At 44.3% G+C, this 72,089-nt stretch overlaps 2 protein-coding genes across 2 annotated transcripts in view; both read right to left on the bottom strand.

Moving 5' to 3' along the window:
* Window positions 1-27,134: 27,134 nt before the first annotated feature.
* On the bottom strand, window positions 27,135-50,967 carry LGALS9 (galectin 9). Its single transcript, XM_087719067.1, has 9 exons — window positions 50,825-50,967; window positions 42,527-42,615; window positions 40,305-40,512; window positions 36,963-37,082; window positions 35,400-35,444; window positions 34,229-34,273; window positions 31,610-31,698; window positions 28,226-28,388; window positions 27,135-27,443 (listed from the first exon to the last, which is right to left on the bottom strand). Exons 1-9 carry the CDS (start codon window positions 50,852-50,854, stop codon window positions 27,297-27,299), a joined length of 936 nt encoding a protein of 311 aa, XP_087575193.1. The 5' UTR covers window positions 50,855-50,967; the 3' UTR covers window positions 27,135-27,296.
* Window positions 50,968-62,162: 11,195 nt separating this feature from the next.
* The window catches only part of KSR1 (kinase suppressor of ras 1), a 178,017-nt gene continuing 168,090 nt past the window's right edge, over window positions 62,163-72,089 (bottom strand). Inside the window, exons 18-20 of the mRNA XM_087717169.1 lie at window positions 70,762-70,897; window positions 68,580-68,713; window positions 62,163-62,836 (exon numbers count right to left, since the gene is read on the bottom strand). Of these exons, the coding sequence (XP_087573295.1) occupies window positions 62,758-62,836; window positions 68,580-68,713; window positions 70,762-70,897 (349 nt within the window). The 3' untranslated portion in view covers window positions 62,163-62,757. The remainder of the gene's footprint in view (window positions 62,837-68,579; window positions 68,714-70,761; window positions 70,898-72,089) is intronic.

Below are 72,089 nucleotides of genomic sequence, written 5' to 3'. Positions count from 1 at the left end.
CCCTGGGGTGGGACAACCCCCCCTCCCCTCGGCAGTATTCCAGATGTGCTCTCCGAATAATACCCCGATCATGGGTATTATTACCCCATTGGCAGATTGCAATTCTTCCTTAAATTGACTCATAACAACTTTCCTCCAACCCAACTCCGCGACTAGCAATAGGGAAAAACCAGAGAGCGGGTGGAAAATCGAGGAGTCGTGGGAATTGGGGGGGGGGGGGCAGGTAGATCGCGTGACAAGCAGCATCCCTCGGTCACAGTCAAGCCACTTTCGGCCACTGACAACCCCCCCCCCCCCGATTTATCTCCACCCCCAACCCCCGGTCTCCAGGCACGCTCCGCCCCTTTCCTTTACCCCCCTTTGCGGCTCCGCTCCGCTCCATTCGAGCGCGGCGCCGCATCTGCGAGGATCGGGTGAGAAGAAAAACGTCCTATCGCCCAACTTGGCAAACTTGCCGGGATTTCCTGTCCTTTCTCGGATTCCTTTGCCAGCTGACGAAAATGGCCTTGCAGTCGCCTTATTTAAAACCGGTAAGTTGGGTTGGCTTAAGAAGGGACGGGAAGGGGATTCCCACCCACCCGCCTCACTTTACGACGCCAGGCATCCTATAACTCAGGATCTTGTGGCGGGCTGTTCCCCTGGTGCGCTTCCAAGATAGGCATAACCATGATTGAGCCAAGGCCAGGTTATGTGGCGTTTTAGGACAAGGTTCACCCCGTTATTTAACAGAATATCAGAGTTGAAAGGGGCCTTGGAGGTCTTCTGATCCAACCCCCTGCACAAACAGTTTATTATTATTTTTTTATTGAAATTGTTTGAAAAAAAAGGCTTTTACAAATATTTACCTCCCCTCCTCCACCCTCCCCACCCGAACCCAATCCTCCCCCAACCTCCCCCCCCCCACTTCCCAGAACAAATACAGGGTATAAATCTTTAACAAAGATGCTCTAAAACAAACTTTAAAAAAAAGTTAGTATCATCTTTCATTTGAGCTTTAACTCCTCTTTTGTTAGGCTAATTCTAAGCAGATTATATCATTCCTTGCTTCTTCAGTCATAAACTATCTGGAATTTCTTAGTATCGGATTTATTTTGAATATAGTCAATTGCAGTTTATTATTTTTATGTAATATTTAATTTGATCTTATTTAACTCGACTTTATTAAGTTTCAAAGAGAGATGAAATACAAAATAACAAAAAGGGAAAAATTGAGGGAAAGGGGATCAAAAATGGGGAAAAGTTAAAGTGGCAAAATAGATTTACTTGAAATTTTCTTCGGCACAGATAAAGATACATGTAGTAAAAATAATCTCTTCTAATCAAAATTAAAGCACAAAAATGTTTTTAAAAACCCATATTAGACATCAAAGTATCTACTAAGACTGTATTACTATTATTCTTCTCTTCCTTCCCAGTACCCATCTCTTTCCACTTATGACTATAACCATGTTGTTTGTATCTTTAAAATATTGTTTTATTTGTTTCCTAATATAATTTGATTGCTTATTAGTAACCTATGACCTATCAACTAAGTGTTGTATTTTATAATTCTTGATGAATGTATTCTATTTTATGTGTATGTACACTGAGAGAATATGCATCAAAGACAAATTCCTTGTGTGTGCAATCACACGGCCAATAAAGAATTCTATTCTATTCTATTCTATTCTAAAACAGAGTTAGAATTATATAAGAAAATAATTGTTACTTCAAGTTTACACCTACAGTAGGTATTTTGTGTGTCTGTGTATCCAATAGTAAAAGTGAAAATACACAGTATTTCTAAAATCATAACAAATCTAATCATCAAATCAAAAAATAAATAAATTAAAGCTTCATTTTTATCTTTTCCAAGCAGGAAATCCAAAATAATACTTTAAAACTTAAGAAACATAGTGAAAACAGTCACCCAAATCATACTGAACTCCCAATATAGTAACAAAAATTAAATTACGATTCTAACATGGTTCTAAAAGTGTCCTTCCTCTTTTGAAGGAATGGAGCTGCTTTATCTTTCTTGGAGCTATCCAGCACATTATGAAAAGCCTGTTTCTGAAGGATTTTAATGACTGCTTAAATAAAAGTCATAATAATTTATTAAATGTTTATACTAAATAAGCCAAACAAAATGAAATTCTGGCATCAATGGTAAATGTGAGCTGGGTGCTGAGTACCCAAAATGCAAACTTATGAGTGTGTGTGTGTGTCCGTGTGACACTCAGAACTTTGAATTTGCATTGTAAACACCCTTTTGAATGTCTGTCATATAGTCATTTAAAGTGACCAATCAGACTTCGTATAGTACACTGGCTCTCTTGTTTGCTTAAGGATGGAGGTGTTGGTCTAATTCAGGGGTCGGCAACCTTAAACACTCCCAAGAGCCATTTGGAGCCGTTTCCCACAGAAAAGAAAACACCGGGAGCCACAAAACCCTTCCCGTGCCTAACCCTAATCCTAACTCTAAACGGCCACAATACTAGTATATGTAGTTTAATTAAACATTCTGTTTTCTTCTGAAACTTTTTTTTCTTGGATTTATCCATGGTTGACCTACCAGGGGTTGAAAAACTCAATAAAACATGTGCCAGCGGGTGTTGCACATTGATGCATATTTTGAGCCGCAGCAGAGGGATGAAAGAGCCACATGCAGCTCCAGACCCCTGGTCTAATTCCTTCAAGGTGCATAGATCAAGCAATGATGCTGCTAACGTGAGAGCCGTGTTTCTCAGCTTCTTTTAAGCTCCCGAGAAGGTGCCATTTTTCTCTCCTCAAGATGGCATCTTGGTTAAAGCCTCTAACTCAGTCTTCCTCAAGCTCAGCAACATGGAGATGTACGGACTTCAACTCCCAGAATTCCTTACTCAGGGAATGGCTAACTGGGGAATTCTGGGAATTGAAGTCCACAGTCCCCTCCCTGGCAGCCATCTTTTTCCTCCTCAGCCATACAATGTACACGTTTTTATACCAAATACCTGCATACAGCTGTGTACAGGGAACTTATATCCACAATGTTCCAAAAATTGCTTTATTGAAGCATTTGAAGTACGATCAAAAGGGTGGGTTCCAAAGCATAACTTTATGATTGAACATTTCTGGGTTTTAGTTTTGTTGTGAGACACCCAGAGTTGTGTTTTAAGATGGGCAGCCACCAGAAATCAAATCACTGAATAATACTTGCAGACAGCAGCCAAGTGCAACAAACATCATTTTTCCACAAAGTCACCTCCTTTTGACCTTGTGATACCCGTGAACCACATGATGGCTGTGGTTTCTGTTTCAGTTCTTTTCTAGCACATGGTCTGTTTCATTTCCCTTCCCAATAAGGGGAATTATTTTAAGGGAAGGGAACATAACAGATTAACAGAGTTGGAAGGGACCCTGTAGGTCAATAGTGGTGAACCTGTGGTACGCATGCCGAAAACAGCACACAGAGCCATCCCGCGCAGGAGCCTCACTGGCTCTCCACTTCCACGTTCCTGTGCACACATGCGCGCCGGCCAGCTGCTTCTGGGTTTACATTGCGCAAATATGTGATGGCTGGCTGTTTGTCGGCTGCACACCTGCATAAGAGCCGAGGTGGCACAGTGGTTAAATGCAGCACTGCAGGCTACTTCAGCTGACTGCAGTTCTGCAGTTCGGCTGTTCTAATCTCACTGGCTCAAGGTTGACTCAGCCTTCCATCCTTCCGAGGTGGGTAAAATGAGGACCCGGATTGTTGTTGGGGGCGATATGCTGACTCTGTAAACCGCTTAGAGAGGGTTGAAAGCCCTATGAAGCGGTATATAAGACTAACTGCTATTGCTATTGCTGCCGGAAACCAGAAGTTTGGCTGCTTGTGAATGCAGGAACGCTGCTCTTCCAGGTTCTGGCGCGCAGGTCGGCACGCAGTGACGACAAAGTTAGCCATCACATCTAGTCCAACCCCCACACCCAAGCAGGAGACCCTAAACCATTTCTGATAAATGGCAATCCAATCTCTTCTTGAAAGCTTCCAGTGATGAAGCTCCCACAATGTCTGAAGGCCACTTCTGTTCCACTTGTTAATTGCCCTCACTATTCGGAGATTTCTCCTCAATTCCAGGTTGCCTCTCTCCTTGATTAGTTTCCATCCATTGTTTCTTGTCCTGCCTTCTGGTGCTTTGGAAAATAAGTTGACCCCCTCCGCTTTGTGGAAGCCTCTCAAATACTGGAATACTGCTATCATCTCCTGCATGATATATCATGCTATCGTAACCCAAATCCTGCAACCGTTCTTCATGTTTTTGTCTCCAGGCCTTTAATCATCTTAGTTGCTCTTCTTTCACGTTTTCCAAAGTCACAACCTCTTTTTGGTAACGTGGTGACCAAAACTGGATGCAGTATTCCACATGTGGCTTTACTACTGAGCTTTCTAAACGTGTTTCATGATCACACGGTTTTCATTCTATGCCTTTTTTTATAACAACCAAGGATGGTATTAGCTTTTTTGATTGCTGCCACACACATGGCTTATGTTCAAATTAGTGTCCACTGGAACTCCAGTTAAAATTGTCCACTAAGACAACTTTAAGATGTATGGACTTCAACTCCCAGAATTCACCAGCCAGCCATGCTTGAAGATGATGTGTGGATTTCTTGTAAGCTGCCCAGAATGCCCTTTAGGGAAGATGGGTGGTATAAAATTCAATAAATAAATAAATTTTGGCTCCCAGAATTCCCCAGCAAAACATGCTTTAATTGTATGGACTTCAGGAACCCAAATTCCCCAGCCAGCATGATTTTGGAAGTTGAAGTCCACTTTGTCTAGCCGTTAAGGCACCAGTTAAGAACCAGGAGACTCTGAGTTGTAGTCTAGCCATAATTTGTCTCTGATCAGAATACAATTCACAAACCAAAATCATGTGGTCCACCAGGTCTACAGTTGTGCTCTTACACAGAATTTTTGTATGGCTCAAAATCTGGTTATCTGGAGCCTGAGGAAAAGTTGTTTGATTTAATCTCCTCAGATAAAGAAAGATTAGATAAAAACTGTGATTTAGGCTGATTAAATAGCTTTGCTTGTTTCCATGGCCCAGCTTCTGGCATGCCATGGCCCCGGGGTTGGAGACCAGTGGTGGGATTCAACATTTTTTATTACCGGTTCTGTGGGTGTGGGTTTGGGGGTTTGGCTTTGGGCTTGTGCAGTGGTGGGTTGTAGGCGGTATGCCCTGGGATGGAACTCTACTTAACTGAATTAACTGGGTTACATAAGTCATAGCATCAAACAGTGCAAACAATCATGTAAACACAAAGCATGCAAAGCTTGAGGTTTAATCTTCTAGTTCAGTCTTTCGTGGCAACAGTTCTGGGTCGCTGATTGGTCTGGAGTAGAGTTTCTTGGTGGAAATCCTCTTCGCGACCTGAGCCTCCATCTGACGAACTAGTTCATCATTACTGGGTGGGGCTTGGTGCACAAGTCCCATAGGCCATGAGTTCCAGTGGACACAAGTCCCTTAGGCCACAAGTTCCAATACATGTCATTGGGAATGAAGTTCCCTGCTGGTTCTGGCCAGTCACCTGTCTTCTGGGTCAGTAAGGTGGCTGGAGTAAGGGCAGTTGGCATTTCAGGATCCAAAAACTCTGGAACCAAGGCTTGAGAGTTGATGATGGCTGCACCTTCTACCACGAGGGTGGTGAAGATGATTACTGCTAAGCCCAACATGAGAGGCTTCCGTCTGGATAGTTGTTTGAAGCGAGTTGGTTCTTGGGACTGGTTGACGGGTAGTTGTGGTGCTAGTTTCACCATTCCCATGATGAGACTGATGTGAACGTTGTTCTCCCCACCGTAGACGATGTGAACGTTGTTCTCCCCACCGTAGATCTTGATGTATCCTACAGCTGTTACTGCCTTCGTTGTGGCGATAGGCAAGGTGGGAACATAGTTGCGCTGGACAGGAACGCCTTGGAGACAACTCAGGGATTCTCGCCATATTGGCCGTTCTTGCTTCTGTTGGTTGTGCTGTCCATTGCTGGACCACATGAAACATAGATAACTTTGATGGTTTTCTCTGACAAGGAATAAGTAGAACATCTGCTGGATGTTGTCCATGATGGCTATGGCTTCCTTTCTGGGCTGAATGAGCATGCTGAGTAGACTGTTTGTGAGGTCGGGACTTTTGAAGAACACTTTGTTCAGAGAGGGGCCTTGGGATTGCACGCTGGTATTGAAAAGTGCTCGAATCTGGTCTGGCTCTTGTGGCTGGCACTTTCTAAAGGATGGTGGGTGCCAGCATTCTTCATCAATTTTCAGAGGTGGAGTAAGTTCTGCATGTCCGTTCTGGACCATCTGGTTTATGAACTCTACTAAATTAGCTTTCATGTATATGATTTGTCTCAGATTGAAGAGGCGAGGGAAAGGTTGCTCATAGTTATTTGGAAACCATTGTCTTGGTATGTAAGAGGGTATTGGAGCCATCCAATTCTTGGTGGCCTTCTGTTGGAATTCCTTGACCATGAGCCTAAGAAATTCTTTGTTCTCTATTGACAAGGCTAAGTCATTGTCTTCTTTGCTGGTCTGGAATACTGTTGCTCCTAAAACTGGCTTAATCGATGAAGTTGTGAAATGTTCTTGGCATGGTTTCAAGTGGGATGTTCTCCCATTACTGAGAGTGGAAGTTGTGAAGACGTTTGTCTGGGTTGGGACCTGCGGCCGATCAACACACACCATCCCAAAGATGCCCCTTCCAAGTTCTGTCTTGAGGGCGGATGGGGGGTCCTTTGGACCTTTGACCACTTGTTGAGGGGTGAAAGCGTTGGAGGAGTCTGTTCCTGGCAAGAGCAGGATTTTGGCTTTGGGATCTAGAACAGGAGAGTGATTACTCATGTGCTTCAGGTGAGGTGGGATGCTTGCTACCTCTGGTGTCGTAACCTCACTGCGATCATCTGGTGGGTTGTCCCATTCTAGTAACGGTGGCAGTGGGAGCTGTGCAATCCCATCTAACTCTTCTCTGCAGAATCCATTGACTTCCCTCCCCACCATGCACTGGGACCCGGTGCATGTTGGTAGCATGATGTGCGTTTCTTCATTTTGGACATTGATGAGACTGTCGAGTATTGAGTCTCGTGATCCAGATCCAGATTTTCCACCTTGTTCCTGTTGTGGTGGGCTTGGGTCTTCCATGTAGGCCTTAACATGCTTGTGCTGGTTATCTTTTTCCAGCTTCCTAGGACTGTGGCTGAGGGAGGAACAGTTAGCCTTCATCTGTAGAACTTTGGCCCGTATTAGTCTTTTTTTTTGCTTCCCGCTTGCGCGGAAGGTATTCCAGTTGAACCTTAAGTTTGGCTATTGTAGCTGCGTTCTCTGCCTCCATGGTTGCCAACTCTGCCTGAGCTTCGGCTTCTGCAGCCACCTTCTTTGCCTGAGCTTTGGCTGCTGCAGCTGCCCTCTCTGCTGCCATGGTTGCCGACTTTTCCTTCAGCAGCTGCTCTTCTCGTATAAACTCTAGATCCAACTCAGCCACCTCAACTTCTGTTTGTGCTTCTGTAGCTGCAGATATCCATGGCCTTTGGCTGTAATGGGAAGATTGCTGTGAGACGCTGCTACCTGCCTTTGATCGGGAAGATGAGGCCTTTCTGGAGGCATGGGAGGAAACTGCGTGTGACTGTTGAGATGTCGTATGTGAACGATGAGACCTCACTGATGCGGTCTTTTCTCCCTGTGTAACTTTTGGACTAGATGGGGATGTTCTCTTAGAAGTGTGAGAGGGGGCTGCATCTGACCACTGAGATGGTGCTCGCGAACGATGAGACACTTCAGATCTGGCATTTGTTTCTGATGTGTCCTTGGGATTGGATGAGGACGCTTTCCTGGAAGCATGAGAGGGAGCTACATATGACTGTCGAGATGCTTCAGACTCAGCCTTCTTGTCCTTGGGATTGGATGAGGATGCTTTCTTGGAAGCATGAGAGGAAACTACATATGACTGTTGAGATGTTTTAGACTCAGCCTTCTCATCTGGGGCTGTCTCCTTCTTCAGATTGGATTGTATAAGGTCTTCGCTGCATCGGAACTGCTCTTTACGTTCTTTGTTTAACATATGAATGTGCAGCATTTTCTTCTGGAGTTCTTCATCATCGTTTAGTTCTAATTGGATATCAGTGAGGCAGTTTCCATAAAATCTCCATAGCTTGTAGATTTCGTCCATATCTTTACATAAAGAATGGAGGCGTTTTTGGGGTAAATTGTCATCGAGTTTGTCGCAGAGATGCTGCAACCGCTTCCAGTTACTTTCCTGCCTTCGATAAACTCTGTCCCATTCCTTCAAGAGGTCTGGCCGCATAATCTGCGTAATGTGCTGTCTTAGGTCATAGTCTATTTGACGTGTTTCTGCCTTTTCTGATAGTTGGACATCCAATTCTGAGCTTTGGGTGACCAATTCTGAGTCTATGATGGGTTCAAGCATGTCTGACCCTTCTACCATGGTTAGAAAGGTTCTATAACTAGGATTAATTCAGAAAATGTCTAGAATCCGTTATCAATTTTTGAGGCCAACTCCCTTCTTTGGCCACTAGGTTGCGTTGCAAGACTTGAAGATGGAGCTGCGTTGCAGGACTTGAAGAGGTAGCTGCAGTTCACTTGTCAGCCACTAGGGTGCATTGCAAGACTTGAAGATGTGGGTGCAGTGCACTTATCGGCCACTAGGGTGCGTTGCTACACTTGGAGATGTGGGTACAGTGCACTTGTCGGCCACTAGGGTGCGTTGCTACACTTGGTGATGTGGGTGCAGTACACTTGTTGCCCACTGAGGTGCGTTGAGAAACTTTGGAGATGCAGGCACAGTTCACCTGCCAGCCACTAGGGTGCGTTGAGAAGCTTTGGAGATGCAGGCACAGTTCACCTGCCAGCCACTAGGGTGCGTTGAGAGGCTTTGGAGATGTAGGCGCAGTTCACCTGCCAGCCACTAGGGTGCGCTGAGAAGCTTTGGAGATGCAGGCGCAGTTCAACTGCCAGCCACTAGAGTGCGTTGAGGAGCTTTGGAGATGCAGGTGCAGTTCACCTGCCAGCCATTAGGGTGCATTGAGAAGCTTTGGAGCTGCAGGCGCAGTTCACCTGCTAGCCACTAGGGTGCGTTGAGAAGCTTTGGAGCTGCAGGCGCAGTTCACCTGCCAGCCACTAGGGTGCGTTGAGAAGCTTTGGAGCTGCAGGCGCAGTTCACCTGCCAGCCACTAGGGTGCGTTGAGAAGCTTTGGAGATGCAGGCGCAGTTCACCTGCCAGCCTCTCGAGTGCGTTGCTAGTGTTGGCTTAAGGTACTGGACTGTAGTTCTAGAGTAGCCACCAGATGGCGCTGCTTGTGTCTATCGTTTGGAGTGACGGGCAATGGCTGCTCCCTATTGAGGTTCTTGCTCAGCTGCCTCTCCAATGTTGGGATTCCTAAGGGAGTGCACCCGAACTCGGAACCCCTCTTGGACCTGGCTGGCTTGATACCTCCTAAGGGCTTGCACCTTTTCTCACTTCACAAACAATAACAAATCAGCATGCACTCTCTTTTAATTCACTTAGCTGGTCTGCCTCTGCCTTATGTCTCTTTTGGCTGTCTGCAGGCTTGCATCAGTTGGCCTCTTTATTGCCTCTCGTTGCCAGGACAACTCATCAATAAAGTTCAAAGGAGTTGGGAGGTCTGCACTGGCCTGATGACCTCTTCCTTACTCAAATTCCGTTTGCATGGAGATTTTTCCATGAGGCATTTACTACACAAAGAACTTCTCTTCTTGTTAGTTTTGGGAAAGAAAGGGGGGTTGCTTTATCATGCAAATCCTGATTTCCTTTTAACACACTTTCTTAATCACAACAACGTCCTTCATCTCAGGAGAGATAATCAGCCTTTCTCGCTGAAATGGGATGTTTCTCTTTGCTCCAAAAAAGTGGGGTGGGGTGGGGGAATCCTGGCAGCTTTTCTCAGTTAAAATGCAAACAGAGTTTGGGATTCCGCCTCCACGTCTTATTTACTTGGGAGCTTCTGGATGGGGGCAAATCATTCATCATCTTTTTCTTGAGGGGAATAAACTTCAAAGCCTTTTCACTCTGAGGAGGTTAAAGTGTTTCTACTGTCTTCTGCTTGGGAGCTCAGAGGGGAAGACAAAGGAAGCTAAAGGAGTTTTAATGTCTTTTTACTGTTCTTCTCCGGGCAATGAGGTTCTGCTCGGGCAGCCAGTTAACTCCACGCTTAGGAATATCTTTCAGATCACGTTTATTATCAGGCATCCTTAATAGCAAAACTTACAGTTCAGTGTTAAGATTCTTCTGACTTTCCATGATCTGTCCCATCACGTAGTGTAAAAGGACATTAATTCCTCTAACCCATGCTGCTGGTGCAAAGCTGCTTCTGGTAGAGCCGATGGCGATTCAGTGAGTGCCCAGTAATAAATCAATTTCCCGGGCATAGTACCCCACTGCCCAATCAGGGAGCACAGATGTGGTTACATGTTATGGGACTACATTTCCCATAAGGTAGTTACATTTCCCATGAGGTAGTTTCTTAAAGGAGACAGCTCTTAATTCCTATATTAGCTATATACTGTTGGGACAGCACATGTTATATTTCCCAGGCATTTATTCATGAACCAGTTGAATTAATGTCTTTGAGCTGCAGCAGATTCTCCACTTAATGGCTATTTGTTTTTTCTTTTAACTTCTGGTCAGATTATTCCTTTTAGTGGTCCAATTAACGGTGGCCTGAAAAATGGGATGACTGTATTAGTCAAAGGATGTGTTTGGAAGTCCTGCGCAAGGTGAGTCATTCGAATGGAGGGGAAAACGAGCGTATGGGAAGTTCCACCCAAAAAATCCAAATCTTTTCAAAATATCTAGGCTGCCATAGAACTAGTGAAGCCACAACCAGAAGGAAGCGCCATCTCTGAACAAGGTGGACATTGTATTGTAAAACCATCATCAACCACCCGAGCATTGATGGGAGTGAGTTATGAAACAAAATGATACTTTTCTGACAGATTTGAAGTTTTGCAAATAAGTACAAAGAAATTGCTGGTCAGTTTGAACCTTCTGTTCTGACCTAGGCTTCCCCAAAAAGCCCGAAGTATCTTGATCCTGACAAAACCCCTTTTATTAAACAAATCTGAATTCCTCTCATTCACATTCAGCAAAGGTCAGATAAACAGGCTTTCAAAGGTGGATTTATGACTACAGACCATATCTAGCTTGGAAAGCTGCCGTGTAAATATTTTCCAAACACGGTGCTGTGCAAGGAAAGACTTGGCACAGAGTCTCTGAGATTCACGGACAGATCTTCACACTCCTGAAACGAATGAAAGCCCACTCTCCTTTTGCTTCTCTTTTATTTCCTATGGGAGGGGCCATTCACCGTCTGCCTGTGGCTTTACTCCCAAATCGACCCTGATTTCTTAGTTGTTCTTCTGGCAGCTCTGTGCATGCGCACACTGGGAACAGGCTCCAGCTGTTCCTCTGCCTCACTGCTGTCTAGCTCTGAAGGCAGCTGAGAACTGCCAGACGATCTTGGCCCCAGCTCTGCCTCCGACGCAGAGCCCTCGTCCGAGGCTTCCCCAGCCTCCAGGACTGGCCCATGCTGCTCCCCAACCTCCTCACTGTCTGACTCGGCTGCCAGCTCCGCTGGCCACTGGTGGGCCACAACACCTTAACTCACGTTGCTTTATGATACAAACACTTCTTAAACAGACCCGTTCCCAACACATTCATATTGTAAAACCGGGTTGGGGAGCCATGACCCTGTGATGTCTCCCTTGGACAACTCTCTGACTCCTCTTCCTCGGAGGTTGGCTGGCTGGAGGATGAGCTCATTCCTGATACATCAGGAACTGGGTTAATTAATGACTCTGAACTGCCAGCCAAAGGAGATTTATGGGGGGCTTCAGCTGGGGACAGTTTGCAGGTCAGTGAAAAAGAGGAAGAGCTGCCTTCCAGGGAGGATCCGAGAGTATGCAGGCCAGAGAAAAGACAAGGTTTGTAAGTAGTTTGCCAGGTCCATCTTTCTTCAATTTACCTTAATACCGCATGGTCCTCATCCAGATGGGCGAGGGGTTGGACTAGCAATAGCAATAGCAGTTAGACTTATATACCGCTTCATAGGGCTTTCAGCCCTCTCTAAGCGGTTTACAGAGTCAGCATATGGCCCCCAACAATCCGGGTCCTCATTTCACCCACCTCGGAAGGATGGAAGGCTGAGTCAACCTTGAGCCGGTGAGATTTGAACCGCCGAACTGCAGATAACAGTCAGCTGAAGTGGCCTGCAGTACTGCACCCTAAACCACTGCGCCACCTCGACTAGATGACCTACAAGGTCCCTTCCAACTCTTGTTAAACTGTAAATTTCTCTTTCTTGCTCTCTCTGCAGATTCCAGGTTAACTTTCAGTGTGGCAAATCCCAAATGTCCAGATCAGATATCGCTTTCCATTTCAATGTCCGTTTTGATCAGAACTGTATTGTATGCAATTCACATGAAAACGGAGACTGGAAGCAAGAAGAAAGGAAAAAAGAGATGGTTTTCCACAAAGGGCAACCATTTGAGATCCGGTTTCTTGTGAACATCTCCTCCTATTTGGTACGAAGACGATAAGTCCTCTTCGTGGGTTATAATCACCATCTTTTAAAAAAATAGTCTTGGTTTGGTTATTGATTTTTATCTTGTGGCAATGGAAAAGCATTTTTCAAAATGTGTGAAACACAAAATGTCTCAAAATAATCCTTGCTGAGGGCAAAACTGTTATCTCATATGCAAAATGGGCCCCACCAATGTACACATAAACCGATGGAGTTTGAGCACACTTCCTTTTGATCTTGTCTTTATTTTTATTTATCGGTTTAGAAACCGTCTCCTTCACGGAGTAAAACCTCAAGTTTATGAGTTGTGAGTTTATGAGTAGTTTATTTATATGCCGCCCCTTTCCCTGGGGGGGACTCAGGGTGGCTTACAATTCGGAAGGAAGGGAGAACAAACAGATGAACACATAAGACAGTACATCATTAAAAGCACAACATTCATACAATTCGGGTGGGTTACGGTCTTTAACCCCAGGCCTGATGGGACAGCCAGGTTTTAAGGGCTGTGCGGAAGGTCTGGAGGGTGGTGAGGGTACGAATCTCCATGGGGAGATCATTCCATAGGGTCGGAGCTGCCACCGAGTAGGCTCTCCTCCGCGTGGTTGCCAGTCGACATTGACCGGCAGATGGAACTCGGAGGAGGCCTAATCTATGGGATCTAATTGGTCGAGTAGAGGTAATTGGCAGTAGGCGGTCTCTCAAGTACCCAGATCCACTACCGTGAAGGGCTTTGTAGGTGACAAATAGCACCTTGAAGCGTACCCGGAGATCGACAGGTAGCCAGTGCAGCTCGCGGAGGATAGGTGTTATGTGGGTGAAACGAGGTGCACCCACGATCGCTCGCGCGGCCGCATTCTGGACTAGCTGAAGTCGCCGAATACTCTTCAAGGGCAGCCCCATGTAGAGCACATTGCAGTACTCCAGCCTAGAGGTCACAAGGACACGAGTGACTGTTGTGAGAGCCTCCCGGTTCAGGTAGGGGCGCAACTGGTGCACCAGGCGAACCTGGGCAAATGCCCCCCTGGTCACAGCTGACAAATGGTGTTCAAAAGTCAGCTGTGGGTCCAGGAGGACTCCCAAGTTGCGGACCCTGTCTGAGGGGCGTAGTATTTCACCCCCCAGCCTGAGAGATGGAACACTTGCCAAATTAGTGGGAGGGAAGCACAACAGCCACTCGGTCTTATCTGGATTGAGCACAAGCTTGTTAAACCTCATCCAGTCCCTAACAGCTTCAAGGCCCTGGTTCATCACGTCCACCGCTTCATTGAGTTGGCACGGGGCGGACAGATACAACTGAGTATCGTCCGTATACTGGTGGTATCTTACCCACTTTGGGTGCTCTATACAGTCTCCCAATGGAGCCTACCCATTATGGTCGTCAGTTGTGACCATCATAATATAGATCATCAGACCTGTTTTTCCTTCCTTTTCTGCAGAGTTCATTAAGACAGCCCATTCTTTTTTTTTATTGAAAATTTTGAAAACAAAACTTTTACAAATATTTACCTCCCTCCCCCTACCATCCCTACCCAACTCCCCCCAACCTACCACGCCCCCCCCCCCCCGACTTCCCAGAACCAATACAGGGTAAAAATCTTTAACAAAGATATTCTAAGATAAACTTTTTAGAAAAAAGGTTAGTTTCATCCTTCATTTGAGCTTTAACTCCTCTTTGCTAGGCTAACTCTAAACAGATTATATTATTCCTTGTTTCTTCAGTCATAAACTATCTGGAATTTCTTAGTCCCATATTTATTTTGATATAGTCAATCCATCTTCTCCACTCCAGTTTATATCTCTCATTTGAGTGGTCTTTGAGATATGCTGATATTTTAGCCATCTCTGCTAGGTTTGTTATTTTTAATGTCCATTCTTGAATAGTAGGCAAATCTTCCTTCTTCCAGTATTGCGCCACCAACAGTCTTGCTGCCGTTATTAAATGCAAAATCAAGTTAGTCTCTATAACTGTACAATCAGTAATTATACCTAACAAGAATAATTGAGGGGTAGACTTTATCCTTTTTTAAAGAACATTTTGCATAATCCACCATATTTTTATCCAAAATGCTTTTACCTTTTTACAAGTCCACCATATATGATAGTATGTAGCATCGAGACAATCACATCTCCAACATTTAGGTTGTAAATTCGGATACATAGAGGCCAGTTTTTTAGGATCTAAATGCCATTTATAAAACATCTTATAAAAGTTTTCTCTCAAAATGTAAATTTTACATTTCTTACCCAAATCTTTTCCCATGCATCCAACATTATTGGTTCTTCAAAATTTTGTGCCCACTTTATCATACAGTCTTTAACTAATTCTGTTTCCGAATCCATTTCTATTAATACATTATATCATCTCTTTATATGCATTGGACTTTGATCCCTAATTTGTTTTAGTAAATTATCCTCATTTTGCATAAAACCGATTTTTTGATCTTTTTTCCATCTGGCCTGTAATTGGCCATACTGAAACCATGTTTGAATTGCCTTTTCCTCTTTTAGTACATTCAAGGATTTTTTAATTGTAATACACCTCTTTCTAAGGTGAGAAGCAAGACAGCCCATTCTTCATTATGGGCCATTTTTGCCAAAAATTGGGAGTAAATGCTGATTTCCTATAAAAACATTGCAAATCACAGTCATGTGACAGTGGGAAACTGCAAATGGCTTTGATGCAGACTGATTGCCATGTTCCCAAAACACAATTGGGAGAGAGAGGTTGTAACTTTGCAAGAAGGTTGTAAGTACCTTTTGGATGATCCATCACTAGGCCATTGGTTGTAAGTCAAGCACCACCAGCGCTATAGGCTTGCTCGGGGTATGCGGTTAACTCCACGCTTAGGAATCTCATTCAGATCAAGTTTATTATCAGGCATTCTTAATAACAGACCTTACAGTACAGTCTGACTTTCCCATCAGGTGGTGTAAAAAGATGATGAATTGGGTCCCATGTTGAGAGGAGGCACACAGGTTGCTTCTCTGGTTCACAATGGCATTTAAAATGACCAGCTTTGTTCTGCGCACAGGCAGAACGCCCCAGTGGCCAATCAGACACACAGATATGATCACATGTCATAGAACTGCATTTCCCTTAAGGCAGCCTCTATCTACATTTCCCAGGAGGTAATTTCTTAAAGGAGACAGCTCTTAATTCCTACACTATCTATATACTGCTGGGGCAGCACAACCAGTTATCTCAACTTGGTTGAAGAGTTTCTGAGGAATCTAGTCCTTACCATTTCTAAAATATGGTTTGTGACTTCCCAGTTGGCCTTCATGACATACTAACTGGGGTTAGCTTGTTAGCTGAGTCCAACCATTGTTTTGCTTCCTTCTCTTCTTGTCCCAAAGCTGCTTTTTCAAAAGACAACTGGACTTCAGAACTGAAGAAGCTTCTTGGATGAGAAGCAAAACATTTTCAAAGAAAAAGTGAAGAAATCCAGTTGCCTTTTGGAAAAAGCACCGTTGGGACAACTGTGACCTGGAGCCCTAGTGGCACAGAGGTTAGAATGCAGTATTGCAGGCTGACTCTGCCCACTGTCTGGAGTTTGATCCTGACTGGCTCAGTGTTGATTCAGCCTTCTGTCCTTCTGAGGTCAGTAAATGAGGACCCAGATTGGTGGGGGGGCAATTTGCTGACATTGTAAACCACCCAGCAAGGGCTCTAAAGCTCCATGGGGCAGTATATAATTGCTGGATGATAGAAAATCTCCAAAGACATTTCCTTCTCTGTTGTTCTTGTTGTGACTTGATATGACAACTTCCTCCCTTCTGTTTGGGCCAGGTTTTCGTTAATGGAAACCTGTTTTTGGAATTCAAACACAGAATCCGTCTTTCCCTGGTAGATACCATTGGAATTTCAGGAGAAGTAGATGTTGCCTCGATCAGCTTCCAAGGGCTAAAGGTAGGTATTCCATTGATTTCATTTTACTTAAAAAATTCCTTCTGCTAAGGCTCTCGCTAAACTCTTCATTTCCCACGTTTACCGTTTGCATGGAGTGCCTGATCGCATTATTTCTGATAGAGGTGTCCAATTCACCTCAACTTTCTGGAAGGAATTTGTTAAGCGCATTGACTCCGCCCAGGGCCTTAGTTCCGCCCACCATCCTCAGACTAATGGGGCCTGTGAAAGGACCAATTCTGTTTTGGAACAATATTTACGTTGTTTCATCAATTATCAGCAGGATGATTGGGTTGACTTGCTACCGCACGCTGAGGTGGCCTACAACAATTCTGTTCATACCAGCACTGGTTTTACCCCTTTCCGGGTTGTTTTTGGTCAGGATTTTGTTCCTATTCCTGAGTTGCCTCGTGACCAACCGCAAGTTTCTTCCATCACTGACTGGAGTGAACGTCTGAGCCATGTTTGGCCTTTAACTCTTGCTACTTTGGATGCTGCACATCGCGCTCATAAGAAACAAGCTGATAAGAAGCGTACGCAACCTTATCAGTACAGGGAGGGTGACCTGGTCTACTTGTCCACAAAGTTCCTTCAGACCACACAAAAATCCAAAAAGTTGGGACCTAAGTATGTTGGTCCTTTCCCCATCATCAAGATCATCAATCCTGTTTCCGTTCGTTTGCAGCTGCCTAAGCATCTCAACCGTATTCATCCCGTGTTCCACGTTAACCTCATTAAGCCTGTTCGTGTTTCAACTTTACGTCCGCCTGATGATCCTCCACCTGCTCCCTTGTTGATTTATGGTGAATGACACTTTGAAGTTCGTGAAATACTGGACTCCCGCAGGCGGCGTAATCGCATTCAATACTTAGTGGCTTGGAAACATTTCCCCCCCCCCCTCATACGGAATGGGTTGACAAGTCCCATGTTCGTGCCTCCCGACTACTTCGGAAGTTTTATGCTGCTTATCCTGACAAACCTTAATTTTCTCTTTCCCCCCCCCCATCTCTCTTCTATGTTTTGTTGTTCGTCTGTTTGTTTATGCTTTCTCGTTTTCCAGGCCTGATTGCCTTTTTCCGGGGGACGGCCGGATGTCAGCTTCTGCTTTGCTGTCGCTTCAGCTGCCATGAAACGGGGAGGGAGGGCATGATATTTGGGAGGGGTTACTCATTGTGCTGGAGGAAGGTTCTGGAGTTCACCGACTGATTGGACTATGCATGCGTGGGTGTTTCCCGCCAGGACTAACGGCACCGACATTGCATCTTCGTGATGCCTTTTGAAGTTATCTCACACCTGACACTTGGAAGACTTATGATTGGACTGGGACTATGATGCCAAGGGGTGGGTAATGGGCTATTCTATATATCAATCGCTTTCGCGCCTAATTAATCAGACTTCGCTACGCTTTGCCTTTAATCATTCTTAATTAGTAAAAGTACACTTGATTTCCACACATGGAGTCTCGTGGTCTTTCTTTCCTAATTAATTAATGGAGAGGAGCTGACAGGTTTCTACTGTACTGCCTTAAAATGGAGTTGCCATGGTAACGGCTTCACAGTGCTCCACAAGGAGGCTCCCTCTGGAAAATGAGTTATGAGTTATGAAAGTTTATTTATATGCCGCCCTTTTCCCTGGGGGGACTCAGGGCGGCTTACAACTCGAAGGTGGGGGGAAACAAACATTTAACACGTAAAACAATACATAATTAAAAGCACAACATTCATACCATTCGGGTGGGTTACAGTCTTTAGCCCCAGGCCTGACGGGATAGCCAGATTTTAAGGGCTGTGCGGAAGGTCTGGAGGGTGGTGAGGGTACGAATCTCCACGGGGAGATCGTTCCATAGGGTCGGAGCTGCCACCGAGAAGGCTCTCCTCCGCGTAGTTGCCAGTCGGCATTGACCGGCAGATGGAACTCGGAGGAGGCCTAGTCTATGGGATCTAATCGGTCGTGTGGAGGTAATTGGCAGTAGGCGGTCTCTCAAGTACCCAGATCCACTACCATGAAGGGCTTTATGGGTGACAAGTAGCACCTTGAAGCGTATCTGGAGATCGACAGGTAGCCAGTGCAGCTCGCGGAGGATAGGTGTTATGTGGGTGAAGCAAGGTGCACCCACAATCGCTCGCGCGGCCGCATCCTGGACTAGCTGAAGTCGCCGAATACTCTTCAAGGGCAGCCCCATATAGAGCACATTGCAGTATTCCAGCCTAGAGGTCACAAGGGCACGAGTGACTGTTGTGAGAGCCTCCCGGTTCAGGTAGGGGCGCAACTGGTGCACCAGGTGAACCTGGGCAAATGCCCCCCTGGTCACAGCTGACAAATGGTGTTCAAAAGTCAGCTGTGGGTCCAGGAGGACTCCCAAGTTGCGGACCCTGTCTGAGGCATGTAATGTTTGACCCCACAGCCTGAGAGATGGAACACTTGCCGAATTAATGGGAGGGAAACACAACAGCCACTCGGTCTTATCTGGGTTGAGCACAAGTTTGTTAGCCCTCATCCAGTCCCTAACAGCTTCAAGGCCCTGGTTCATCACGTCCACCGCTTCATTGAGTTGGCATGGGGCGGACAGATACAATGAGTATCGTCCGCATACTGGTGGTATTTTATCCTGTGCCGCCGAATGATCTCGCCCAGCGGTTTCATATCGATGTTGAAAAGTAGGGGGGGACAAGACCGAACCCTGCGGCACCCCATATGTTAGGGGCCTAGGGGTCGATCTCTGCCCTCCAACTAACACCGACTGTGACCTGTCCGAGAGGTAAGAGGAGAACCACCGCAAAACAGTGCCTCCCACCCCCACCTCCCGCAGTCGTTGCAGAAGGATACCATGGTCGATGGTATCGAAAGCCGCTGAGAGGTCAAGGAGAACCAGGATGGAGGCGTGGCCTCCGTCCCTGGCTCTCCAGAGGTCATTGGTCAATGCGACCAAAGCGGTTTCTGTGCTGTAGCCAGGCCTGAAGCCGGACTGGAATGGGTCAAGATAGCTAGCTTCCTCCAAGGACCGCTGGAGCTGAAAGGCCACCACCTTCTCAACAACCTTCCCCACGAAGGGGAGGTTGGAGACTGGACGATAATTGTTAAGAACGGCTGGATCCAAAGATGGTTTCTTCAGGAGGGGTCTCACCACCGCTGCTTTAAGTGCGGGGGGAAAGACCCCTTCCCGAAGGGAGGCGGTAACAACTGCCTGGATCCAGCCCCGTGTCACCTCCCTGCTGTTAGCAACCAGCCAGGAGGGGCACGGGTCCAGTACACATGTGGAGGCACTCACAGCTCTCATGGCCTTGTCCACATCCTCAGGGGCAACATCCTGAAACTCAACCCAGCGATGGTCTACCAGATTATCCCCTTGTGCCTCGGCTGGATCTGCGAAATCGGAGTCCAAGTCTGACCGAAACCGAGCAACTTTGTCCGCTAAGAACTGGACGTAATCCTCAGCCCTACCCTGCAGGGGATCCCCCGTATCCCTTCTATTTAGGAGGGAGCGGGTTATCCTGAACAGGGCAGCTGGGCGCGACTCAGCGGAGGCAATCAAGGTGGCAATATAAGCTCTTTTCGCCGTCCTAATTGCCCTGATGTATTCCTTGATGCACGATGTTAGAAGTGCTCGGTTCGATTCGGATCTATTGGATCTCCATAAGTGCTCTAGGTGTCTCTTCTGGCGCTTCCTCTCCCGGAGTTCCTCGGTGAACCAAGGTGGCCTCCGGGATCCACTACCTCAGAGCGGCCGAAAATCCAACACACCCCTGATCTATCTAGATCTTGACACTTTATTAAAGGAACAAGATGGTGAAACTGGGAAAAAATAGAAATACATACGGTAAGAAGCTGAATACAAAATAAACAATGTTGAGTTGCTGGTATAATAAATTACAGATAAAGTGCAAGTTTCACCAACAATGCTATGTATATGGGACATAGATTTTTGTCCTTCAATGAACATGTGCCACAGATTAGACTGGATTCTTCCAGATGATTTTGTTTCCTCAGAATGTTAGAATATCTGGAGTGTGGCTTCTCAGGATGCACCTAGGGTCCCCCCACCCCATCCCAGAATGAGAGAGGGTGGGCATTCTGTACGGCCAAAATACTATCATAAAACCAACTTTTTAAACAATAAAAAGTTTTATCTTTGGCCACTAGATGGGGCTCAATACATGTTTAGAGAAGAATAACAGCAAAAGGCAAAGGTTCCCTTTGAACATCTGTGCTAGTCGTTCCAGACTCTAGGGGGCGGTGTTCATCTCCGTTTCAAAGCCGAAGAGCCACTGCTATCCACTGCCAACCTTCAAGCTCAACCACCGCATCCCTATTCACTATGGGTAACTAAAATGGCAGACGATTTGTAGCTGGCATAACAAAGCAGTTAACTCTTGCTGAAGGAGGAGAAACCAGGATTAAAAATGTGTCTTACTGAACAGGAATTACTATCAGTCCTGCTTTAAGGAATTGTTGGATTCCCAACCTTTTTGATAAACGTTTGGTTTATGTGTATGTTTGGATTTTTTTAAAAAAAATAATCTAAAACCTTCACATGTAAAATTCTAACTGCTATTCTTTTTTCTTCATAGCCAAGTGCCTATCCCATTGGACAATGCTTTCAGCCACAACTTTATGTAAGTCTTTTATCATATTAGCAATATTTGCACTTAAGTCATTTTTTTCTGGCCCATCAATTAGGAAGGATTTCACCCCTAGGCTAACATGGAATTATGAAAGTCCCAAGTCCCACACATTTAGGGATCTGATACTTACTCAGGTAGGAATCCTCTAAAATGGGCACAATGGAGCATGGGTAGGAATTTTGGCTCAGCATGAGAACCCAGTAATTTGCACATTATGGGAATCAGGCCATCGCTGTCAGACCTGCCCAACTTGGTCCGTTAGTGAAGAAAGACCCTTGACTCCATTTGTAGTGAAAGAGTTTTGACCTTGAGTTGGTATTTCTGCAGTGGTGGGCTGCAGGCGGTACGCCCTGGTACGGGTGTACCAGAGCCTGCCTGGAACACTGGGTACCACCCGCCCGCCCTCGCTTCTTACCTGTCTTTAAACTTTTCGGCGCTTACGCGCACAGCGTGTACAGTGCCTGCGCGACACTCCGTTGGATGGTAAGACCATGCGCATGCTGTTCACATGTGTGCGCACGCTGCGTGCGTTTGTGTGGAGGACGCAGCCCCCGTTGCAACCATACCGGTTGCAACGGGATCCGTAACCCACCACTATATCTCGGATGGTACGACGAGTAGTTGGCTTCATTAATTTCACTTTCCCCCAAGCATTCAACCCCTTCCCCTTCGACTCCCGTCCTGATAGTGAAGGTGAAACTCAAGCAAATGACGGCAGCCTTGACGATCACATTCAACCATAATGTTATTGATTTGGTGTAGGCTGTGCCTGATATGGAAACTCAGCAACTGGGAGTTGTTAACATGTCTTAAGGATTAAGCATGGCTGAGAGCAAATTTGGGTGGCTATTAGGTGTTGAACTCAGCTTCAAGCCCCTCATCTGCCATGGGGGGCTTTGGAGGTGTTTTTCTCTCACAGCTCAACCAGCCTCATTGTGTCATTGTTATGTGAAGATAATGGAGGGGGGAGTGTTATATAAGACCCCTGAGGCTCCAGAAGACAAGGAGGGCATCAATCTAAGATATCTAATAAAATGAACCAGTATGAACCCAACCGTAGTAATTTGATGTATCTTTTGTAATAAGAGCTGCAATAGGAAGGAATCAGTGCCGAGCATCATTGGAATTTCCCACAATGCACCAGGTTTAATTAGGTTCCTTGGGCGTTGTGGGAAATCTGAATGGCTTGGATCAGAAAACCTTTTATAGAAAAAATCTAAAGAGGTTAGCAGTGAATCACGGTTCGGTTTGCATGCTCTGGAAAAATCTGAAAGGTGCCGGAGGCTATTTGCCACCATGACCAGGAAGGACCATTGGTGTTTTCTCAGGGGAAAAAGCTACGCTTAGGTGGATAATCAAAGATGTCCGCAGAAGGAGGTCAAAACACTCAACATGGCAATAGAAGCTCTGTCCTCTTTTTATGAGAAGGAGCATCCCCGTTAAAAAGAGCCCGGATTTGATTATGTGGTGGCCTCAGACATTTTGATTTTTTCAGACTCACTCCACTGAACCCAGTAGGCCTTTGCTGGTGAGCCGTGGTGGTGCAGTGGTTAGAGTGCAGTACTGCAGGCTACTTCTGCTGCCTGCCGGCTGCCTGCACTTTGACAGTTCGAGTCTCACCAGGCTCAAGGTTGACTCAGCCTTCCATCCTTCTGAGGTAAAATGAGGATCCAGATTGTTGAGGGCAATAAGCTGACTGTGTAATCCACTTAGAGAGGGCTGTGAAGCGGTATAGAAGTCTGTTATTGCCATCTCTGATTACTTGAAGGGACAAAATGGGGGGGGGGGAAGGCAGATTAATTCTAATATTGTTTGTGTTTGTGTTCTCTCCACAGCCTCTCCCTTACCGAGCTATCATCTTTGGGGGCTTTTGCCCATCCAAATCAATAATAGTTTCAGGCTCTGTGTCCCCTTCTGCTCAGAGGTAAAGACTAAGAAATATTGTTGTCTGTCTGTCTCTAACTGTCTTATCATCTAGGTATGTATATCTCTATCATCTATCTATCCATCCATCCCTCCCTCCCTCCCTCCCAACTGTATTTTTCAGAGTATAAATCGCACCTTTTTTTCTCAAAAAAGAGGCTGAAAATCTGGGTGCATCTTATACATTGAATACAGCATTTCTTTGCCTTCTGAAACCCCGCCCACTTCACCAAAATGGCCACGCACAGCTTTTAGGAGGCTTTCAGAGAGCTCCTGGGGACTGGGGAGGGCAGAAACGAGCAAAAAACGGGCCGTGTTTTGCTCAATTTTGCCCCTCCAGACCCCAGGAGCATTCTATAAGCCTACATGTGGCTATGCATGCAATTGTTTTGACAAAAAATAGGCTGTTTTTTTCTCATTTTTGCCCCCCCCCCGGAGCACTCTGCAAGCCCCCCTAAGGCTATTTATGCTTTTTTTTTTAAAGGGCCATTTTTGGGAGGTTTGCAGAGCGCAACCCCCCCCCTTTGGAAAGCTCTTTAACTGATTAATGAGAGTTAGATTGATCAAGTGCTGTGCCAGCAGAAACCAAGTCTTAGGTGCTGCAGATTGTCAGTGATTTCCTTCTCCAGCACTTGGATAAATACACCTGGAAACATCTACCTACCTACCTACTCTCTCCCTACCTACCTACTGTATTTCTCTCTCTCTGTCTCGCTCCCTCCCTCTCCCCTCTCCCTCTCCCTACCTACCTACCCCCTCTCTCTCCCTACCTATCTGAGGTGAGTTTGTTCCTGAGACGCTGTGGGCCGAAAGGTTAGGCTCGTTGCTGTTATTGCTGCCGACCCAAACGCACCCCCCCTTCCATCTCACCTTTTGAACTTCTGACTATCATGGCCTGTTTTTCGGCTCATGTTGCTGTTGCCGCTGCTATCCGTGGCTGCTTTAGGAGCCCCCATTTTAGACGCCTGACTGTCCTTGCCTTTCCACCGGCTTTACCCCCACCTTTACCCTTAAGACCAACATTTTGGAATAAGCTGGGATATTTGAATCCACCTCCGGCCTTGCTGAGACTCCCAGCCATTTTCCTGTATACCATCCTGCACTTGAACTTTGCAGAAAGAAGAAGGCAGGGGACGAATAGGACATGGGCAGGGGGCCTGCTTGGCACCTTCTCCCAACTGACATTAATCCTCTAACTATTTCAAACTTTTTAAACTCTGGGGCTCTGCCCCCTGTTGCTGGACTCTACAGAGGAGAAGTTCAAAAAATATTAAGTTTCCCCTCTCTTGCGCAATTTTAAATTGGTATGATGAGTGCATGAGATTGTATGTGATTAAGTGAATGTCCCACTTTTACTATTTGTTACCATTGTATTTTATATGTTTTAACTTTTATGTGGGGACTGCTTGGGTGAGTGAATGAGTATGTCTGATTCAGAGGACCTGCCGGGGAAAGTGGGGGCCATTGGGGTGGTTGGGGGGACTACGCCCACGGGAGAGGGTCGGAGCATTGCGGTCATAACAGGGAGAGGCAGATACAGCGGGGACTTTAGGGCTGGCCATTACCGGGGAAGGAGGGCTCGCTGTGTCATAGAGATCCCTCCTTCCGGCCCTAGGAGTCCCACTCCAAGGTCAGATGGCGCGAGTAATCAGGACCCTGGTCTCAGGCTGCTGTCGCTAAATGCTAGGTCTGTCGTTCATAAGGCCCCCCTCATCTGGGACTTGATAACTGATGAGGGCGCAGGTCATGTTTTAATCCCATCACTCTGGAGCTGGAGGTCTTTTGTTTTGTAGATAGGCTGGCCCTGTCCTTCTTAATGGCCACCAAATATCTGCTGTGGGCAAGGAGCTGGTTTCCGTCTTTAGAAACATGTTTCTCCTTTAGGGAAAAATAATATTCTGCCTTTTAAAATATTTTTCAAAATATTTCATTCTTCTAGGAGAGGTGACGTCCCTCAATCTCCCCTTTGGGACATAAAAGTGTGGGTTTCACACTTTTTCTGGTCCAAGATTAGGAATTGATCTGATCAGGGAGACTTATTTTAAAAAAAAATTCTGATGCAAAGGGGAAGGCATTGATAGAGGTATCAGAAAAGGAATCCTTCAGGGGCTTCAGCTTTGAAGCAAGCAAAAGCCCCCAAATTCCTCACAGATGGTTTTGCTTTCAATAACTACGGGCTGCCCATTTCCTGAACCTGCCTTAGTTCTTACTTCAGTGAAGCCAAGGTTTGTGAGGCCAAATGGAGGTTAGCCAGTGTCTAATCCAGGCTATTAATATGTTTCAAATTACACACATTGAACCCTGGAACTCCTACTAAGGAGGCACCAGTGGAACATACTCAGCCTTGTTGGGCGGCATCATTTGTGAGTCACAATGACGGCTTAGGGTTTGGAGATCTCTTTTCTGCTACCTCTCTTGAGTGAGGGCATTTCCTTGGGGGGGGGGTGCCCCCTTCCCTGTGGAATTGGCAGTGAGATATAACTGCTTGGGCCTTAGTGTCACAGAGCAAGAACCACTCTAGGAGAAGCTTTGTCTGGAGGTAGGTGAAGGGGATAGCCTCAGTCTTATTCTAAGTAGGATGTCTGTGTGTGTAGTGTATGCTACAATACAGGAAATGCAAACATGGCAAATTTCCCTCCCACCAGACAGAAGTCCAAGGTGTTCAGAACTTGATGTGTCAACCATTCCCACATGCCATCCCTCCACGAGTCCATTTAACCCTGTTATAACATAACTGTGGCAAGAAAGAAAATCTTATAATGAATTTCCACCCTCTCCTATAGTCTTTCCAGCTGTCTTCTGGGTATTGAAAAGAGTCTTTAGTCTTCACGGTCCATCTCAGAGTCTTCTCTTTCATGTCTATTGGGTGGCATTAGGCTTGGCTTGGTGGTAAGGCTGGTCAGTCAGGCTTGGGAAGGTTCAGAGGTGGCATTCAGCCAGTTCTGACAGGTTGTGGAAAACCGATAGTGGACATTTTGAGTAGTTAAGGTGTTGGTTATTATATTTAAAGCCCTACATGGCTTAGGGCCAGGATACCTTCGAGACCGCCTGCTGCCACATATCTTCCAGCAGCCAATAAGATCCCACAGATTGGGCCTCCTTCAGATGCCGTCAGCCAAACAGTGTCAGCTGGTGGGCCCTCGGAGGAGAGCCTTCTCTGTGGCTGCTCTGACTGTCTGGAACCAGCTCCCCCCGGAAATCCGGACCATACCCACTCTCATGGCCTTCAGGAAAGCTGTAAAACCTTGGCTGTTCTGGCAGGCCTGGGGCTGTTGACCTCACTGTTGAGGTCCAGCCCCGACTAGAATGAATGTATGAGGGTGCTTGTTGTTTTTAAATTGTTTTCTTTTATCGTTATGTGTTTTTTCTTATATTTTTTTGTAAGCCACCCGGAGTCCTTCGGGATTGGGCGGCATATAAATATATTTAATAAATAAATAGATAGTTCGGAGAACTGGCAAATACCACCTGTGGCTGGCCCCGCCCCCATCTATTCGCTGCCTCCTGAGTCTCAGCTGATCGGCTTGGTCTTCTTTTGTTGCCCTGCACAGGAGAACAGAGCTGGGAAGCAGATTAGTGGGGTAAGGTGGAAATGGGCATTTTGCAGTAACCTTCTCCAGGGGTGAGCAGAGAATGAAGATTTTGTAGTATCCTTCCGCTGGAGTGTGGAGGGAATGGAGATTTTGCAGTATCCATCCCCCAGGAGTGAGGAGGGAATGGGGATTTTGCAGTATCCTTCCCCCAGAGTGGGGAGATGATGGGGATTTTACAGTATCCTTCCCTTGGAGAGGGGAGGGAAGGAAATTTTGAAGTATCCTTCCCCCAGGAGTAGGGAGGGAATGGGGAACCCCGTCATTTTATATTGTAAATTCAAAGACAGAGACTATTATTTTGTAAGCTGTTTTTCAGCAAGCAAAGTACTTTTTAAATACTCTGACATCACCCAAATAAATTGGGCACTATCTGTCAGGAATATTATTGGCGGTTGTCCCATTAAAATTTCCCCCCCAATTACTTAAATTCTAGAGCTTAAAGCAGCAAAAAGGAAAGATACAATCTTGAAATTCCCATGGTGTCTAATTCGGGATCAGAATGTCAATTTACCACACGTGAGTCAGCAAACAAAACTAGGTTATGAACAAAAAGGGTTTATTCAAACAATTAGATTGGGAGGGGGGAAAACCTGAAATTCTATGGTTCTTAAACACTGAAAAGAGCAATTATTCAAACTTTAGGTAGTAAAGCTCAACATTTCACATCAATTGCACCCATCCATCCACAAACAAGCAACTCTAAGCTTGGATGTTGGTCAACGTTACATCACCGTCCACTTCGAGCATATTTATCTGAAGCAGGTTACATATGCGATGCTTGTAGTCAAACTGATGTTGTCCATTCACAGCCACCTTAAAGCAGTGTCCTTCACACTGAATCCAGATCTATAAAAAGAAAATGCACATTTGTGATCACTTTAATGGGACCCGATAGTATAACTCAGGTCTTTAAATTCTTATTTTATTTATCTATGAACATCACAAATTGCCCATTTCCCAGACAGGAAAGCAGCAAAGGTGTTTCACAGAAGCACCTGCAAGATCTGATGATGTCCTCAGTCACTAAATGATGAGTATCCAGAACAATTAAAAGTAACTTTGATACAGATTTTAACTCAGTTCTGCGACTTTAACCCAGTACATGGATTGGTACTGCACCCCAAATTTGGATTTACCTTAGAATCATATTTCAATTTTACAAATTTAAATCAGAATAAATGCTTAGCAATAAGGTTGAAATGGATACATTGCATTATACCATATTATTTATACATTATATTATTAGTAACATAGTATAATGTATTCTTTTATTTGGCTATTTATGTTGTGCTAACCATGGTTCTGATATTTATTGCTAGTTGAGGTTTAACAGTGATTTTAGTTGGTGACTGAACTGTAAAACAGTGATTTGCTTTACGGCCACTGTAAAAGTGGTTGTAAAATCAGGTCTGGTAACAGGATGACTTGACTTACAACTGCACCAACTTATGACCAAAAATCCAGTCCTAATTTTCATTGTAAGCAGTGCAGCTTTTAAAGGAAGGTTGTTGTATGGGCGAACCAAGGATCCTGAAATCTATGCATTAGGCTAGCCTGATAAATGCAAATTTAAGTCAGTTCACACGATCTTCGGGCCCGGGTGGGGCAACCAGACTGCTTTGACTTACGGTAAAGGGTTGGCCACGCATCAGAGGCATCCCATAGGGCAGGTTTCGCTCCTCTGACCCCCAGCTCATGTTGAGTTTAGAGTTTCGAACAATCACGTTCTCATCAAACCGTGGGTTGAGATGGAATGCAGTATCGTCCCCTGCTTTCAGATTGATGTGGAACCTACATAAAAAGACCCAAATGTTGCACAATTAGCAGGAAACTATCCACATCTAGAAACTACACAATGAACATTCCAACTTCTGAAGATATTATATTGCTGATTCAAAAGCCATTATTAATCTCAAAGGTGTGTGAACCTGGTGAGCAAGAATCTTTTTGCCAAAAATTCTCTTTTTAAAGGATTTAATAGAGAGATCTGGAAAAAAGGGGTCACTTGATAAATGATTAGATAGAAAAATAGATAGTAGTAAATAGATCAAGATACAGAGATAGTTAGGTGATAGATAGATGATAGATAGATAGATAGATAGATAGATAGATAGATAGATAGATAGATATAGATAGATAGATAGTCAGAGTCTGTAGCTATCCAGCTACAACACAAGTAAATAATTCAGCAGGATTCATTTATAGAAAAAACCTCTTTATGTACAATATAAAACATGATGCATGTATACAATACACATGCAGGTCTTGCAACGTGGTAGAGAGAAGAAGAAGAAGTAGCAAGTACAAGGACAAGAAGTAGAAGCAAATACTCTGAAGCAAAGACATACCAGTTCTTATATACACAGAACAGGTAAGCTAATCCACACCCAAGCTCCGACCCATCTCACATGGCTCATAACAAATCCTGTGTCTCAGTCACCAAACACTTCACGTTGGCTGGCTTGTTGTTATGACTATTCCAGTTCATAAATTCTTAAACACTAGATAGATAGATAGATAGATAGATAGATAGATAGATAGATAGATAGATAGATAGATAGATAGATAGATAGATAGATAGACAGACAGACAGACAGACAGACAGACAGACAGACAGACAGACAGACAGACAGACAGACAGACAGGCAGACAGGCAGAGATCATTTTTTTCAGAGTATAAGATGCATCAAGGTTTTGAAGGGGCAAATTTAAAAAAAGTAGGTAGGTAGATAGAGGGCTACAGAGGGAGAGAAAGAGAAATACAGTAGGTAGGTAGAGAGAGAGAGAGTAGTTAGGTAGGAAGGTAGATAAAGGGAGAAAGAGAGAGAGAGAGAAATACAGTAGATAGGGAGGGAGAGAGAGGGGGTAGGGAGGGAGGGAGAGGGGAGAGGGAGGGAGCGAGACAGAGAGAGAGAAATACAGCAGGTAGGTAGGGAGAGAGTAGGTAGGTAGGTAAATGTTTCCAGGTGTATTTATCCAAGTGCTGGAGAAGGAAATCACTGACAATCTGCAGCACCTAAGACTTGGTTTCTGCTGGAACAGCACTTGATCAATCTAACTCTCATTAATCAGTTAAAGAGCTTTCCAAAGGGGGGGGGTTGCGCTCTGCAAACCTCCCAAAAATGGCCCTTTAAAAAAAAAGCATAAATAGCCTTAGGGGGGCTTGCAGAGTGCTCCGGGGGGGGGGGGGGGGGGGCAAAAACGAGAAAAAAACAGCCTATTTTTTGTCAAAACAATTGCATGCATATTTGAGTATTTATTTGAGTATTTATTAATACTTATAGGCCGCCCTTTTCCCTGAGGGGACTCAGGGCGGCTTACATAAAATGAAGGGAGGGGGTATACAAACAATAGACACAAACAATATATAGAGGTAAAATAGTAAGCAATATTCATTCATCATTCGGGTGGGGGCAATTATCTTTGTCCCCAGGCCTGACGGGCTAGCCAGGTCTTAAGGGCTGTGTGGAAGGTCTGGACAGTGGTGAGGGTACGAATCTCCACGGGGAGATCGTTCCAAAGGGTCAGAGCTACTACTGAAAAGGCTCTCCTCCGTGTAGTTGCCAGTCGACACTGACTGGCAGATGGAACTCGGAGGAGGCCTAATCTATGTGATCTAATTGGTCGCAGGGAGGTAATTGGCAGGAGGCGGTCTCTCAAGTACGCAGACCCACTACCATGAAGGGCTTTATGAGTGACAAGTAGCACCTTGAAGCGCACCCGGAGATCAACAGGTAGCCAGCGCAGCTCGCGGAGGATAGGTGTTATGTGGGTGAACCGAGGTGCACCCACAATCACTCGCGCGGCTGCGTTCTGGACTAGCTGAAGTCGCCGGATGCTCTTCAAGGGCAGCCCCATGTAGAGCACATTGCAGTATTCCAGCCTAGAGGTCACAAGGGCCCGAGTGACTGTTGTGAGAGCCTCCCGGTTCAGGTAGGGTCGCAACTGGCGCACCAGGCGAACCTGGGCAAATGCCCCCCTGGTCACAGCCATCAGATGATGGTCAAAAGTCAGCTGTGGATCCAGGAGGACTCCCAAGTTGCGAACCCTCTCTGAGGGGTATAAAGTTTGACCCCCCAGCCTGAGCGATGGAACACTGATCGAATTATTGGGAGGAAAACACAACAGCCACTCGGTCTTCTCCGGGTTGAGTACAAGCTTGTTAGCCCTCATCCAGTCCATAACGGCCTCAAGACCCCGGTTCATCACGTCCACCGCTTCATTGAGTTGGCACGGGGCGGACAGATACAACTGAGTATCATCCGCATATTGATGGTATCTTATCCCGTGCCTCCGAATGATCTCACCCAGCGGTTTCATGTAGATGTTAAATAGTAGGGGGGATAAGACCGAACCCTGCGGCACCCTGTATGTTAGGGGCCTAGGGGTCGATCTCTGCCCCCCCCACTAACACAGACTGCGACTTGTCCGACAGGTAGGAGGAGAACCACCGTAACACAGTGCCTCCCACTCCCACCTCCCGCAGTCGTCACAGAAGGATACCATGGTCGATGGTATCGAAAGCCGCCGAGAGATCGAGGAGAACTAGGATGGAGGCATGGCCTCCATCTCTGGCCCTCCAAAGATCATCGGTCAATGCGACCAAAGCGGTTTCTGTGCTGTGCATGCATAGCCACATGTAGGCTTATAGAATGCTCCTGGGGTCTGGAGGGGCAAAATTGAGCAAAACACGGCCAGTTTTTTGCTCGTTTCTGCCCTCCCCAGTCCCCAGGAGCTCTCTGAAAGCCTCCTAAAAGCTGTGCGTGGCCATTTTGGTGAAGTGGGCGGGGTTTCAGAAGGCAAAGAAATGCCGTATTCAATGTATAAGATGCACCCAGATTTTCAGCCTCTTTTTTGAGAAAAAAAGGTGCGACTTATACTCTGAAAAATACAGTTGGGAGGGAGGGAGAGAGGGAGGGAGGGATGGATGGATAGATAGATGATAGAGATATACATACCTAGATGATAAGACAGTTAGAGACAGACAGACAACAATATTTCTTAGTCTTTACCTCTGAGCAGAAGGGGACACAGAGCCTGAAACTATTATTGATTTGGATGGGCAAAAGCCCCCAAAGATGGTAGCTCGGTAAGGGAGAGGCTGTGGAGAGAACACAAACACAAACAATATTAGAATTAATCTGCCCCCCCCCCCCCCATTTTGTCCCCTCAAGTAATCAGAGATGGCAATAACAGACTTCTATACCGCTTCACAGCCCTCTCTAAGTGGATTACACAGTCAGCTTATTGCCCTCAACAATCTGGATCCACATTTTACCTCAGAAGGATGGAAGGCTGAGTCAACCTTGAGCCTGGTGAGACTCGAACTGTCAAAGTGCAGGCAGCCGGCAGGCAGCAGAAGTAGCCTGCAGTACTGCACTCTAACCACTGCACCACCATGGCTCACCAACAAAGGCCTACTGGGTTCAGTGGAGTGAGTCTGAAAAAATCAAAATGTCTGAGGCCACCAGATAATCAAATCCGGGTTCTTTTTAACGGGGATGCTCCTTCTCATAAAAAGAGGACAGAGCTTCTATTGCCATGTTGAGTGTTTTGACCTCCTTCTGCGGACATCTTTGATTATCCACCTAAGCGTAGCTTTTTCCCCTGAGAAAACACCAATGGTCCTTCCTGGTCATGGTGACAAATGTCCACTGATGGCCTTAGCCTCCGGCATCTTTCAGATTTTTCCAGAGCATGCAAGCCGAACCGTGATTCACTGCTAACCTCTTTAGATTTTTTCTATAAGAGGTTTTCTGGTCCAAGCCATTCAGATTTCCCACAACGCCCAAGGAGCCTAATTAAACCTGGTGCATTGTGGGAAATTCCAATGATGCTCGGCACTGATTCCTTCCTATTGCAGCTCTTATTACAAAAGATACATCAAATTACTACGGTTGGGTTCATACTGGTTCATTTTATTAGATATCTTAGATTTATGCCCTCCTTGTCTTCTGGAGCCTCGGGGGTCTTATATAACACTCCCCCTTCCATTATCTTCACATAACAATGACACAATGAGGCTGGTTGAGCTGTGAGAGAAAAACACCTCCAAAGCCCCCCATGGCAGACGAGGGGCTTGAAGCTGAGTTCAACACCTAATAGCCACCCAAATTTGCTCTCAGCCATGCTTAATCCGGTTCCACCACAAAAGCGCGTAGGACAAAATTGCGCTCGACAAAAGCGCGCTGTGACGTCATCACAGCGCGACGAAAAAGTTCGAAAAATGTAAAAATAAAGCGAAAACCTTACCCTAAGCCCCCCAAACCTAACCCTAAACCTAACCCTAAACCTAACTCTTAACCTAACCCTAAACCTAACCCTAAACCTAACCGTTAAAGTAACGAAAAACCTAACGCTAACCCTTAACCTAACCCTAACGCTAACGCTCTAAAGCTAACCCTAACCCTTAACCTAACCCTAAACCTAAACCTAAACCTAACCCTTACCTTTATGTGAATCGGCTTGCTTTAATTTAATTTTTATTAATTTTTATTTGAATTTTTCGATCTTTTTCGTGGCGCTGTGATGACGTCAAAGGCGCGATTTTGTCGATCGCGCTTTTGCCGTCCGCGCTTTTGACGGGTCACGCTTAATCCTTGAGAGATGTTAACAACTCCCAGTTGCTGAGTTTCCATATCAGGCACAGCCTACACCAAATCAATAACATTATGGCTGAATGTGATAGTCAAGGCTGCTGTCATTTGCTTGAGTCTCACCTTCGCTATCAGGACGGGAGTCGAAGGGGAAGGGGTTGAATGCTTGGGGGAAAGTGAAATTAATGAAGCCAACTACTCATCGTACCATCCGAGATATAGTGGTGGGTTCTGGATCCCGTTGCAATCGGTATGGTTGCAACAGGGCCCGCATCCTCCACACAAACGCACGCAGCGTGCGCACACATGTGAACAGCATGCGCATGGTCTTACCATCCAACGGAGTGTTGCGCAGGCACTGTACACGCTGTGCGCGTAAGCACCGAAGAGTTTAAAGACAGGTAAGGAGCGAGGGTGGGCGGGTGGTACCCAGTGCTCCAGGCAGGCTCTGGTACACCCGTATCGGGGCGTACCACCTGCAAACCACCACTGCAGAAATACCAACTCAAGGTCAAAACTCCGGGAATGGAATGCAATGACTCACCAACTCACCTGTCGTTGAAGCAACTGTTCCCAAAACTATTTATTCAAATATATTTGGACAATAAGGGACAAGGGGAGGAGAGGAATTGGATGGGGAAAGTTAACCAGGGAATTCTGGCGTGCGAACGTTAGTTCTGGTTTTTGCTAGACTGTAATCCACTTGGCTCTTAGTAAAAGTATACCTTTCCCTACAAACGGAGTCAAGGGTCTTTCTTGACTAAAGGACCAAGTCGGGCAGATCTGACAGCGATGACCTGATTCCCATAATGTGCAAATATGGTGACTGGGTTCTCATGCTGAGCCAAAATTCCTACCCATGCTCCATTGTGCCCATTTTAGAGGATTCCTACCTGAGTAGTATCAGATCCCTAAATGTGTGGGACTTGGAACTTTCATAATTCCATGTTAGCCTAGGGGTGAAATCCTTCCTAATTGATGGGCCAGAAAAAAATGACTTAAGTGCAAATATTGCTAATATGATAAAAGACTTACATAAAGTTGTGGCTGAAAGCATTGTCCAATGGGATAGGCACTTGGCTATGAAGAAAAAAGAATAGCAGTTAGAATTTTACATGTGAAGGTTTTAGATTTTTTTTTTAAAAAAAACCAAACATACACATAAACCAAACGTTTATCAAAAAGGTTGGGAATCCAACAATTCCTTAAAGCAGGACTGATAGTAATTCCTGTTCAGTAAGACACATTTCTAATCCTGGTTTCTCCTCCTTCAGCAAGAGTTAACTGCTTTGAATAGGGATGTGGTGGCTCAGTGGCTAAGACGCTGAGCTTGAAGGTCGGCAGTGGACAGCGCTGGCTCTTTGGCTTTGAAACGGAGATGAGCACCGCCCCCTAGAGTCCGGAACGACTAGCCCAGATGTGCAAGGGGAACCTTTGCCTTATGCTGTTATTCTTCTCTAAACATGTATTGAGCTCCATCTAGTGGCCAAAGATAAAACTTTTTATTGTTTAAAAAGTCGGTTTTATGATAGTATTTTGGCCGTACAGAATGCCCACCCTCTCTCATTCTGGGGTGGGGTGGGGGGACCCTAGGTGCATCCTGAGAAGCCAAACTCCAGATATTCTAACATTCTGAGGAAACAAAATCATCTGGAAGAATCCAGTCTAATCTGTGGCACATGTTCATTGAAGGACAAAAATCTATGTCCCATATACATAGCATTGTTGGTGAAACTTGCACTTTATCTGTAATTTATTATACCAGCAACTCAACATTGTTTATTTTGTATTCGGCTTCTTACCGTATGTATTTCTATTTTTTCCCAGTTTCACCATCTTGTTCCTTTAATAAAGTGTCAAGATCTAGATAGATCAGGGGTGTGTTGGATTTTCCAGAGGGAGCCTCCCTGTGGAGCACTGTGAAGCCGTTACCATGGCAACTCCGTTATGCTGTAGAAGCCATTTTAAGGCGGTATGGTAGAAACCATTTTAAGGCACAAAAGGCTGTATCTTAACAGAACACACACACCGAGGAGCGTTAGGGGTGTCTTACCCCCATAGTGTTTGTTTCCAGAGAGGAGTAAGTCATCTGTGTATCAAGTTTGGTTGAAATTGCTCAAGATGTTCCAGAGCTATGCTGGAGAAAACACACACACACACACACACACTTTTATATAGATAGATATAAAAGGACTGTATGTCATACCTGTGAGAACGTTTGGGAAACTGGGTTGGAAGAAACTGGATAAAGCTGGGGGAAAAAACAGAAATTAAGGGAAATTGTATGAGCAAGTTTCAGGACAGAGAGCTACAGGGTCTCCAACCTTGGCAATTTTAAGACTTGTGGACTTCAATTCCCAGAATTCCTCAGCCAGCTTTCTGTCTAAGGAATTCTGGGAGTTGAAGTCCACAAGTCTTAAACTTGCCAAGGTTGGAGACCCCTGCTCTAAATCAGTGTTTCTCCATCTCAGCAACTTTAAGTTGTGTGGACTTCAACTCCCAGAATTCCGCAGGCAGTGAAAAAACGCTTCTTAGATGGTACAGATAGTTTTGCTTAATGAGCGGTCATTTAGCGACGCTCCAAGGTTACGACAAACGCCTGGTACTTATAACCCAATTTTTGACAAAGACATACACACACCTCTAGTCACATGACCTCATTTTGCACACTGGCTCAATTTTTATCAGTTGCAGTGTTCCATGGTCCTGTGACTGCAATTTATTTGTTTATTTTTGGTTAGTTTCCAGTCTTTTTTTGGCTGGTTTGTGCTAAAAAAAAACAAACCCATGCCCATAGGAGTGGACTCGCTTTATGACGGCTGCGTTTTGCTTAACATGCGTCAAAAAACGGTTTGTAAAATCAGCTGTCACATGGGAGCCCCAACTTACGACGATCATGGCTTAACGACAGGAATTCTAGGCTCCCATTACCGTCGTAAGTCGAGGACTACCTGAAATTACAATACAAAAATGAGGCGCTTTCTGACATCCTCTCACAACAATCCCGCTAAGCTTCAAAAGAGGGAGAGTAGCGATAGGTGCTGCACTGCCGCTGGTCCTGTACGAGCTCCTCCCCCAAAAATCAAAGATGGCGACTAATGCCATGCGATCAAAGTTGTGTCTCTGTTGAAGTGCATCATGTTTTTGACACATTTTGACCAATTACCTCCCACAGACCCATTAGATCCCACAGGGTTGGCCTCCTCCGGGTGCCATCTACCAGCCAATGCCACCTGGCTACTACCTGGGGGAGGGCCTTCTCTGTGGCAGCTCCGGCCCTCTGGAATGAACTCCCCGCAGGGATTCAGACCCTCACCTCTCTCCAGGCCTTCCGGAAAGCCGTCAAAACCTGGCTTTGCCGGCAGGCCTGGGGGTGATGAGTTCCCTCCCCTCTCGACATGTATGGTTGTGCGACTGTTGTCTACTTTTATTATTTGTATTTTGTCTTTTTATGTTCCCCTTTTTCCCCCTTGAATTGTTCGCCGCCCTGAGTCCTCCCGGAGAAGGGCGGCATACAAATAATACAATACAATACAATACGATTGCTGGCATTAGGCCACCACCAGGACCTTATTTTGATTTTCCCTCCTCAAATCACTTGGGAAACTGTCAGAAAATCTTTGTATTATTCAAAGAGCGGAAGGAAAGAAGAAAGGGAATATATTGATCCACCCATTTAATCCCAAGAAAAATAAGGGTACCCATTTGTTTATCAGAGGGAGGCAGGAGAGGTGTTTTATAAGTAAAATGAAATCAATGGAATACCTACATTCGGACCTTGGAAGCTGATCGAGACAACATCTAGTTCTCCTGAAATTCCGATGGTATCTACCAGGGAAAGAGGGATCCTGTGGTTGAATACCAAAAACAGCTTTCCATCGACGAAAACCTGGCCCAAACAGAAGGGAGCAACTTGTCATATCAAGTCACAACAAGAACAACAGAGAAGGAAATGTCTCTGGAGATTTTCTATCATCCAGCAATTATATACTGCCCCATGGAGCTTTAGAGCCCTTGCTGGCTGGTTTACAATGTCAGCAAATTGCCCCCCACCCACAATCTAGGTCCTCATTTACTGACCTCAGAAGGATGGAAGGCTGAATCAACACTGAGCCAGTCAGGATCAAACTCCAGACTGTGGGCAGAGTAGCAGTTAGACTTATATACTGCTTCATAGGGCTTTCAGCCCTCTCTAAGCGGTTTACAGAGTCAGCATATTGCCCCCAACAATCCGGGTCCTCATTTTACCCACCTCAGAAGGATGGAAGGCTGAGTCAACCTTGAGCCGGTGAGATTTGAACAGCCGAACTGCTGAACTGCAGTCAGCTGAAGTAGCCTGCAGTGCTGCATTTAACCACTGCGCCACCTCGGCTGCGTCAGCCTGCAATACTGCATTCTAACCTCTGTGCCACCAGGGCTCCAGGTCGCAGTGGTCCCAACGGTGCTTTTTCCAAAAGGCAACTGGATTTCTTCACTTTTTCTTTGAAAATGTTTTGCTTCTCATCCAAGAAGCTTCTTCAGTTCTGAAGTCCAGTTGTCTTTTGGAAAAAGCAGCTTTGGGACAAGAAGAGAAGGAAGCAAAACAATGGTTGGACTCAGCTAACAAGCTAACCCCAGTTAGTATGTCATGAAGGCCAACTGGGAAGTCACAAACCATATTTTAGAAATGGTAAGGACTAGATTCCTCAGAAACTCTTCAACCAAGTTGAGATAACTGGTTGTGCTGCCCCAGCAGTATATAGATAGTGTAGGACAGTGTTTTTCAACCACTGTGCCGTGGCACACTAGTGTGCCGTGACATAGTGTAAGGTGTGCCGTGGGAAAAACACTTTATATATAGTCAATATAGGCACAGAGTTAAATTTTTTTAACATTTTCTAATGGTGATGTGCCTCGTGATTTTTTTCATGAAAAAAGTGTGCCTTTGCACAAAAAAGGTTGAAAAACACTGGTGTAGGAATTAAGAGCTGTCTCCTTTAAGAAATTACCTCCTGGGAAATGTAGATAGAGGCTGCCTTATGGGAAATGCAGTTCCATGACATGTGATCATATCTGTGTGTCTGATTGGCCACTGGGGCGTTCTGCCTGTGCGCAGAACAAAGCTGGTCATTTTAAATGCCATTGTGAACCAGAGAAGCAACGTGTGTGCCTCCTCTCAACATGGGAGCCAATTCATCATCTTTTTACACCACCTGATGGGAAAGTCAGACTGTACTGTAAGGTCTGTTATTAAGAATGCCTGATAATAAACTTGATCTGAATGAGATTCCTAAGCGTGGAGTTAACCGCATACCCCGAGCAAGCCTATAGTGCTGGTGGTGCTTGACTTACAACCAATGGCCTAGTGATGGATCATTCAAAAGGTACTTACAACCTTCTTGCAAAGTTACAACCTCTCTCTCCCAGTTGTGTTTTGGGAACATGGCAATCAGTCTGCATCACAGCCATTTGCAGTTTCCCACTGTCACATGACTGTGATTTGCGATGTTTTTATAGGAAATCAGAATTTACTCCCAATTTTTGGCAAAAATGACCCATAATGAAGAAGAATGCGCTGTCTTGCTTCTCACCTTAGAAAGAGGTGTATTACAATTAAAAAACCCTTGAATGTACTAAAAGAGGAAAAGGCAATTCAAACATGGTTTCAGTATGGCCAATTACAGGCCAGATGGAAAAAAGATCAAAAAATCGGTTTTATGCAAAATGAGGATAATTTACTAAAACAAATTAGGGATCAAAGTCCAATGCATATAAAGAGATGATATAATGTATTAATAGAAATGGATTCGGAAACAGAATTAGTTAAAGACTGTATGATAAAGTGGGCACAAAATTTTGACGAACCAATAATGTTGGATACATGGGAAAAGATTTGGGTAAGAAATGTAAAATTTACACAAGCCTAAAATTTGAGAGAAAACTTGTATAAGATGTTTTATAAATGGCATTTAGATCCTTAAAAACTGGCCTTTATGTATCCGAATTTACAACCTAAATGTTGGAGATGTGATTGTCTCGATGCTACATACTGTCATATATGGTGGACTTGTAAAAAGGTAAAAGCATTTTGGATAAAAATACGGTGGATTATGCAAAATGTTCTTTAAAAAAGGATAAAGTTTACCCCTCAATTATTCCTGTTAGGTATAACTTACTGATTGTACAGTTGTAGAGACTAACTTGATTTTGCATTTAATAACGGCAGCAAGACTGTTGGTGGCGCAATACTGGAAGAAGGAAGATTTGCCTACTATTCAAGAATGGACATTAAAAGTAACAAACCTAGCAGAGATGGCTAAAATATCAGCATATCTCAAAGACCACTCAAATGAGAGATATAAACTGGAGTGGAGAAGATGGATTGACTATACTCAAAATAAATATGGGACTAAGAAATTCCAGATAGTTTATGACTGAAGAAACAAGGAATAATATAATCTGTTTAGAGTTAGCCTAGCAAAGAGGAGTTAAAGCTCAAATGAAAGATGAAACTAACCCTTTTTAAAAAAAGTTTATCTTAGAATATCTTTGTTAAAGATTTTTACCCTGTATTGGTTCTGGGAAGTTGGGGGGGGGGGCGTGGTAGGTTGGGGGAGTTGGGTAGGGATGGTAGGGGGAGGGAGGTAAATATTTGTAAAAGTTTTGTTTTCAAAATTTTCAATTAAAAAAAAGAATGGGCTGTCTTAATGAACTCTGCAGAAAAGGAAGGAAAAACAGGTCTGATGATCTATATTATGACGGTCACAACTGACGACCATAATGGGCAGGCTCCATTGGGAGACTGTATAGAGCACCCAAAGTGGGTAAGAGACTTGAGGTTTTGCTCCGTGAAGGAGACGGTTTCTAAACCGATAAATAAAAATAAAGACAAGATCAAAAGGAAGTGTGCTCAAACTCTTTATCGGTTTATGTGTGCATTGGTGGGGCCCATTTTGCGTTTGAGATAACAGTTTTGCCCCTCAGCAAGGATTATTTTGAGACATTTTGTGTTTCACACATTTTGAAAAATGCTTTTCCATTGCCACAAGATAAAAATCAATAACCAAACCAAGACTATTTTTTTAAAAAGATGGTGATTATAACCCACAAAGAGGACTTATCGTCTTCGTACCACATAGGAGGAGATGTTCACAAGAAACCGGATGTCAAATGGATGCCCTTTGCGGAAAACCATATCGTATTTCCTTTCTTCTTGCTTCCAGTCTCCGTTTTCGTGTGAATTGCATACAATACAGTTCTGATCAAAACGGACATTGAAATGGAAAGCGATATCTGATCTGGGCACTTGGGATTTGCCACACTGAAAGTCAACCTGGAATCTGCAGAGAGAGCAAGAAAGAGAAATTTACAGTTTAACAAGAGTTGGAAGGGACCTTGTAGGTCATCTAGTCGAGGTGGCGCAGTGGTTAGGGTGCAGTACTGCAGGCCACTTCAGCTGACTGTTATCTGCAGTTCGGCGGTTCAAATCTCACCGGCTCAAGGTTGACTCAGCCTTCCATCCTTCCGAGGTGGGTGAAATGAGGACCCAGACTGTGGGGGCAATATGCTGACTCTGTAAACCGCTTAGAGAGGGCTGAAAGCCCTATGAAGCGGTATATAAGTCTAACTGCTATTGCTATTGCTAGTCCAACCCCTCGCCCATCTGGATGAGGACCATGCGGTATTAAGGTAGATTGAAGAAAGATGGACCTGGCAAACTACTTACAAACCTAGTCTTTTCTCTGGCCTGCATACTCTCGGATCCTCCCTGGAAGGCAGCTCTTCCTCTTTTTCATTGACCTGCAAACTGTCCCCAGCTGAAGCCCCCCATAAATCTCTTTTGGCTGGCAGTTCAGAGTCATTAATTAACCCAGTTCCTGATGTATCAGGAATGAGCTCATCCTCCAGCCAGCCAACCTCCGAGGAAGAGGAGTCAGAGGAGTTGTCCAAGGGAGACATCACAGGGTCATGGCTCCCCAACCCGGTTTTACAATATGAATGTGTTGGGAACGGGTCTGTTTAAGAAGTGTTTGTATCATAAAGCAACGTGAGTGAAGGTGTTGTGGCCCACCAGTGGCCAGCGGAGCTGGCAGCCGAGTCGGACAGTGAGGAGGTTGGAGAGGAGCATGGGCCAGTCCTGGAGGTTGGGGAAGGCTTGGACGAGGGCTCTGCGTCGGAGGCAGAGATGGGGCCAAAATCGTCTGGCAGTTCTCAGCTGCCTTCAGAGCTAGACAGCAGTGAGGCAGAGGAACAGCTGGAGCCTGTTCCCAGTGTGCACATGCACAGAGCTGCCAGAAGAACAACTAAGAAATCAGGGTTGATTTGGGAGTAAAGCCACAGGCGGACGGTGAATGGCCCCTCCCATAGGAAATAAAAGAGAAGCAAAAGGAGAGTGGGCTTTCATTCGTTTCAGGAGTGTGAAGATCTGTCCATGAATCTCAGAGACTCTGTGCCAAGTCTTTCCTTGCACAGCACCGCGTTTGGAAAATATTTACATGGCAGCTTTCCAAGCTAGATATGGTCTGTAGTCATAAATCCACCTTTGAAAGCCTGTTTATCTGGCCTTTGCTGAATATGAATGAGAGGAATTCATATTTGTTTAATAAAAGGGGTTTTGTCAGGATCAGGATACTTCGGGCTTTTTGGGGAAGCCTAGGTCAGAACAGAAGGTTCAAACTGACCAGCAATTTCTTTGTACTTATTTGCAAAACTTCAAATCTGTCAGAAAAGTTTCATTTTGTTTCAGAACTCACTCCCATCAATGCTCGGGTGGTTGATGATGGTTTTACAATACAATGTCCACCTTGTTCAGAGATGGCACTTCCTTCTGGTTGTGGCTTCACTAGTTCCGTGACCCGTCAAAACCGTGGTCCACTAAAGCGCGCCCGATTAACGCGCGTACCTGACGTCATCAGCAGCGCAACAAATACGACCGCGGAGAAAAAAGGGCGCTTTAAAAAGCACTTTTAAAGCAAGCCGATTCACATAAAGGTAAGGGTTAGGGTTAGGTTAAGGGTTAGGGTTAGGTTTAGGGTTACGTTAAGCGTTAGGGTTAGGGTTAGGTTAAGGGTTAGCGTTAGGTTAAGGGTTAGGTATAGGGTTAGGTTTAGGGTTAGGTTTGGGGGGGTTAGGTTTAGATTTACGCGTTAATTTTAAGTTTACCGCTCACAGCGTGCTGTTTTCGTCGCACTGTGATGACGTCACGTACGCGCTTTCGTCAAGCGCGCTTTAGTCTACCGCAGTTCTGTGGTGGAACCCACTAGTTCTATGGCAGCCTAGATATTTTGAAAAGATTTGGATTTTTTGGGTGGAACTTCCCATACGCTCCTTTTCCCCTCTATTCAAATGACTCACCTTGTGCAGGACTTCAAAACACTTCCGCTGACTAATACAGTCATCCCATCTTTCAGGCCACCGTAAATTGGACCACTAAAAGGAATACTCTGACCAGAAGTTAAAAGAAAAAACAAATCGCCATTAAATGGAGAATCTGCTGCAGCTCAAAGACATTAATTCAACTGGTTCATGAATAAATGCCTGGGAAATATAACATGTCTGCCTCTATCCTCCCCTGAAATACAGATGTGTGAAAAAGTCCTGCACCTTTCAGCTTTAAGCTGTATTTACATATTTAATCAAGTTTTCACTCATAGAAACCACGCAAAATTAGTACTTGGATGAAAATTTCTAGAGTCTGATTGAGATGCATATTTTTTATTAATATAACCAAAGTCTTTTGCTTCTCTTTTATTGAGTGAGTTTATGTGCTAAAACAATCACAACTTGAACTTTTGAGAATGTTAGGATCAAAAGAAATGTAATTTAGCTCTGGCTGCGGGCAAGGATGAAGGCCTTTTCTTTCACCAGTACTGAGCAGGGGCATCGCATCATTGTGCTTCATAAAGAGGGTTACTCCTACACAGAAATAGTCAAGAGAGTGAAATGCCATCGCACCAGTGGATACCGTCGCAGGGGCTCGCAGAGGCACTAAGACGCATGCACGTGCTGCACTCATCCATGTGGACAATGCCGGGCCCATTCCAACCGTACCGGTTGGAACGGGATCAGGAACCCACCACAGGAGTGGAGTGGAGTGGAGTGAAATGGAATAGAATAGAATAGAATAAATAGAATAGAATAGAACAGAGTAATGGAGTGGAATGGAGTAAAATGAAGTAAAATGGAATAGAATAGAGGTACCTGGCTCAACAGTAATATATGTGAGAGGGGTCTTGGCAGAGGTGGGTTCCTACCAGTTCGCACCTATTTGGTAGAACCGGTTCATCAAATCTACCGAACCGGTTAGAAGAGGCTCCACCAGTGGACCCAGAAAGCAGGCCACACCTACAGAAGAGGCTCCAAAAATTTTTGAAACCCACCACTGGTCCTTGGATATGATTATTCTACACTATCATGCTCATATTTATAAAACTCAGTGCCTCTGTGAAAGGAAAGGATGACTACTGCGTTTGTGGTGCAATCAGAACTTTGCGTGTGTTGAAGTTGTTTTAACGCAAACCAAAGATGCCTTTTAAAAAACAAGTTTACATCATATTCTTATGCATGCCAGAGCTGTGTGTGAGGTAATTTAAGGTGGTTCTGACAAGTGTCGTCGGCATCTTCATATCCGGTCACATGAGTGGCAAGCCACGCCCATCCAGTTACATGGGTGGCAAGCCACTCCCACAAAGGAGGCCACACCCACAGAGTAGGTTCGAACAATTTTTGAAACCCACCCCTGGGTCTTGGGGTGCTGTAGCTTCCAAAATATTAATGCAGTCCTAGACTGCAACAACAGAAGGCTTGCATCAAGGTCACATGAAGTGTTACCACTGTTTTTATACTGGTTTGGTAAATCCACACTTAGAATATTGCACCAGTTTGGGTATGATATAATAATATTTATAACGATATAAAAAAGAGTTGAAACTCTAGGGAGAAGAACAACAAAGATGATTAGGGGACTGGAGGCTGAGACATATGAAGAATAGTTCCAGGAATTGGGTATGTCTAGTTTAGGACTAGGGGTGACATGATAGCCATGTTCCAATATCTCAGGGGCTACCACAAAGAAGAGCGAATCAAACTATTCTCCAAAGCACCAAAGGGGAGGACAAGAAGTATCTTGTCAAAGACGTTGTAAAACTTATCAAAAAGAGTAGCAACTTAGAACTAAGGAGGAGTTTCCTGACAGTGAAAACAATCAGTGGAATGGTTTGCCTTTGGACGTTGTGGGTGCTTCAACACTGGAGGTTGTTAAGAAGAGATTGGACAGCCATTTGTCTGGAATGGTATAAGGTCTCCCGCTCGAGCAGGGTGGGCTAGAACAGTGTTTCTCAACCTTGGCAACTTGAAGATGTCTGGACTTCAACTCCCAGAATTCCCCAGCCAGCATTCGCTGGCTGGGGAATTCTGGGAGTTGAAGTCCAGACATCTTCAAGTTGCCAAGGTTGAGAAACACTGGGCTAGAAGACCCCCAAAGCCCCTTCCAATTCTCTTATTCTGTGTTCTGCTTAATGGGCCAAATCATCGGGTGATACTTCAGCGACGTCAAGTATGACCAATTTTTTTTTTAAATCAACTTGCAATCCCCACCCCTCTCGCTACACTCTAATGAAGCAAAGAAGAACCATCTGGAAGCAGCTTGCAAACAGCACTCACCCAGGATGGGGAGGTAGGGCAGTGAGAGGGGTCAGTAGAATGAGGAAGCAAGGGTCCTCCCGTCTAATCACATGCTGTTTCTGCAAGATCCCCTGGAGGATAATCTTTGGCTTATTTTCACTTTCTTATTTTTACCCTGCCTGGAGGAACTGGCCAGGGCGTCCCTTTCCTGTGTGTGTAACTTCCCTGTGCTTGAGACACAGCTGATTCCAGCACTTGATAATGGAGCAGCTCCACGCTTTCCTCCCCTCCCTCCTTCCTAAGCATCATTCCTCCAGGCCTGCAGCTGCTGCTTTACAGAAAAAAATCTGGGAATCCATTCTCTCTTTCCAGGAATGCCCACTGACAAATCTTGTCAGCAATGATCCAGCCGCATGGAAGGGAGAATGAGAATTAGATCCATCACGGTAATAGAATAACAGAGTTGGAAGGGACCTTGGAGGTCTTCTAGTCCAACCCCCTGCTTAGGCAGGAAACTCTATACCATTTCAGACAAATGGCTACCCAACATCTTCTTAAAGACTTCCAGTGTTGGAGCATTCCCAACTTCTGGAGGCAAGTTGTTCCACTGATTAATTGTTCTAACTGTCAGGAAATTTCTCCTCAGTTCTAAGTTGCTTCTCTCCTTGATTAGTTTCCACCCATTGCTTCTTGTCCTGCCCTCAGGTGCTTTGGAGAATACTCCCTCTTCTTTGTGGCAGACCCTGAGATATTGGAACAGTGTTATCATGTCTCCCCTAGTCCTTCTTTCTATTAAACTAGACATACCCAGTTCCTGCAACCATTCTTCATATGTTTTAGCCTCCAGTCCCCTAATCCTCTTTGTTGCTCTTCTCTGCACTCTTTCTAGAGTCTCCACATCTTTTCTACATCATGGCAACCAAAACTGGATGCAGGATTCCAAAGGTGGCCCTACCAAGGCATTATAAAGTGGTATTAACACTTCACTTGACCTTGATTCTATCCCTCTGTTTATGCAGCCTAGAACTGAGTTGGCTTAGTAGATTAGTGGGGTGGAGTAGGAATTGAGATTTTGCATTATCCTTCCCCTGCCACAAGCCCAGTGGTGGGTTCCGGATTCGCCCTGGTGTCACCCACAGGGATGTGCACAGTGCACGCGTACTTGCACGCAGCGCGCACCTGCGTCATACTTGCTTGCAAAACTTCCGCAACCCTCCACGTTGCTCCAGCTGCTCGGTGGAGCATTGCGCAGGCGCCGTACATGCCATGACATGTGTACGGAAGCGCCAAAAGCTTAAAGCACAGGTAAGGAGCGAGGGTGGGCAGGTGGGCCCTCCGGAGCACCGTACTGAACAGTATCCGGTGCTCCGGGCAGGTTCCGGTATGCCCATCCCAGGGCATACCGCCTACAACCCACCACTGCACAAGCCCAAAGCCAAACCCCCAAACCCACACCCACAGAACCGGTAATAAAAAATGTTGAATCCCACCACTGGTCTCCAACCCCGGGGCCATGGCATGCCAGAAGCTGGGCCATGGAAACAAGCAAAGCTATTTAATCAGCCTAAATCACAGTTCTTATCTAATCTTTCTTTATCTGAGGAGATTAAAATCAAACGACTTTTCCTCAGGCTCCAGATAACCAGATTTTGAGCCATACAAAAATTCTGTGTAAGAGCACAACAGTAGACCTGGTGGACCACATGATTTTGGTTTGTGAATTGTATTTTGATCAGAGACAAATTATGGCTAGACTACAACTCAGAGTCTCCTGGTTCTTAACTGGTGCCTTAACGGCTAGACAAAGTGGATTTCAACTTCCAAAATCATGCTGGCTGGGGAATTTGGGGTCCTGAAGTCCATACAATTAAAGCATGTTTTGCTGGGGAATTATGGGAGCCAAAATTTATTTATTTATTGAATTTTATACCACCCATCTTCCCTACAGGGCATTCTGGGCAGCTTACAAGAAATCCACACATCTTCAAGCATGGCTGGCTGGTGAATTCTGGGAGTTGAAGTCCATACATCTTAAAGTTGTCTTAGTGGACAATTTTAACTGGAGTTCCAGTGGACACTAATGTAAACATAAGCCATGTGTGTGGCAGCAATCAAAAAAGCTAATACCATCCTTGGTTGTTATAAAAAAAGGCATAGAATCAAAACCATGTGATCGTGAAACACGTTTAGAAAGCTCAGTAGTAAAGCCACATGTGGAATACTGCATCCACGTTACCAAAAAGAGGTTGTGACTTTGGAAAACGTGCAAAGAAGAGCAACTAAGATGATTAAAGTCCTGGAGACAAAAACATGAAGAACGGTTGCAGGATTTGGGTTACGATAGCATGATATATCATGCAGGAGATGATAGCAGTATTCCAGTATTTGAGAGGCTTCCACAAAGCAGAGGGGGTCAACTTATTTTCCAAAGCACCAGAAGGCAAAACAAGAAACAATGGATGGAAACTAATCAAGGAGAGAGGCAACCTGGAATTGAGGAGAAACCTCCGAATAGTGAGGGCAATTAACAAGTGGAACAGAAGTGGCCTTCAGACGTTGTGGGAGCTTCATCACTGGAAGCTTTCAAGAAGAGATTGGACTGCCATTTATCAGAAATGGTTTAGGGTCTCCTGCTTGGGTATGGGGGTTGGACTAGATGTGATGGCTAACTTTGTCGTCACTGCGTGCCGACCTGCATGCCAGAACCTGGAACAGCAGCGTTCCTGCATGCACAAGCAGCCAAACTTCTGGTTTCCGGCAGCAATAGCAATAGCAGTTAGTCTTATATACCGCTTCATAGGGCTTTCAGCCCTCTCTAAGCGGTTTACAGAGTCAGCATATTGCCCCCAACAACAATCCGGGTCCTCATTTTACCCACCTCGGAAGGATGGAAGGCTGAGTCAACCCTGAGCCGGTGAGATTTGAACAGCCGAACTGCAGAACTGCAGTCAGCTGAAGTAGCCTGCAGTGCTGCATTTAACCACTGCGCCACCTCGGCTCTTATGCAGGTGTGCAGCTGACAAACAGCTAGCCATCACATATTTGCGCAATGTAAACCCAGAAGCAGCTGGCCGGCACGCATGTGTGCACAGGAACGTGGAAGTGGGGAGCCAGTGAGGCAGTGCGTCCTGCGCGGGATGGCTCTGTGTACCGTTTTCGGCATGCGTGCCACAGGTTCACCACCATTGACCTACAGGGTCCCTTCCAACTCTATTCCCTTAAAATAATTCCCCTTATTGGGAAGGGAAATGAAACAGACCATGTGCTAGAAAGGAACTGAAACAGAAACCACAGCCATCATGTGGTTCACAGGTATCACAAGGTCAGAAGGAGGTGACTTTGTGGAAAAATGATGTTGTGGCACTTGGATGCTGTCTGCAAGTATTATTCAGTGATTTGATTTCTGGTGGCTGCCCATCTTAAAACACAACTCTGGGTGTCTCACAACAAAACTAAAACCCAGAACTAGAACAACCCTAGAAATGTTCAATCATAAAGTTATGCTTTGGAACCCACCCTTCTGATCGTACTTCAAATGCTTCAATAAAGCAATTTTTGGAACATTGTGGATATGAGTTCCCTGTACACAGTTGTATGCAGGTATTTGGTATAAAAACGTGTACATTGTATGGCTGAGGAGGAAAAAGATGGCTGCCAGGGAGGGGACTGTGGACTTCAATTCCCAGAATTCCCCAGTTAGCCATTCCCTGACTCAGGAATTCTGGGAGTTGAAGTCCGTACATCTCCATGGTGCTGAGCTTGAGGAAGACTGAGTTAGAGGCCTTAACCAAGATGCCATCTTGAGGAGAGAAAAATGGCACCTTCTCGGGAGCTCAGAAGAAGCTGAGAAACACGGCTCTCACGTTAGCAGCATCATTGCTTGATCTATGCACCTTGAAGGAATTAGACCAGGGGTCTGGAGCTGCATGTGGCTCTTTCATCCCTCTGCTGTGGCTCCCTGTTGCTCAAAATATGCATCAATGTACGACACCCGCTGGCACATGATTTATTGAGCTTTTCAACCCCTGGTAGGCCAACCATGGATAAATCCAAGAAAAAAAAGTTTCAGAAGAAAACAGAATGTTTAATTAAACTACATAGACTAGTATTGTGGCCGCTTAGAGTTAGGGTTAGACACGGGAAGGGTTTTGTGGCTCCCGGTGTTTTCTTTTCTGTGGGAAACGGCTCCAAATGGCTCTTTTGAGTGTTTAAGGTTGCCGACCCCTGAATTAGACCAACACCTCCATCCTTAAGCAAACAAGAGAGCCAGTGTACTATACAAAGTCTGATTGGTCACTTTAAATGACATTCAAAAGGGTGTTTACAATGCAAATTCAAAGTTCTGACTGACACACACTCATAAGTTTGCATTTTGGGTACTCAGCACCCAGCTCACATTTACCATTGATGCCAGAATTTCATTTTGTTTGGCTTATTTAGTATAAACATTTAATAAATTATTATGACTTTTATTTAAGCAGTCATTAAAATTCATGTGTCGCCCTTCAGAAACAGGCTTTTCATAATGTGCTGGATAGCTCCAAGAAAGATAAAGCAGCTCCATTCCTTCAAAAGAGGAAGGACAATTTTAGAACCATGTTAGAATCGTAATTTAATTTTTGTTACTATATTGGGAGTTCAGTATGATTTGGGTGACTGTTTTCACTATGTTTCTTAAGTTTTAAAGTATTATTTTGGATTTCCTGCTTGGAAAAGATAAACATGAAGCTTTAATTTTGGGGGGATTTGATGATTAGATTTGTTATGATTTTAGAAATACTGTGTGTTTTCATTTTTACTATTGGATACACAGACACACAAAATACCTACTGTAGGTGTAAACTCGAAGTAACAATTATTTTCTTATATAATTCTAACTCTGTTTTAGAATAGAATAGAATAGAATTCTTTATTGGTCGTGTGATTGCACACACAAGGAATTTGTCTTTGATGCATATTCTCTCAGTGTACATACACATAAAATAGAATACATTCATCAAGAATTATAAAATACAACACTTAGTGATAGGTCATAGGTTACTAATAAGCAATCAAATTATACTAGGAAACAAATAAAACAATATTTTAAAGATACAAGCAACATGGTTATAGTCATAAGTGGAAAGAGATGCGTACTAGGAAGGAAGAGAAGAATAATAGTAATACAGTCTTAGTAGATAATTTGATGTCTAATATGGGTTTTTAAAAACATTTTTGTGCTTTAATTTTGATTAGAAGTAAGAGATTATTTTTACTACATGTATATTTATCTGTGCCGAAGAAAATTCCAAGTAAATCTATTTTGCCACTTTAGCTTTTCCCCGTTTTTGATCCCCTTTCCCTGAATTTTTCCCTTTTTGTTATTTTGTATTTCATCTCTCTTTGAAACTTAATAAAGTCGAGTTAAATAAGATCAAATTAAATATTACATAAAAATAATAAACTGCAATTGACTATATTCAAAATAAATACGATACTAAGAAATTCCAGATAGTTTATGACTGAAGAAGCAAGGAATGATATAATCTGCTTAGAATTAGCCTAACAAAAGAGGAGTTAAAGCTCAAATGAAAGATGATACTAACTTTTTTTTAAAGTTTATTTTAGAACATCTTTGTTAAAGATTTATACCCTGTATTTGTTCTGGGAAGTCCGGGGGGGGGGAGGTTGGGGGGGATTGGGTTCGGGTGGGGAGGGTGGAGGAGGGGAGGTAAATATTTGTAAAAGCCTTTTTTTTTCAAACAATTTCAATAAAATAATAATAATAAACTGTTTGTGCAGGGGGTTGGATCAGAAGACCTCCAAGGCCCCTTTCAACTCTGATATTCTGTTAAATAACGGGGTGAACCTTGTCCTAAAACGCCACGTAACCTGGCCTTGGCTCAATCATGGTTATGCCTATCTTGGAAGCGCACCAGGGGAACAACCCGCCACAAGATCCTGAGTTACAGGATGCCTGGCGTCGTAAAGTGAGGCGGGTGGGTGGGTGGGAATCCCCTTCCCGTCCCTTCTTAAGACAACCCAACTTACCGGTTTGAAATAAGGCGACTGCAAGGCCATTTTCGACAGCTGGCAAAGGAATCCGAGAAAGGACAGGAAATTCCGGCAAGTTTGCCAAGTTGGGCGATAGGACGTTTTTCTTCTCACCCGATCCTCGCAGATGCGGCGCCGCGCTCGAATGGAGCGGAGCGGAGCCGCAAAGGGGGGTAAAGGAAAGGGGCGGAACCTGCCTGGAGATCGGGGGTTGGGGGTGGAGATAAGTCGAGGGGGGGGGGTCAGTGGCCGAAAGTGGCTTGACTGTGACCAAGGGATGCTGCTTGTCACGCGATCTACCTGCCCCCCCCCCCACCCATTCCCACGACCCCTCGATTTTCCACCCGCTCTCTGGTTTTTCCCTATTGCTAGTCGCGGACTTGGGTTGGAGGGAAGTTGTTATGAGTCAATTTAAGGAAGAATTGCAATCTGCCAATTGGGTAATAATACCCATGATCGGGGTATTGTTCGGAGAGCACATCTGGAATACTGCCGAGGGGAGAGGGGGTTGTCCCACCCCAGGGATGAACCTGCAGCTAATTGCTTTCCAAAATCAGCCTATTTGGTGGGGGGGAGGGGGGGGGAGAAATCTCCCAAGCCAGAACTTTCCGGTTATGATCAAAAGAGGGAGACTACAATCTCCATCATCCTTGCCCTGGGAAGATTGCTATGAAGCCACCATGTCTGGGACAGGCTTTTTTTTTTCTTTAGCCCTGTTCCAACATCTCAGGAGCTGCCACAAAGAAGAGGGAGTCAAGCTATTCTCCAAAGCACCTGAGGGCAGGACAAGAAGCAATGGGTGGAAACTAATCAAGGAGAGAAGCAACTTAGAACTGAGGAGAAATTTCCTGACAGTTAGAACAATTAATCAGTGGAACAGAAGTTGCCTCCAGAAGTTGTGAATGCCCCAACATTGGAAGTCTTTAAGAAGATGTTGGATAACCATTTGTCTGAAACGGTATAGGGTTTCCTGCCTAGGCAGGGGGTTGGATTAGAAGACTTCCAAGGTCCCTTTAGCAATAGCAGTAGACTTATATACCGCTTCATAGGCCTTTCAGGCCTCTCTAAGCGGTTTACAGAGAGTCAGCATATTGCCCCCAACAATCTGGGTCCTCATTTTACCCACCTCGGAAGGATGGAAGGCTGAGTCAACCCTGAGCCGGTGAGATTTGAACCGCTGACCTGCTGATCTAGCAGTAGCCTGCAGTGCTGCATTTAACCACTGCGCCACCTTGGCTCTTCCAACTCTGCTATTGTATTGTATTGTATAATTTGCAAGTCCTGGTACTTTGTGATGAGAGGCAACCCAGAACTAAGGAGAAATTTCCTGACAGTTAGAACTATTAATCAGTGGAACAACTTGCCTCCAGAAGTTGTAAATGCTGCAACACTGGAAGTTTTTAAGATATTGGATATCCATTTGTCTGAAGTGGTATAGGGTTTCCTGCCTAAGCAGGGGGTTGGACTAGAAGACCTTCAAGGTCCCTTCCAACTCTGGAGACCCCTTCCTGGAAAGTAAACTAAGGTTAACGTTTGGCAGAAATCAGATACTACTGAATAATCAAATGAAACAATCATGTATGGCCCAAAGTTAAGTTTATTCTTCGAAATGCAATCCTCCTTTAAATGATTAATAATTCTCCGTCTAAAATTTGTGTAAACTGGAAAAAAGGTCTTTGGAGTTTTTTGCTGGAATAAAAGTGAACTGTGTGCCCAGTATACTATATTGTTCAGAAGAAATTTGGGCTAAATTCTTGCAATGGTTTTGAAATCAAAGCAGTGATATTTCAGCATCTTTCTTCTTTCAATTATCTGTATCCCCAGAATAGCAATAGGGTGGCCACCTTTTTAAAATGGCTGTTGTTGGCTGGGGACTACATAGCTATTGCCTACCTATCGGCAAAGCTGGGCACATCAGTGTTCCTGCCAGATTAACAGATCAACAGAGTTGGAAGGGACCTTATAGAACATGTTGGAGGAAATGTCCTTCTGGGTTCAGCTCCAAGTGGGGAAAAAAGACACTGGAAACATGGAGGCTGCTTGGAAAGATGATTTAATGGTGGACAGGATCACATGGATTGAGCTCCTGAACAGGAAAGGGGGATCACATGCTTCCAGATGTTGGGTGAAGAAGAAAAGAGGCAGAGATGCTGAAAATCCCTGGTTTTATGCCCTCTCTGGCCTTTGATCTTGATCTTGCATTCTGATTGGTTGTCAGGCTCCCATGGGGCCATACAGGGGCAACTCTCTAGGCTGTGTTTTGAGTCCACGTTTGGTTGAGCATTGCTTCTTCCCAGGTACCCTGTGGTGAGATGGGTAAAGGGCTAATACTATCAGGTCTTAATCCCATCACCTTGGAGCTGAAGAGGGGGTATCTTTGTTATGTAGAGTAGATTGACCCACACTTTTTTTTGCGAAGGTGGGTGCTATTAAGAACGAGTCTGCTTCCTGCCTAAAAAACATGTTTCTCCATTTCTGATCCAGGGAAATATAATATTCTGCCTTTTCAATATTTCTCAGGATATTTCATTTTTTCTAGGAGAGGGGTTGAATTTTAACTTCCTATAGTCATCAAGTCCAACCCCCTCCCACCACCCAAGCGGGAGACCCTACACCATTTCTGACAAATGGCAGTCCAATCTCTTCTTGAAAGCCTCCAGGCATGAAGCTCCCAGAACTTCTGAAAGCAACTTCTGTTCCATTGGTTGATAGTTCTCCCTGTCAGAAAATTCCTCCTTATTTCCAGGTTGAATCTCTCCTTGTTCAGTTTCCATCCATTATTCCTTGTCTGGCCTTCAGGAGACTTGGGAAATAGCTTGACCCCCTCCTCTCTGGGGCAGCCCCTCAAATATTAGAACACTGTTCTCATGTCTCCCCTGGTGCTTCTCTTCACTAGACTATGCCCAGTTCCTGCAACCGTTCTTCATATGTTTTAGTTTCCAGTCCCCTAATCACCCAGCATTGGACCCAGAATGGGCTCAAGAAAGGGAAGCCCGGATTTTAATGACAGGGGAAGAAGGGGTACCAGGACATGTTACAGGTAGTCCTCAGCTTACAACCATTCGTTTAGCAACTGTTCAAAGTTACAATGGCACTGAAAAAAGTAACTCATGACTGGTCTTCGCATCCCCACGGTCATGTGATCAAATTTGGGTGCTTGGCAACCAGCATGTATTTATGATAGTTCCACATCATGTGACTTCCAGTTATGACCTTCCCAGCCAGCTTCCGACCAACAGAGTCAATGGGGAAAGCCAGATCTGCTTCATGATCGCCTGTTTCACTTAACAACGGCAGGGATTTGCTTAAAACCCAATTGGGCATGACTCACTTAACAATTGCCTTCAATTCAAGATGTGTAGGAAGTCAGCACCCACCCCTCTCCTAGAAAGATGACATATTTTAGGAAATATTAAAAGGGCAGAAAATGTCCCCTAAAAAGGAGGCAGAAACTCACATCCCCCCACCTTTGTCAATGGACCATTAAGGCCTGAACCAGTCTATTCTATATAACAAAGATCTACCTTCTTCAGGAAGGAATTGCCCAAAGCCCCTTCATTACATCATCACCCAGCAAGGCTCAACCAAACCTGGGAGACAGACAGCCTACAAAGTTACCCCTGCATTGCTCCATGGGAATCTGACAACCTATCAGAACTCAAATTCAAAAGCCCAGAGAGGGCATAAAACCCAGGGACTCTCAGCATCTCTTCCCTTTTTCTCCCAAGACTTCAAACCATGCGGTCCTGTCCACCATTAAAACCATCTCTCCAAGCAGTCTCCATGAATCCAGTGTCCTTTTCCCCACTTGGAACTGACCCCAGATGGACATTTCTTCCAACAGATGAGAAGCAAAATGTCTCCAAGGAAACAACCGAGAAAGTCCAGTTGCCTTTTGGAAAAGCACTTTTGGGGTAACCCTGGACGATTGAGATTTTCCATAGACAGTTGCCTTGATTAGCAATAAAAATTCTGGTCCCAGTTGTGCTTGTCCATATAATTTCAGGTTGGAGGCAGGCTGCTATTGCGATAACTTTGCAAACTACCCATGCTGACCTTCCGGACATGGCTACCCTTCGCCTTATATTTGTCACAAGTCTCTAGGTCAGTGTTTCTCAACCTTAGCAATGTAAAAACTTGTCGGCTTTTTAAAATTCTCGCTTCCTCCTTCATTAGTTCCCTATTCCTGGAAGGCTTTGCCTTCATAGGTTAGGAATGCATGAACTTCTATCAGTTTTGTGTCCATATACCAGGTAGATGCCAGATCCATTGGGGAGGCTCTGAAGTTTTAAAAAGACAAATGGCTCTCTTACGTGTAAGAGCTGTAAATGTACATAAAACGACTAACATTTTTGGCTTTGCCCACTTTGAAAGGGCCCCAGGAACTATAAAGAGGATCACCTGAGCATAAGATACATTTCAGGGGTGGGTTCCAGCTGCCTGTTTGCTCAGGGACACGCCACACACACACGCTTTGGTGCACTTGATGCGCGCAATGCACGCACAATATTAAAAAATTCTTCTGTACCTGCACAGAAGCCAAAAACAAGATGGTGCTGCCTACAGCGCCACCGAGAGAACCAGTTTGGTGGCGTGGCAGGCCTGGGTTGCTGCAGATTCCAGCGACCCAGGCCTCCAAGTTACTCTTCGGCCAAACTGGGCCACACCGTTAAGAACCCCCCTCTGGTACATTTTAGTCATCCTGCTTCATACTACAACTGTACAGTTCATACAGAAATGTTTGCCAACTTTGTTAGGGGTTTACAGATTTTCTGCCAGCTGGCAAAGTTGGCAAAGACAAATCAGCTAAATGATGGAAGTGCCACCAGATACCTGGATTATACTATCATATGTGGTGGGCATGTGGAGAAGCAAAGAAGGACTGGACAAAAATGAAGATGGTTGGAAAAGATGATAAAACCATGTATTGAGTTAAAACCAGAAATATTTTTTTGCTGCGGTTGTTACCTGAAACTTATAATAAAGAGAATTTAATTATTCATGTATATTCCACTAGAATTGTATTTGTACAATATTGGAAAAATGAAGAGATTCCTACTGATGAGGTGATTAGGAAAATATTAGAATGTGCAGAAATGAATAGATTAATAATAGCAATTAAGGAGAAAGAACAAACTGATCATTATATGATATGGGAAGTGTTTTACCAATGGTTAGAGAATAAAAAAGGAAATTAGAAATAAAAGAAGGCAAAAAGGATAGAAAATATATCAAGATAAGAGATAAGAATAAAATGACAATTGTTAGTATTAGTATAATGAGATACTATGTTTAATGTTGTTAATGTATTTTTATTAGAAGATATGTTAATAAGGAAATGAAGAGCTTTACAATTAGTAGTACTGCCAGTTCGCACCTATTTGGGAGAACCTTTTGTTAACTTTCTAAGCAGTTTGGAAAACCGGATGTTGGAAGAAATCCGGTTAACCCTTATTACATTGTAACAGCTAAGGCGAAGCGCCCATCGACCTGAGTGACGTTGAGTTGGCCACACCCACACGGTCACATGACCACCGAGCTACGCCTATCCAGCTGGTCATTAGGGCAGAGAACCGGTTGTTAAATTATTTGAATCCCACCACTGATTGTATCATTTGAATCATGAGGTTGGCTGTGAAAACAGAAGTTGTGTTATTTCACCTGTGATATCACAAAACACGTCATTTGCTCCTTATGCCTAAGGTGACCAGACGTCCTGCTTTTGGCAGGACAGTCACGATTTCGCACAATTTGTCCCGCGTCCTGCGGCATTCTTAAAAAGTCCCGATTTTTTTTTTTTTTTTTTACCAATGTAAAGAGGCTGCAAGGGGAAGGCCATGGCAGATACGGGCCGCCAGTGGGTCTTACTGATTTTCTAGGATACATACAAGTTGCCCACTACGTCCTCCATATTCGGGGAGAGACACTCGCTCCCGCGCAGCATGATCACACTGCAGGTTTTCAAAGCCACACTCTTGATTGGCTCGCAAAGGTCACAAGAGATGGCTTCCGAAGGAGGACAAAAAGCGCTGTAGCTGTGCCTAAAGAATAGCCGTCTCTGTAGGAACGAGAATGTCACTCATCCCAGGAACTTGCACGGCCTGTCTCCTAGGACCTACTAGGTGCGGTACGGACAGTATTTTGTGCCGGCCGCGATCAGTCCCCAAGCCGTCCCGTGCCGCATTCTGCTGGAGCCAGACGACAGCGGCAACAGCAACAGGAGAAAGCCTGAGCTTGTCGAGCCACCGCGGCGAAGAGTCCCCGGAGGAGTCGAGAGCCTTGCGAGAGGGTGATTGCAAGCAACTTCCACCTGAGGGAAGGTGAGAAGGCCTGGGGAGGGAGCTCGGGCGGCTGCCACAAGTTTGCTGGGGGGGGGGGAAGAACTATCCCCCACCTCCTCTTTCTCCCTCTTTCTCCTTTTTGTCCTTTCTCCTCCTTCCCCCCAAAAAGAGAAAGAGCACCAAGCTCAGAAAGCAGCAAGGATCCCACTATCCCCCCCACCTCCTCTTTCTCCCTCTTTCTCCATTTTTGTCCTTTCTCCTCCTTCCCCCCAAAAAGAGAAAGAGAGGGAGAAAGAGGAAGTGGGGGGATAGTGGAATCCTTGCTGCTTTATTTTCTGGATTAATTGGTGGAAATGTGCTCTCATTCATGATCCATTCCTATGACTTCTTGTATGTCCTGGAATAAATGTACAATAGTTATTGTTTCTTTTTCCATCATATTTTTCTTACAAAAAGATGAAAAGGACTGTTGATGGAGCTACCTGGCATTTGGAAGGCAGGATTGCTCAGGTAGTCCTCGACTTATGCCTGGTAACTGATGACTGTTCAAAGTTATGACAGACCCCTCCCTCCCTCCCAAAAGGTACTTACCTTACGACCTGGTTCGAAGTTCTGACGCCTCATGTCTCCCCTGCAGTCACTCCATAACTGACCCACATTTAGAGCCATTTGCAGTATCTTGTGGACATATGACCGTGACTTACATTTTTGAAAATTCTATGCACAATACTTTGAAATGTATTGTGCATAGAATTTTAAAAAATAGTTTTACTTCAATTTATTCTGTGTGGAATAGTTTGAAATGTTTTACTTCAATTTATTCTGTGTGGATTCTTTTTTTAAATTGTCTTAGACTATTTAAAAAAAGATTCTATCCAAAATAAATTGAAATAAACCATTTTTAAAAATTCTATGCACAATACATTTCAAACTATTGTGCATAGAATTTTTTAAAATGGTTTATTTCAATTTATTTTGGATAGAATCTTTTTTTAAATAGTCAGGAGTCATTGACACTGAATTTGCACTCTTAATAATCAGGAAGCACATACTGAGTTTCTTTGAAAGAAAATCCAATAATTTAAAAATCCAATAATTTGTTTCCTAGTATAATTTGATTGCTTATTAGTAACCTATGACTATCACTAAGTGTTGTAGCTTATGATTCTTGATGAATGTATTCACCAAAGACAAATTCCTTGTGTGTTCAATCACACTTGGCTAATAAATTATTCTATTCTACTCTACTCTACTCTACTCTACTCTACTCTACTCTACTCTACTCTACTCTACTCTACTCTACTCTACTCTACTCTACTCTATTCATTTCTATTTCAGTTCTAATAAGGAGTTTAGCTTCTCTCTCTTGAAAATGTAAGCTAGCATAAGGCAAAATGCAAGCTAGCCTTAGCTTTCAAACAGTTCATTTAGTGACCAAAGTTACAATGGCGTTGAAAAAAGTGACTGATGACCATTTTTCACACTTAGTGACCGTTGCAGCATCCTCATGGTCACGTGATCAAAATTTTGATGTTTGGCAACAGATTCGTATTTATGATGGTTTCAGTGTCCTGGGGTCATGTAATCGCCTTTTGTGACCTTTTGACAAAATATAAAATTTTTAATCAAGCCCCCCCCCCGGTCAATGGTGTCCCTCTTTACCAATCTGAAAATCTGGTTACCTTACCTATGCCACCCCCTTGGATTCCCCCCCCCCCAAAGCTCTAAAAAGAGCCAAGGTGGCGCAGTGGTTAAATGCAGCACTGCAGGCTACTGCTAGATCAGCAGGTCAGCGGTTCAAATCTCACCGGCTCAGGGTTGACTCAGCCTTCCATCCTTCCGAGGTGGGTAAAATGAGGACCCAGATTGTTGGGGGCAATATGCTGACTCTCTGTAAACCGCTTAGAGAGGCCTGAAAGGCCTATGAAGCGGTATATAAGTCTACTGCTATTGCTATTGCTATAAAAAGTTAGCATTTTTGCAGAAGATAAGAAAAATATAGCAGCTCCTTTTTTCAGGAATTGCTGAAAACATCCAATGTTTTTTACAGAATCCCCAACTCCCAACTATAGTTATTCTAAGTAATGGTAAAAGTTCCCCTCACACATATGTGCTAGTCGTTCCCGACTCTATGGGGCGGTGCTCATCTCCATTTCAAACTGAAGAGCCAGTGCTGTCCAAAGACGCCTCCATGGTCATGTGGCCGGCATGACTAAAAGCCAAAGGCGCCTGGAACGTTGTTACCTTCCCACCAAAAGCGGTTCCTATTTTTCTACTTGCATTTTTACATGCTTTCGAACTGCTAGGTTGGCAGAAGTTGGGACAAGTAACGTGAGCTCACTCCATTACACAGCACTAGGGATTCAAAAGACTGAACTGCCGACCTTCTGATCGATAACCTCAGCATCTTAGTCACTGAGCCACCGTGTCACTAAAGTTATACTAACCCAAGTTATATTTTAGTTACATCCCAAAGCCACATCAACGTTCAGCATTATTTTTGTAAAAAAAAAATGTCATCACATCAGGTGTTTCATCCAAAGCAAACTTTTATTCACTTAAAGAAACTCTAAAATATTCAGAATTTCATTAGCATAGAATGTTCTTTTTCAGACTTCCCCCCCCCCTCTCAACAGCTGAAAAACACAATACAGAACTCTTTGTTAATACTAACCATTTTTAAATTAAATTAATAGCCATTTCAGAAGACAAACTTAGTTGATAGAAAATATTTATATATTTATATATATTTATATATAGGCGTGTGTATTTACTGTACAAAGTTTACATTTAGAAAAAAAAAAGTAAATTTTCTCCAATATTACAGACTTATTACGTACAGGGTTTAAATTGTAACTAGGGAGACTCTTGATGTACAAATGTGCTTCCCTTTAAAAAGAACCAGAAAGACATAACCTCACAATCTCACAGTGCTAATTCATTTTCTTACAATCAGCATAAAAAGAGTAATTAACAAATGATAGCGGGGTTTTTTTTCTTGATTTGTTTTTTGTGTTTATGTGTGTTCCTGTGAAATATTCCTTTTACCTTAGATGAGGGGGAAACATGAGTCATTCTTTTACTTGCTGGGAGATGCATCTGAATATATAACAGTGTAAACATAAAGGGTTTATAAGAGTAGAATCTGTATTGAAAGTAGAAATTTTAGGTGGGGGGGGGATCACACTTAATTTCAGCTGTCAATTGAACCAGGACACAGGAATTAAGTGGAGCAAGGATACAACCTTAAATTTACTATAATAATTACAACTAGTATGAATTCTCTTCTGTATTTTGTAATTTTCCTTCCTGGCATATTAAAAATAATAATTGTAATTTGCAGGCAACTTTTTAAGGAATTGGCAGGCAGAGATAGTCAGACAGAAATGGCTTGTAACCTCAGGTCAGTATTTTTTTTACCTTAGCAGCTTCAAGATTTGTGGACTTCAGTTCCCAGAATTCCCTTGGTTGGCTCGGGATTTCTGGGAGCTGAAGTCCACACATTTTAAAGTTGCCAAGGTGTGGTGTTTAATGTCAAAAGCGGACCAAGCCATAATGTCACCAGTGAACCAACCATTTCCCAGTATCCTGACCACCACTCCAATTTTTATTCTCCATGTTTCATTGATCAGAGAGATGGAAAAAGAATGTTTATACCACTTCCATTACTTCCATTCTGTGTTTCTGGATGTTAAATCCAAAGAACATTTCAGAAACAAGGAGAAAGAAAAGAAAATATTGCACCAACTACCTAAGAGTTGGGTCCAGATTAAGCTAAAGGCAATATACTTAGTTTAATATTTCTTGTGATCATAAAAAGGGCAGTTCGGAATAAATTCCTTCCACATTCCTTCACAAGGGGACAGGGGAAACATGGGTTTAGATCATGGTTAAGAATAGGATCAAAGCACATCAAAGCAAGCCTGGATGAACAGACTGTTACCCCTCGTGTCAAGAGGCCAGGATGATGGTATCTAGATTCTAACAATACAGAATCTAGATTCCAGAGCAGGGGTCTCCAACCTTAGCAACTTTAAGACTTGTGGACTTCAACTTCCAGAGTTTCTCAGCCAGCTTTGCTTCAACTCTAAGAGTTGAAGTCCACAAGTCTTAAAGTTGCTAAGGTTGGAGACCCCTCTTCAAGGGGGTACAGGTTTCTCTACTCATGCCTTAAGATTAAGTAGTTGTTACTTAGGAAAGGGGGGTAGGCGTGTAGAAGTGTGCAAGAACTACACACATGCACACACAATTACCTTAATCCCCGCCCCATCCCTCCCCTCTCAAGTATGAGAAACTCTGCTTCTAATCTGCATCCCATAAACGATGATTTACAAAGTCTGAAAAGAAACTTAGAATGCAAATCCCAAAGAAAGGGATCAGGTGGTTTAACAAGATTCCGGAAAAATCGATAGTAAGCCATTTTTAGTTTGTTGTTTTTTTAAAAAAAAACAGTGACCAGGGAATGCCCTTGGTCACCAGCATCAGAGGTGGGTTCCTACCAGTTCAGCCAAGTAGGTAGTAAGTCAGGCGCTCACGCACCCAACCGGTTCTATTGTTGGTGGCGCCATCTTGGTTTTTGGTTCTGCGCATGCGCAGAACAATCTCCATTGCAGAAATGTAAATTTTGTTACCTTTTGTAATGTTCTGTGCATATGAAGATCTTTTTAGGTGTAAATGTGCACATAGTTTTTTGCACGCCGAAGCGGCAGTAATGCCGGTAGCAACCCACCCCTGACCAGCCTCCAACACAATATGGGGGAATTCTTCTTCTTGACAAGATAAAAGTTAAGATGGTGATTTTCAGAGGCAACCTATCTCAGGTCCGCAGATAAGACGGCTTTATTATGGCATGTATTTTATTTTCAATTTGGCCGCTTCAGTGATGCACACACAGGCTCAGAGGTCCTGTCTACCCAGCAGGATTATAACACTTTCAAACTGGGAAAGTTGGAGAAAGGGCCCCACAATTTTCTAGGCCTTTCTCCAAGTTGGAAGGCTCGTTGGAGGGGAGAAACAATGCCCCCCCCGCAGACAGCTTTAATCAGAGATGGGGAAGTATGGCCCCTTTGCGGCTTGTGGACTTCAACTCCCAGAATTCCTGAGGCAGCCACGCTGAATTCTGGGAGTTGAAGTCCACAAGCCATAAAAGGGCCATAGTTCCCCACTCCTTAGATGCCCTCAAGACCTGTCAAAATCTTCCAGCTGACAAAAAGGTCCATTCTCAACACAACATTCAAAACTTTGCTTCTTTACCAACAAAACCCAGATTTGTAACCATACGGCTTCAAGAGTGCCCGAATAATTCGAAATAAGAAAAGTGCTAGTGAAAATGCTTGGTGGTGGTGGTGGTGGTGGTTTTTTGTTCTTTAAAGAAGACACCTTTTTATCATGTTTATTATCAACGGTTAAATCCACACAGGAAGAAGAAAAAAGTCATCCAAATGTAAACATTTCAAAAAGGAAGCCTCTGATTTAAGCAAACACATCAAACATCCATATCGCTAGGACAGCGTCTCGCCATCTTCTCCTTCTGTAACTTTTGGGACTTTCCGTTTTAAGTTTGCAGTGAAGTTTTTTCCCCAGGTGTGTGAACGGCACAGAGGGGGGGTAAAAAAACCCAGGAGCCAAGGATCGTTAAAACACAGCATGCTATATCTTTTGGTTACTGGATTCCAGATCTCCCAGAGCAAATCGTTCAAAACGGATAGCCATTTTGCTACTGTTAAGGCTGAAAGGGGGAAAGGAGAAGGGGAATGGGGAGGGGGAGGGAGGAAAGGAAATTAAAACAGTTACAGGTTAATTTCTACTATACAATGAAATGCCAATGAACAAACTGGTTCTAATTCTTTCTAATTTCCAACACAGAAAGGAAGACATTGAGGCTCTCCTATATACAACGTGCGTGCACTTCAAATGTTTTGAACAACTAGGGCAGGGGTGGGAGTGAAAAATTTTAGCAACCGTTTTGCTGCCCAGCTGCTAGGTGGGCGGGGCCATGGGGGGGCGTGGCCTAGTTGGCAGGGGAGGCGTTTTTGCCCTCCCCAGGCTCCAGAGGCTTTCCTTGAACCTCCGGGAGGGCTAAAATGGCCTCCCCCAGGCTCCGGAGCCCGGAAACGGACTGGTTTCCGGTACTTCTGGTAGGGCCGTTTTTCACCCTCCCAGAGCCCCCATGCAGGCCCTGCACTTACCTGGCCTGATGAATGGGCCACATGGATACTCCTGGGATGGGAGGGGTGTAACTGCCGGTTTGCAAACCAAATTAAAATTAACACCAAGTTTGCCCAAACTGGCTGAATGCCTGCCCTGAACTTTCTCCCGTTATATTTTCTCATTTAAAAATATTTTTTCAGGCTAAGAGAACCTCATTCACATCCCTATCCTACAAGAAGGGCCCCTCTAGAGTATTTGTGAGTCTTGGGGCACTTTTTGGTCTTGACTCTTCCTCCAGATGACTCACTTGACCTTAATGGAGCCTCCCAATTACCATCACACATTGTGACTGTCGTAAAACAGGTCACCCACTTCTGCAATTTTATTACATTTTTGGGGGAAGGTTGTTAAGCAACCGCAATGGTCATAAAGTGAACTCTTTCTCAGCAAGCGTTCTAAGTTATGATAAGACAGGTTCAAAGATCTGATGGCCGTCCCCCGCCTGCCACTCAGGTGATCGAATTTTGGGTACTCAGTAACCGGCCCACATCAACGGCCATTTGCAGCATTCCACGCATAACCGATAAAGGAGAATGTAACTCAGGATTGAAATAGGGCTCCTTGGTGCCCTCTGAGCTTTACTTGTTTTCTAGCGGGCGTTTCATTACCCAAACTAGGTAAACTCAACTAGCACTGATGACGTTACCTAGTTAGGGGAATGAAATGTCTGCAAGACAACAAGCAAAGCTCAGGGAGCACCAAGAACCCTTCAGTCACATAGCTTACAACTTTTTTTTGCTGGTTTTGTTTTTTTTTTGGTTTCCAGCAAAAAGCAGCCATTGCGGATAATTACTGCGGTATTTGCTTAATGACTGCAGAGTTCACTATACAACCGCCACGTTCACTTAATGACCATTGTTTTTAAAAAAAATTGGGTTGGTCACGTGGGTTCCACAACTTGGCGTGTGATGGAAATTCCAGGCTCCTTTACAGTTGCAAGTCAAGGACTAGCTGCACTACGAAAGGAAATAGTGTGGTGGATGTTATTTAGGGGCCAAATTTAAATATAAACACGGAGAAATATTTTGAGTTTAGCTGGGTAATTCTCTTCTGATGCTTTGCTCACTATTGTCTATGAAACAAAAGTAGCCTGGGCATTTGGAAGGCTAAGTGGAATGAAACCCAGGTCCTTTCTAGCTATCAGACTGTGGGCCTTTCATTTTGAGATCCTTTACAGAAGAAAAGCTGGGATTGGAAGACCCAGAGTTTCCCATGCTCTAAGGCAAGGGTGTCCAAAGTTTGGAACTTTAAGACTTGTGGAGTTCAACTCCCAGAATTCCCCAGCCAGCCATGCTGGCTGGGGAATTCTGGGAGTTGAAGTCCACAAGTCTTAAAGTTCCAAACTTTGGACATCCCTGCTCTAAGGCTTCATATCATCAATTCAATTCCTTCTGCAATTGATTAGCAAAACAGGAATAATTAATCTCTCCACTGCTTTCTGCTATAAAATTTCCATTAATGCCATGGGTGAAACTGGAACTGTTGAAACATTGAGGCTCTAATGATTTCTTGCTTATTTTAAAACAGACATAAAATACATTTGGATAAGTAAGAAATTCAGAACTGAACCGTGGAGTCCTTGACGTTCTCTGGATTTGTTGGTTAATTGCAGATATTTCATAACCCAACTGGGTAACATCATCAGTGCTAGTGTGGGGTTTGCTCCCTGTTCAGGCCTCAACAGCTACATCGAAGTAAACCACATTTACACACCTTTCAAGAGACAATAAAAGCATTAAGAAAGAAACGAAAAGATCCTCTCCAGCAATCAACAACAAGATAAGCAAGGATCAACACCATACAAGCAATCAAACAAAAGACAATAGTCTAATCAAGGAACTACCCAAAGAGAAAAACCACATCCCAACCTGCACTGGTAGACAAGCTATTGTATATAAAAAGGGAGCAAACCTCTCACTCATTAGCACTGATGATGTCACCTAGTTGGGTCACGAAATGTCTGCAAGCAAACAAGCTGAGAGAGCACCAATGACAAGGCAAACATAAATACCGCATTTCCCCGAAAATAAGACAGGGTCTTATTTTCATTTGACCCCACCTGAAATAAGCACTTGGCCTTATTTTCGAGGAGGTCGTATTATTTTTGAGGTGCAGGAGGCGGTGAGCATGATCACCTCATGGCTGCTGCTCTGTTGCAATATTTTCAGGGAGGGCTTATTTTAGTGCATGCACTCAAAAGCGCGATTGGGCTTATTATCCAGGGAGGTCTTATTTTCAGGGAAACAGGGAAGGACTATACTGTAAATCAGCAAAACGACTTCATGTTCAAATTCCCCATTAAACTATTGTTCCCATTTCAACTGGACAGCCATTTTAAAATGTTCTTGCTTTTAATACAAATAATCATGTACAAAGCACAATCTTAAAAAGGAGCAATCCTCTTCCCCCCCCTCCTTTCTTTCTTTCCCTTTCATGCATGCAGTAATGCTTCGTCCATTTATAGAAAGGCAGAATATACATTAAAGTGATCAACAGGAAAAAGTATACAATATATTCTAAAAGACAACGGAAGTGAGGCCATCGCCTTTGAAACATGCAAAGATATATACCACTTTTGACACAATGAAAAATTAACCAACTCAGCACTTGTTACAATTACTCATCAGTTCAGTATTATTATTATTTTTTTAAAGACTCGGTCTTAATTCATCCCCCTGGCTGGGTGGGATAAAAATTTATACATTTCTAATTCGCCCCACTGGAGCTGTTACGGAAGAATCAATTTTTAATGTCTCTTTTGCTGGAAGTCAAATGCACACTACAGTTCAACGTGTCTTTATTTCAAAACTCGCCTACAAAAGACAAGCAATGCCGTTTGGTTTTTGCATTTTGAGTTTGCTTACACCTTGCAGACCAGGCTGGTGATAGAAGTACAGAGAGAGAGAAAGAGAGAGAGACAAAGAAAGCACTGGGGTGTGGGGGGGGGCTAGGAACCCGACAGGTGAGCAAGGGGGCCTGGAGCACTGGGGGGGCAGAATTTCCCCTAAGTTCAGTGTTAATAGAGAGGCAAAGAGTTCTTAACAGACAGGTCACTTCACGTGAGCAGCCCACACCAAGAAAAGAGGCGGGGACGGAAGAAGGAACCGTTAGCAGCATCGGGGAGGGCACTCAAGGGTTAAAAATGGAAACGGTGCGCACAAGGTCCGAGCTGCTGGGTGGATTAGTCACAAGTGTTCATGCAAGAGGAAATTCAGCTATGGCGCCAGGAGCTACAACCTGTAAGAGAGAAAGCAGAAGGAAGACACACAAAAAGGGAAGAGAGTTAGTTCACAGTCAAAAAAAGTTTGAAGGTCAGAAGCACAGGGGGAAAAAAAAAGAGAGATTTGTGTGTTTGGCCCTTTCATTTTTCCTAACTGAACTGATCGTCTCTGGAGATTCTCAAGTCATCCAAAGGTGCTTTTTTTTTTTTCAAGAGGCAACTGGACTTTCTGGTTTTTCTTTGAAGACGTTTCGCTTCTCATCCCAAGAAGCTTCTTCAGCTCTGACTGGATGATGGGAAATTCCCGAGGAAGCTTCAGGACCCTGGAGTACTCATCTCAAATCATCTAAGTACCAGAGCTCACTGTAGCAGCATTGCTAAAAAGGCATTAAGAGTTGCATAGCTTCTTCTCCAGTAATATTGAACCGCAAACTAGGGCATACAAAACTTTTGCTAGACCAATTCTTGAATAAAAGCTCATCTGTCTGGAACCTGCACTGCATATAGGACATACATACAATCAAACAAACGTGTCCAAGATATTTCACGAGAAGAGCCCTCCACTCCAGTGACGTGTGTTGAGGTTTATGGCTGGTGAGGCAAGCGTCCAAAAGCTCTGCTGCTGTGTCCGACATAGAGGCGTCCCACCTCTATGGCGGACACAGCACCGGGGCATCCAAAAGCCCTGCCGCTATGTCCGACATAAAAAAAAGTGCCAGCTCAGCCCGCACGCCTGCAGAGGCGGGTAAAACTCTCTCTCACACACACACATAAAAATTACTTACAATAATACAATTACTTACAAATTACATTAATTTTGAATTCCTCCCCCTCCCTCCGACCCACATACCTTTTCCAGCTGTTTCACAGAGGATTTCAACTCTGCTCTTGCCTGCCATCATGAAAATGTAAAAATGTAAAAGGAAAAAGGCAAGAGCTGCTGAGGTCAGGCTGGGTTAGCTGCTGCCAGAGTCCCCAATGGATGACTCTGCTTAACTGTTTAAAAAAGCCTCTTAAAAAACGCCCTCTACAGGAGGAGGCAAGAGAACCACGTGCCTCATCTACATCAGGAATTTTTAAACTCTTGCTTAACTCTGCTCGAGTGATCATAAAGATAGACTAAATGAGGCACGTGGTTCTCCCGCCTCCTCCTGTAGAGGGCACTTTTTAAGAGGCTTTTTTAAACAGTTAAGCACTAAGCAGAGTCATCCACTCTGACTCTGGCATCAACTACCTCTGCCTTTTTCCTTTTACATTTTTTTTTCTTTTCATGATGACAGTGGTGAGGCCCTGCCTCCCCTGACTGCACGTCACTGCTTCACTCCTCTGCTCGCAACAGAATCCCTTATGCCACCAGGCTTCAAATTTTCAGCTTGGACAATTTAGAACTTTGCCATCTTCGATCCGACCTAAGCATAGTACATAAAATTATCCGCCACAATGTCCTACTTGCCAATGAATATTTCAGCTTCAGCTACAACAACACACAAGCTCACAATAGATACAAACCTATGGTAAACCGCTCCAAACTTGATTGCAGAAAATACGACTTCAGTAACAGAATTGTCAATGCCTAGAATGCACTACCTGACTTTGCGTTTTTTTCCCCAAACCCCTCAAACTTTAACCTTAGACTGTCTACTGTCGACTCCATTCCTAAGAGGTCTTCAAGGGGAGTGCATAAGCGCACCATTGTGCCCACTGTCCCTGTCCTAATGTTCCCTTGTATTCGTATTCATTTCATGTATTCATAATCATGTCTATACTTATACCTGTTATTTAATTCTTTTTTTTAAAAAAACCAGAAAGTCCAGTTGCCTCTTGAAAAAAGCCCCCTTGGGACAACTGAACTGATCCCAATTGATCTGAATTGATTATTAAATAGGCACTTTATTTAGGAAACACACACAAGCCTTCCCTATTCATACGTTATCATAAATACAGGGGTGTCTCATCAAACCTGCTGCCCTGGTTCATCAATCAAAAGCCTAACAAAATGCAATTTTTGGAAATAGGCAGGACAAGGAGAGGCAATACGTACTCAGCTGATTTCCAGAAGTGTCCCGGGTGAGAGAGCCTCCGGTTAAGCTTTGGCAATTTTTCAAGCATTTCCATCAAGAGGGTGAAGCTGGGCCGCTCATCCACATCAAAAGCCCAACATGCCGAGAGGATTTCCTACAAGACAACAATCATCTTTTTAAAATATTTTTAAAAAAAGATTACCCCATAGCATCCTTGGAAAAGAAAGTCATTTGATTACGAAGAGCCCAAATTGTAGAAGGTTTAAAACAGCCTGGGTTAATTGCAAGCTGCCCAAAAAAGATGCACTACAACATCTATAAAACTTTGTGGCAATGTATTCTCCAAAGCACCTGAGGGCAGGACAAGAAGCAACGGATGGAAAACTAATCAAGGAGAGAAGAAACTTAGAACTAAGGAGAAATCTCTTGATAGTGAGAACCATTAATCAGTGGAACAACTTGCCTCCAGAGATTGTGGATGCTCCAACACTGGAAGTTTTTAAGAAAATGTTGGACAATCCTTTGTCTGAAACGGGATAGGGTTTCCTGCCTGAGCAGGGGGTTGGACTAGAAGTCCTCCAAGGTCCCTTCCAACTCTGTTATTCTATTCTGTTCTGTAGTCCAAATTGTCAGTTTGAAGATGGCGACTTCTAAGAGCTGCTTTTAACCAGCCTGACTTGGAAGGAATTGCAAAGCCACAAGTTAGACCTCGAGATTTATAGATTCAACAGCTGCAGATCTCTGGCTCAGTTCATGTCTACAAATGAAGGCATTAATTAAGAAGAGACTGGACAGCCACTTGTCTGGAATGGGATAGGGTTTCCTGCTTGAGCAGGGGGCTGGACTAGAAGGCCTCCAAGGTCCCTTCCAACCCTGTTGTTCTATTACTAATTGGATACAGAAAACAGGGCCCCCAATTGCACAGGAATCAAACATACTGCATCTCTTCTTGCATCTCCTGTAAAACCTCTCATCTGCTGCAGGGGATAGTCAATTGACATGATCCCCTACAAGGGGAAGGGGAAGTTCAGATACCTGGGAAACTGAGTGGGATAGCAATAGCAGTTAGACTTATATACCGCTTCATAGGGCTTTCAGCCCTCTCTAAGCGGTTTACAGAGTCAGCATATCGCCCCCACAGTCTGGGTCCTCATTTCACCCACCTCGGAAGGATGGAAGGCTGAGTCAACCTTGAGCCGGTGAGATTAGAACCGCTGAGCTGCAGATAACAGTCAGCTGAAGTGGCCTGCAGTACTGCACTCTAACTACTGCGCCACCTCGGCTCTTGGAGATGGAAAAGGAGAACCCATGGCTAGTCCTCAACTTACAGAGCCTGGAATTTTTGTTGTAAATCATGATGGTTGTAAATTGAGGCATCATCATCTTTTAACGATCTCATAATCCCTGGTGAAATCTGGGCAACTGAATGGAAATAGCAGCGTGTTTTACTGGCCGGATGCCTTTCCTTCTGCCAACGCAGAGTTTTGTTCAGCAGATATATTCTCAGTGTGTCCAGAGAGAGAAATAACTGAAATTGGGGTACCTACATGATTGATCTGAATTTAGATTTTTTTTTGCAGCAGCAGCAGCCATTAGGTGAGTACGGCAGTCATAAAACAAGCACGATGTTTAAGTGAACATGGCAGTCGTTAAACAAGTCAATGCATTCCTATGAGATATTTTTTTTTTGCATGAAACCAGACTTTGTCTTAATCACATCACATGACTGCAGAATACAGCAACTGGTCATAACGGCGAGCCAGTTGCAATGCACCTGAAAATGTAAGTCATGTTACCATGGGGGAGTGGCACTGTTGGAACTCCGGAACTGGGTCATAAATACTTTGGGGGAGGGGTCTATTGTAACTTCCACTGGTTGCTAAGTGATCGTTTAAGTGAGGACTACCAGTATGGCTAATTATTTTGAAGAGGATCGAGTACAATGGACGCCATCTTGAGCTCTCAAGTGAAACGAAATTAACAAAAAGGAGGCATACTTGAGTGCCCAAGGAAAAAGCTCCAGGGGGGGATTGAGAACTTAAATTTAAGCCCCACCTGATCCATGAGACAAGGGCAGAATATATGAATGGGAAACGTATCCTTCCTCTCTGTTGCCCCAGGCAGCACCTAGTCCCAAGATTCCTGGATCCAACTCTGGGTCGTTGAGGTTTGGCCAGGAGGGCAGAAGCCATATCTACTTACCCCAACTTCTTTCCCCAGGCTACTCGTTTGCAGGACGTGCTTCATTCCTTCACCACTCCCGATCTGCCAAATCAAGGCCTCCGCTGGCTGACTCTGAAAGGGCCACTCTCTGGCCTGGAGCTCATACCACACGGTCCTGAGAAGCAAAGCAGTTCCAAGATGAAGGTCTGTAATATTGACAGTCATGTCACCAAATATTCATTCATTCATTCACTCACTCTGACTCATTCATTTACTTTTTCATTCATTCACTCACTCATTCATTCATTCACTCACTCACTCACGCTGACTCAATCATTCACTCATTCATTCACTCATTCACCCACTCATTCATTCAATGGCTCATTATTCACTCATTCATTCACTCCATTCATTCATTCACACACTCTGACTCATTCATTCACTCACTCATTCATTCATTCACTCATTCATTCATTCATTCATTCACTCACTCTGACTCATTCATTCATTCACTCACTCTCATTCATTCACTCTTTCAGTCATTTACTCACTCACTTAATCATTTACTCACTCACTCGGTCACCCATTCATTCATTCACTCTCATTCATTCATTCTCTCATTCATTCATTCTCTCATTCATTCATTTACCCACTCACTTGGTCACTCACTCATTCATTCATTCATTCATTCATTCACTCACTCACTTACTCACTCATTTACCCACTCACTCGGTCACTCACTCACTCATTCATTCACTCTCATTCATTCATTCACTCACTCACTCAATTTACTCACTCACTCGGTCATTCATTCATTCATTCATTCATTCATTCATTCATTCATTCATTCATTCAGGCTGTAGACAAAAATGCCAATCTGAACATCTGGCTAACTATGTGACAAACTATAATTTTTCTTAAAAAACACTTAAGTTAGAGAAGATTGCTGTACAGGTAGTCCTTGATTTACAACCTCAATGGAGCCCAAAATTTCTGTTAAGTGAAACATTTGCTAAGTGAGCTTTGTCCCATTTTAAGACTTTTCTTGCCACAGTTGTTAAGCAAATCACTGCAGTTGATAGGTTAGTAACCTGGTTGTTAAGTGAATCCGGCTTCCCCATTGACTTTGCTCATCAGAAGGCCACAAAAGAGGATCACGTGACCTTGGGACACAGCAACGGTTATAAACACCAACCATTTACCACACATCTGAATTTTGACCACCTGACCCTGAAGCTGCTGCAAAGGTCGTAATTATGAAAAAGCGTCCTAGGTCACATTTTTCAGAGCTGTTGTAACTTTGAACAGTCCCTGAATGAAGTGTTGTAAGTCAAGGACTACCTGTTCTATGATTGGGACTGTGCTTG

Source organism: Thamnophis sirtalis, unplaced genomic scaffold, assembly GCF_051295495.1.
Source record: "Thamnophis sirtalis isolate CommonGarterSnake01/CBP01778 unplaced genomic scaffold, rThaSir2_p1.2 scaffold_6, whole genome shotgun sequence".
Classification (NCBI taxonomy): domain Eukaryota; kingdom Metazoa; phylum Chordata; class Lepidosauria; order Squamata; family Natricidae; genus Thamnophis; species Thamnophis sirtalis.
The sequence above is the reverse complement of the archived record's forward strand: the minus strand, read 5'-3'. Positions and strand labels throughout refer to the sequence as shown.

Excerpts from the sequence above, each read along its gene's own strand:
- LGALS9 (XM_087719067.1), bottom strand. The coding sequence starts at position 50,854 with ATGGCCTTGCAGTCGCCTTATTTCAAACCG. Across the intron at positions 40,513-42,526 it reads GTTTTGAAGTCCTGCACAAG|ATTCCAGGTTGACTTTCAGT; the intron begins GTGAGTCATTTG and ends CTCTCTCTGCAG. Across the intron at positions 37,083-40,304 it reads TGAACATCTCCTCCTATGTG|GTTTTCGTCGATGGAAAGCT; the intron begins GTACGAAGACGA and ends TGTTTGGGCCAG.